At 46.2% G+C, this 64704-nt stretch overlaps 1 protein-coding gene across 1 annotated transcript; it reads left to right on the top strand.

Moving 5' to 3' along the window:
* Positions 1–4089: 4089 nt before the first annotated feature.
* On the top strand, positions 4090–30166 carry Ccdc186 (coiled-coil domain containing 186). Its single transcript, XM_051146968.1, has 16 exons — positions 4090–4130; positions 7095–7793; positions 10156–10282; positions 11191–11319; positions 12393–12605; positions 13449–13568; positions 17817–17921; positions 18804–18902; positions 19058–19144; positions 19962–20104; positions 21675–21930; positions 22930–23119; positions 26196–26276; positions 27509–27719; positions 28762–28981; positions 29642–30166. The coding sequence occupies exons 1-16, from the start codon at positions 4090–4092 to the stop codon at positions 29723–29725; spliced, it is 2805 nt and encodes a 934-aa protein (XP_051002925.1). The 3' UTR covers positions 29726–30166.
* Positions 30167–64704: the final 34538 nt, after the last annotated feature.

Raw genomic sequence — 64704 nt, 5'->3', positions numbered from 1 at the left:
TGTTAAATATTCACATCTTGATATTTTTTTATTTAGGGAAGCTGCCCGGGTTGGTACCTAGAACAGCAGGGTTTGAATCCTGCCGCTTCCATTTGTGAGAGTCAGAAAAGAATATAGTAAAAATATGACACTGTACTAGAAAGATTTATCAGACCTTGTGTCATGTTCTTTTGATGGCCAGCCTTTTTATTTCTTCTGAAGTGAGAGGCAGGATGTTTGGGGAAAATATGAAATAAATTAGTATGACAGTGTTTCAAAGGAGCGTGTGTAGCCACCCCAAAAGAATCGGTCTGTCGGGTGTTTAGTTATCTGTGTGCATGTGGCCTTCCCAAGCGATGCTGAAACTCATGTGTCTGTAAAGTACACTGGGTCGGCTACTTTTCAGGTCTTTGTTTATTAATGATTTCACAAATAAAACAGCAGCAATGATAGGCCTACTTCTTTCATTGTTTCTTTTGGTCTTTTCATGTCTGAAATTCAGTGAGGATTTTGGGGAGGCCATGATCTTGTAGTATTGAACCAATGCTTTCACCTTTGTACCTTGTAATAGATTAAGTATAACTTTGGAAGACTTTCAGAAGGGGCATGGGCTGTGTGTAGTTTCTTAAGGCCTTTTCTATTTCAGAATAATAGAAACTTAAGGCTTTGTTAGTTTGTTAAAAAAAAAAAAAATAGAAAAGAAAGAAAGAAAAAGAACCATGGAGTAGGATTGACATTTCAGAGTCTTAACTTTTTGGCTGACTGAAAGGCCGTATGGCATTATAGTGACTGTAAACCTTTAGCTCCCTCATCCATGAACTGAAGAATTACCCTTCGATGCTCCTCAGTGAGGTGGTGCAGCTGATGGTAATTGTTTAGCATATTCAGTTTATAGCTGCATGGTGACTGTGTAGTCAGCAGATCACTCAACCTTGGAGAACACAAACCAGCCGTACTTAGAAAACTGGCTTTCCTTGTGAAGGACATTGGAATTCTACCTTAGTTTACAAAAGTTATTCAGCTCACTGTAAGGAAAGAATATTTAACCCCAGGTTCTGTTTTTTTTTTTTTTTTTCTTTAATAAAGCTAAGACTTTTCTTTTACTTTCTTTTCTTTTCTTTCTTTCTTTCTTTTTTTTTCTTCTTCTTTACTTTCTGACCTTAAATGGCTATGGTCAATTTTTTGAATTTCTCATAAATTCATAAATATCACTTGACTTACAATATCTAGCTGTTCTATTTAGCATTTATTTTATAGGCAACAGTAGGATAGAGAATTTAGACCTGCAAATGATACTGTAAATCTTACACCATTTCAAACTTACTTGAACTTTCTTAACAGATTTTGTTTGCCCTAAGAAGTAAAATATTGGATAGAGGGGCATTAGACACCAAGAGCTGAAACAAGCCCCAGAAGAATTCTGTAGTATGAGTGCCTTTCCTAATGCTTTTCTGTTTAGTGGGTAAGCTGGTTGTTCATCAGTGTAGGATTATTTAGTATGTGCTAGTTGTTTTTAATAAACTGCGTCTTACGAAATTAACCAAAATTCAGGCGTAAGTCTAATTCTTTAAAGGAAACTTAGAAATCCTATTTAATTGAGGTCAATTTTTTTAATATTCAGTGTTCAGATTTTTAATAACAGTTAGATAAAAATATGTTTTCTAGACATTATTGCAGCTCTATACAAGTAGCCTCATATTAAGATATTTGTATTAATTTTATGCCTTAATATTAAAAAAAAAACATTTTAGAGTCCTGTGAAAATGTATAGATCTTAAATACCCAAACTGTGGTTGCCTGTTACAAACGCGAGAGGTGTTAAAACTGCAAGATGTATAAACCACCCAGTATCTCACTAAAGATAAAATGTGAAAAGATGAAAAAAGAAAAAAGCAAGCCTAAAGAACTGAAAAAACTGATTGCTGTATCTGAAGTCTTTCTTCTTGGAGAACCAGCTCCAGGATTGTTTGAAACAACTGCCTCCAGTTTCATCTCTTAGAAGTAAACGTTAGTCTACATAATTTACCTTCTGTGAAGCCTCAGGGAACTTCTGAGTTTTCATCAGGGAAGTGTGAGTAATGTTTCTTACGTTACAGGTTCTCTTCTGTTCCATCACTTTGTTACTTTAATTTAAAAGCTTAATCTAGGAAACTGTTAAAATTCACTATTTAGGGATCATAAGGGAGTAACGAATGGATGATTTGATTTTTTACTTTTGACTTGAGTTGCCACACCAGAATCTTGTTAGAACTAACCAGAAAGATAAGTTGTCTTATTTATGCTACTTTCAAATTGTATTTGGGTAGTATGCAAAAATTTCTTGAAGTATTTGCACTTTCTTACAAAAGATAGGTATCCGTTTTATTGAACAACAAGAGTGAGCAGCAAAACAAACGAAACTTAGCCAGGCTTAGTGTTGGTCACACTGTAGCTCAGGTCTGCACCGTGTTCCCAACACCTACAACAAAGTCCAGGAGGAAAAGCTGCCCATGCATTCTTGGCAGATGATTAATTAAGATGTTATTTTTGAGCTAGTACCTTTTCATGAGGCTTATTTCATGGCCTGTTAGCAGTTGTCTGTAGGTTGAACTCATTTCTACTTATAGTTTAGTGAGCCAGCCTATGGTTTTTGTTCTCATAGTACTAATTATGGGAAACTAGAAATAGTACTGAAAGCTGTTAGTGTTTTCAGTTATGTAGTATTGTGTGGAATAACTTTCTAGAAATATCAGGGTGTTCCTTGAGGAATAAAAGAGGAGTTAAGCCTTTTCGATGGGTGGCCTGCAGCTAATGTGCTGCAGCCGGAGCGAAACCAGTTCCCTCTCCAACAGGCTTGACACGTGAGTTGGCCCTATACTGCTGTGTCAGAAATAGGAAGAGCCATGGGGGCAGCAAGCGCATTGAGAGGAATTTTGTGATTACAAGTCTTTTCCCTCCTGAGTAACAGTTATTACAAAGTCGTGATAGTTTCTTTTTTACTTCAAAATAGCAAAATAGTAGTCAATAGCCATACTTACTGTATGTATCTGTGAATGAGTTCAGTTTGTACCAGCACTGAAAACAAACCTGCAATCAGTCTCTAATTTTACCATCCTCCCCCTTTGTAGCCTAGTGGTAGGCTATTCAATCTTCAGTAATTCTGATGCCAACATTCCTTCTAAAAGAAAAACTTGCACAGTATTCAAATTGTTCTGCATCGGTGTGGCTAACTGGGGCGCCTATAGGGGAACTCAGCGGACCCCCGCCCCTAGTACTGGTAGTCAGGCCAGCTTGTCCCGGGCCAGTGGGTTTCTTCTGCAGCAGTTCTTGTGTCTTCCTTGGTGTTGTCACTGCTTCGTGTACAAGCATGCATTCTCCTTACCGTCTCCCTGTCCTCTCTCTGGTCAGTGTTCACTGGGGCATCAGCAAACTAAGTTTGCACAGTCTCAATGGTTATCAGATGCCAATTTATATAATGACTTTTTCATAGGTCATGACATATTGAGAGACAGCATGTGAAGTACTTGTCTTTTAAATTAAGTCTTTAATTGATAGGCTGTATAAACAAATTCTAAGTGTGGGTAAATAGGTTACTTTGTTTTATTTTGCTCCTGTAGAATGTGAGGTCCATTTTTTTGTTGCTCTGCACTGTCTGGCAGCCCCTTCTAGCTGCCCACTAAGGGCTGCCCCGCCCCAGATCATTTCACAAAGCCAGCGGCTCCTACTGCCATTGATAAGCACTAAAGAGTATTCGCAAAAACGCTAGTAAATGTACAGAGCATATTGGTTAGGTTCATCTGTTTGTTGATGTTATTTTTTTGATGCTACAGAAGTTTCAGTTCTCAGTAAAATTTCTTGTTACAAGAACAACAATCATTTAAAAGGTGGCTGCCTCTTCAGAAGGGTCAGGATAGGCTGTGTCTGCTGGATGAGTGTAGGCAGTGTGTTCCAGTTTACAGGGCATTGTGCCTGTGCTTGTAATAGGGATGATTGGAGAGAGAGATGGCATTAAAATCAGTCCTCAAGCATCGGTCTCTAGGTAGACTGAAAAGAAACATTTTCAATGAAGGCAAATCCATGGGCATGTGAGTGTGCCTGCTGAGGATCTTGAGTACTGGTGAGTATGACAGCATGGCAGAGCAGCCGCAGGTTCTGAGTGTGGCCGGAGCCAGGTGTGGAAACGGGTACACCTGCTTTACCGAGGAATCTCAGTGATTAAAAACAAAAATAGCAACAAGGAGGAGTTGGGAATCATAAACATAGTCTCCCTAAAGAAAAATTGAAGCTATTAGTCCCTAACTGCTGGACTTGACAGTGTCTGCCTAATCCTACTCAGAGAGAGACGTTGTTGTGGCTTTTCTCTGGCTAGCCCCTGCAGAGTGGAGACAGAACTTCATTACCTGAAGCTTTAAAGAAGGGAGAGGTGGTTCTGCTGCATCACCTCAGCTGGCTGTTTGGTCAGTGTCAGAAAAGGTGCTGAGTGTGGGGTGTACAGAAAGATTGCTGCAGCTTCCTGGCCTCCACTCTTGCCCTTTTACCATCGGAGGCTCACTCCACGGGTCGGTCCTGGTCCCTCTGATAGCCAGGGCCACATACTTATCACTTCTGAATCTGATGATTTGTCATTTCCTTTCACAACCCTGTCCCCTGTGACTGTCCCAAATAGTCTATTAATTACTTTGCTCTTTGACTTGAAATTGCGGGAAAAGAGAATTGAGTGAGATTAAGAAACTAAGTGTTCCAGGTGTACGATGGCCTGGGCTGGGTTGCAGGGAGTGGATAGTGACAGAAAAGCAGGAGAACAAATTAAGAGATTATGAAAGCAAAGGAAAAAATGGAGAAGTTGGCAGTTAAGTGTGTGATGCCATTGATGGGGAACTACTCAGCATTAGCTCCAGTAGGAATGCCTGTTTTCAGGTAGACCTTAATACAACACGGCCATAGCATGAAGAAGAGGGAATAATTCTGTGTCTGTAACTTAGGGTACACTACCACTGAAAACTCTCATCTAGGCCAAGGAAGCCGAATGAAAGAATATGCTTCTCTATTGACAAATCATGGCACACAAATAAGACTCTCAAAGTTGTTGATAAATTGCTCTTTCCTTAGCGGAATGCTGGGGAGTCACAATGCTGCCTTTATCATCTGTTCTCTCCTAAAGGGCTCCTTATCTGCTGCCCATTGGGGATTCATCTGCTGTGAGTTCAGCCTCTGTTGATAGAACATCAACTAGTTATGATGATTTAAACCACTGCAGGTTTATACTGGTAAGATTTTAAGTTCAGCAACAGCATAGTGTGTCTTACATGTATTCTGTATCATATAGCATGTTGGATTTCTAAAGAGAGTTACTGTAACTTACCTAGTTTGTAAGTTGCTAGTGTACCTGCCTGAGATTCATTTTCCCCCTAAGATTTTGGAACAAGTGACTGAGCTTTTCATGTTTTGGCTTCATTTGTTAGTCCAGTCTAAAGTCTTTCACGTCAGTACCAGCTTGGGCTGCTTATGAAGCACACAGCTCAGTAGCGTTAGGTTGTGTCGTTTGCGGGAAGGTGATACAGAGTTAAGTGACTGAGAACCTGAGATCAGTGTCTGTAGTAATTGTTGTCTCCACAGGTGGCCCAAAGGGACAGTGTTTGAGAGACAAGATGGCCTCCTCTTCCTTACAGCGACTCATTCCGCAGTCCTAGTGCAGTGTGCTTCAAGCACCAGCTTCGTTTTACGCAGGCTTAGGTCAGCACGTCCGAGGGCTGCCTGGGTGCTGAGATTCAGACAGTAAGCTCAAAGGCTGCACAAGCCTTAGGATTTACTATACTTCATTTTAACGGAAGTCCTTCCTGCTTAGTGTTCTGAGGGTGCTGTCGCCAGGCTTCTCTTTCTTCTTTCAGGGTCCTCTAATCCCCTTTCTTAGAGTTTAAGTAAGCATGCATTTTTCTGTTATAAAATTTAATCTTTTAAAATTTATTTTCCATGTGTATACTTCATACTGAAAATACTTCTTTGTCTGTACAGTTGCAATCTAATTTTAAATCCCTCTGTGCACTGTTGAAACAGAACCAAAGACAGAGACAATTCTTTTCATCAAGACCAGTAGTTTCTTGTTTTGTTTCCCAAAACAGAGTTTCTCTGTGTAGCAGTGGCTGTCCTGGAACTCGCTCTGTAGACCAGGCTGGTCTCAAACTCAGAGATTCACCTCCCAAGTGCTGGGATCAAAGATGTGCACCACCACCACCAGGCTAGGTTTTTTATTTTCTAATTAATTTTTATAATTACGTGTATATGTATGTCCAGGTTAGAGGTTTTGCATATGAATACAGTGCCAGAGGAGGCCAAAAGAGTGCACTGGATCTCCTGGAGCAGAAGGTAATAGTGGCTTGTTATGAGCCGCCCAATGTCAGTGTTGGGAACTGACCTTGAGTCTTTTGCAAAAGCTTTCTACACTCTTAACTGCTGTACCATCTCTCCAGCCCCTGGTAGACTATTTTATCTGTATTTCACGGTAATTTTTGAAGTTGGCTAATTTTCCATAAGAAGATAGAGGAGGAACCTTTGTAAATAATATAAAAATGTATTTTCACCTAGTCAAATAAAGTGTTGCTCTTACTGGCCTCGACAAGAGCTATAGGCTCTGCTTGATGTGCACGGAGGAGGATGCCTAGCAATCAACAGGTGAGTTCCCCGGATCCCTTCCTGGCCAGCATCAGCCCCCAGTGGGGTCTCTGAGCTGAGGCAGGGCCTCGTTGTTGTTAAGTTTCCTCCTTGGTGAATTGTTGTCATCACTCGTGTGCGCTGTTATGTTATCTTACTCTGAGATTGCTCGACTAGCGCCGTCATTGCTGTCCTTTTGCCCACAAAACTGAAGGGACATTCTTCCTCACTGCTCTTCCAATTGCTCAATTGTCTCTTATCACCTGCGGCTGCAGACCACAACCAAAGAGGCTGGCTGGCCAGGAAGGAAGGCCTGTGAGCCTGCAGCTGTCCTTCGCCTGTGTCCGCTTCGGTTGGCTGGTCTCGTCTTTCTCTAGGAAGGCCCCTGTTAGAGGAATTGGGAGTGGTGCTCTCTGTGGGCGTGTCAGAGGGTCTGCAGAGGTGTGGGAGGCCTTGGTTTAACTGTGTACATTTGTTTGATTTCCTAGATGTGAATGCAGATCTGAAGACATGCAAAGTGAAGCCGTGCCAGTCAGCATGTCAGAGACCGAGCACGCAGAGACCGAGCACGCAGCCTCCGTTTCTTCTGAGGCAGCTGTTGGGAGAGCATCTGAGTTAAAGGAAGACTCGGGCATCTCCGCTTCTGGTGGCGAAAGCAGCAGATTAGAAACAGAGTCAGAACTATTGTCATTGAACTCTGACAGAATTCTATGTCAAACTAATGGAAACAGTAGCCAGGTTGACGTACAAGAAAACCATATTCCAGACTGTGGCAGCGGTGAGGATTCTTGTGCTAAAACAGACACGTGCCCAGAAAATTCTGAGCAAATAGATGACTTTCCTGGGGGAGACTTTGCAGAAGAAGTGTCAAAAACCAGTGAAGCCGAACAGACAGTCCCGCAGATCCTGACAGAGTTACAGTCCTCTGCATTCACCGAGGTTGACACTCCACAGACGGCCACAGCCAGCCTCTACGATACAGACTGCACCAGGAAACTCATTTCAAGGATAAAGACTGTTTCAGCATCAGATGATTTGTTGGGAGAAATAGAATCTGAGCTCTTATCTGGAGAGTTTGCAGAGGAGCACCAAGTCCCAAATGGAGTGAAGAAAGGAGAGCAGGCGTTGGCGCTGTTTGACAAGTGTGTGCACAGCAAGTACTTGCGACAGGAGCTCACTATTGAAAAGTAAGTCTGACGCTGTGCGCAGAAATGGTGCTGTGAAGGAGAGAAGCCTCTTGTCTGCGCTTTGTTTCAGAGCGCAGCCATGCACAGCTGGTCGGTAATTGTCTGCTTCCTCAATGACTGAGCAGCTCACGCTTGCTGCTGGCTTAGGGAGTCAATCCAGTAAAGGCTGTAAGTTCATTAGGGACCGAGAACCTCTGTAAAGACAACTCAAGTTTTTCATTTTTGAAACAAGGTATGTCAAAATATGTTGGAAAAGAAATTAAAAGTCATGAAACTAAATTTGAAAGCTTACAGTTTAGAGGACAGAGTGATGAGTTACTCGAGCACATCCTGCTTTTGATAACTATTTAGTGTTGTGATGATAATTTGATTTCCTTCAGCCTGTTTCTAGTAGTATTCTATTCTGTACTTTTAGTGTAGATTTTTATAGTAAAGTGATACATAGGTTTGAGCAAACTGTTACAATCTGTTAAGAAAGAAAAATAAAACATAGCCTTCACTGAAGGACATACAGATTCCTTGTAAACTATGCTGATTTGCTTTTTAAGAAATGATGAAGTGGGTGAAGATAAAAAGAAGGCCACATGCCAGGGGACGGCGTCAGGGGATGACAGACACAGGAGGACTGCTTGATACGGAACTGGCCTCTGCTCTTTGTTTCCATGTGATTCTGTTAAATCAGCCAGGTTTCCCCAAACCAGCTCGCTCTTCATTGTTTGCTCCCAGTGAACTTCAGCCTGCTAGCATTCACTTTCCTTTCTTTTCTTTTCCTTTCTTTTCTTTTTACTTTAAAAATCTTTTAAATTTAAAATTTCTAATGTAAAAAAAGAGTGTGTTATGATGTGAGGGGTACGCACATGTAAAAGTCAGAGGAGAACTTTGTGGAGACATTTCTTCTCTTTCATTTCTATGTGGGTTCTGGGGATCGAATGCCCGTCTCAAGCCCTCCTCTGCTCACTCAGGCCCTGACGTGGGACACTGATGGTTGTGAGTGTCCTCTGTGCCCCTGCCTGAGCTGCCTGTGCTTTCCCTGCTTTTTGTTTAAGCTTCAATGACCTCCTTCATCCCCTGCAGTCTGCTCTCGCTCTGATCTCTCCTTTGCCTCAAGATCATTTCTGATACTCTTTCTTACTTTCCTCAGATGTTGAATCTTAACAGTTGATGCAGCACTTTTGTATTTTAAGATGTGTACACCTAATAATCTCATTTGCTATTAATTATGTGACTGACACACAGCACACCTTAACCCATGGATCATCATAGATTTGCACTGTGTACTACTGTCATCCTGAGGTATGTGAGCTGCCCGAGCTTTGTGAGTTTGGCTTCAGAAGTTTTATCAGTTGTTACTGGAAATCATCAGTTCATAAGTTGTCAGATGTAACTAAAAAGTATTGGAAGTGAACACAGACAAACTGGTTTGTCCACCCAGGTGGAGCGGCAGCAGGTGGCCAGAGTAGGGAGGAGTCCCAGCGCTGAGTCAGAGCAGTCTTTCCTGTGAGAGGAAGTGCTTACCTGGTGCCACTCTCGTGGCTAGTCGGGCATCGTCATATAAGCATCAAGTAGTAGTGTAGTTTCTGTTCTGTTTGGTGTTTTGTATTGATCTTTTATTCTATATGTAATAATTTTCATTCCAAATAAAATACTTTTTGGTTCATGTAAGCAACTAGATGCGTTTCTTAGCTTTTACCTATGAAGAGCACTGTTTCAGTTCCTTTTATTGAAAATTTTATAAATGCATCCTCTCCCAAATATGTGATTATATGTCCATTTCCATTTGCTGAGAGTTCATATTGTCATTATGAGATGACTCTATGCTCAAACTGGTTAATATCTACTACCCTCTCGTGTGTGTGTGTGTGTGTGTGTGTGTGTGTGTGTGTGTGTGTGTGTGTGTGTATACACCCTTCAGATGTACTCTCTTTGCAAGTTTCCTGTTAGAATACTGTTTCCTTTTCCTCCTCTGGGTCTGTCTCTTGTACATTCCTCTCCCCTTTCTTTTTTCCCTCATTCTTTCCCTCTCCCTTTCTCTCTTCCCCTTTCCTTGTTTTCTACCTCTTGCCCCTGTTTTGTGCTAGGAGATGTTAAAAATGATGGCTGTGTACTCTGCTACACCCCAGCTCTGTTACCACCATATTGTACATTAATTCCCCAGGATTTGTCTTAGCCTGGAAGTTGTCAGTGGGAAGGACATGTCCTGAGAAGAAGGCGTCACTAGGTGTGGGGCTTGGTTCCTACATGGATATGGTATTTTGTTATAAAAGATATATAATCAGAAGTGTCTACATTTAATCTGTAGATAGATAATATTTCATATCTTACTTTCCTTTTTACTTTATTTACATTGCCTTTTTATATTTAGATTAATTAAAGAAAATAAGAATCATCAAGAACTCATCTTAAATATTTGTTCAGAAAAAGACAATTTAAGAGAAGAGCTGAAAAAAAGATCAGAAACAGAGAAGCAGCATATGAGCACAATCAAACAGGTAAAAAAAAAAAAAAAAAAAAAAAAAAAGTTCAAGACCAAACTCCTGGAAAGAACCATGTAGTAAGTTAAAGCATTTCAAATGCAGGAAACTATTTCATATTTAAATCATTAGACTGAATCTGAATTCTTTTATATAAATGCTGATGTGTATAACTGTTCTAAATATGACTAATTTTCTGCCCAGATAATAAAAATGATTGATTTAACTTTCTAGCAGTTAAGGAAAGAAGTGGCCAGTAGTAGTAGCACCTAGGCATTTCTGTCTGGCTTTGGGACGTTTTCTCACTTGTGGTTCTACTATAGTTTCATCCCATCGTTCTGTGAACTCTACTGTGAAGGTGGTGTCAGGCTAACTGCTACCCTAGCTGGTCCTTTTCTTTCCTTCTTTTCAATGGGTGTTTGCTGCGTGGATGGACAGGTTGGTGCTTAGGCTGGGAACAGAGCAAGAGCTGCTCTAAACCTTTCTGAACTGCCTTCCCTTCTGTGGACAGGGTGTGCGTGTTGGAAGAAACAGATCTGGGGGCTTTCCTCCTTATGTGGGCATCCTAAGGTGCACATCAACCAGCAGTGCTGTGACAGGAGGGGTGCAGAGTGTACCACAGTCCATCTAGAGAGCTGTCCAGTGACAACAGCAGCACACGGCTGTGTAGTAAACAAAGTTATCATTTGCTCATGTTCTGATACGTGTTGACTTCACTTACATATTTGAGGGCTGTGCATTGCTGTGCAAACTGTGGTGTTTATATGTACCAGCTCCACCACGTGTAAACTAAAGCCTGTGAGGGACCCGAGGAAAATAGTCAGGACCTGCACTTTACAGCCTCTGTATGCACTGTGGGGATTATTTGGGCTTTCATTGCTCTGTTGCAGCTATAAAATATAACTTGGAAATCATTCTTTTTACAGTTAGAATTAAGAATAGAGGAACTGAATAAAGAAGTTAAAGCTTCCAGAGATCAGCTAGTAGCACAGGATGTCACAGCTAAAAACACAATCCAGCAAATCCACAAAGAGATGGCCCAGCGGATGGAGCAGGTATTTCCCGTCGTCACTATTACTTTGATAGTCTGATGCTTCATGTTTACTAGACTCCTAACAGTTGGGTTACTAGGAAAACACCGGTGTTCATATGAAAAACGGGGCGCTGGAAGGATGACTCAACTGTGAAGAGTACGTGCTGGTCTCCCAGAAGTCTGGAGTTTGCTTTCTAGCATCCAGTCATGTGACTCCCAACCACCTGTCACTCCAGCACCAGGGCTCTGAAGCCCTCTTGTGGCCTCTGAGGGCATTCATATGCGTATGCTCGGACAAACACACATGTACACAGAAATAGAAATAAAAAATAAATCTTAGACAGTGCTAAGGTAATGCATAAGTATATCCTAATTGTAAAAAATTAATAAAGTAAGAAATACATGGGGGAAAAATGAGTTATCTCTTCACCTGTGTCTCCAGTCCCTTTATATATCTCTTTCCTTGTTCCACAGCTGGCAGGTGTGTCGTATGTACATCTACTAGTGATGCACGTGCATACATATATTTACTAGCACCTTCTGTGTTGCTACAACAACATGCTTGAGTCTTTATACTTTGTTACAAAAGAAGTGTATTGTAGTTTAGAGGTTCAAGAGCAGGATAACCCAGAGAGAATAGTTGTGGTAGATGACTTGTGGTGACCCAGAAGCCTGGCTTCACTCTTTCCAAGCTTCTGTCTTCTGATCCTCCCAGCTGACCCCGCTGCAAGTGTGAGCAGCTGACCCTGCTGCAGGTGTGAGCAGCTGACCCCGCTGCAGGTGTGAGCAGCTGACCCCGCTGCAGGTGTGAGCAACTGACCCCCGCTGCAAGTTGAGGTTAAAAGGGTTTGTTAGTGTGGACTATTGGTGATCCTCTTCCTGGGACCAGAATGGTGGAGAAAGCAGCAAGAAAGCTATGTGGAGAAGAAGGGAAATGTACTTAAATAGAAACCACAGCAACCAAAGTAAAAGAGTAAGGAAAAGCTGGAGCACAGCGCAAAATATATGGTAATGCTGCGGGAATAATATTCATTTGTATACGTTTTCACTTGAAAATATTTTTTTATTAATGCTAGGTAACGTTTTCTTTCAAAGGCCAATAAGAAGTGTGAAGAGGCCCGCCAGGAAAAGGAGACGATGGTCATGAAGTACGTGAGGGGGGAGAAGGAGTCTCTAGACCTTCGAAAGGAAAAGGAAGCACTTGAGAGAAAACTGAGAGATGCGAGTAAGGAGTTGGAGAAAAACACTAACAAAATCAAGCAGCTGTCTCAAGAGAAAGGGCGGCTGCAGCAGCTCTATGAATCAAAGGTATAACCTGTGCCTCATGTGAAGGTCACGCCCCTGCTTTCCCTTAGTCACTGCAGCATTCAGACATAAAGCATGGCGCTTTCTATTAGCTCACTGACATGCGTGTTCTAGGTGTCTCGTTCATTGCTGCTGAAAAGGTTTGCTGGGGGAAAGGCAAAATGTTGGCATGTGTTATTAGTAACAGTTTCTGAATAATTTTTTAAAACTTTCTTTTTAGAATCTATTGGAAAAATTTGTGTCTCAGAAAATTGTTCTGCTAAGATATGTACATATTAGTATTAGTTGTGAATAGCTTTAGAATCAAAAGTATAATTTGGGCAGAGTCTATGTTGATTTTTTTATTTGATACATTTTCCCCTGCAGTGCGAGGATTGGATGTAGCAGGGCTTCGTGCAGGGTGGGCAGCGTCTCCACTGCTGGGCACTGCTCCAGCCTGGCCAGAGTCGTAGTGCAGCACTAGCTCGCCGGAGGATAGAACTGACCATTTCTCTTCCTGAGCTGTCCTAGAAGGTTGACTAGCTGAAGCGGGAGCTGGTCAGAGATCTTGCTATTATCTTTGTGTAGAAATGGCTGTCGCTGTCCTTGGGGTTCTAGCAGAACCAGTTCAGTCACCTCACTGCCAGGCAGTTAGAAATCAGTATGTTTGTCTTACATGGGACCCATTGGCTAATGCATGCCTATTAGTTTGACTTAGGGTTTTATTGCTCTTATCATTTGAGCCTTAAATCAGCTTTCTGACCTGTGGGTCATAGTGTACCTGCTCTTGTGTTGTGTCACTGCCCAAGGGGGTGTAAAAGATGCCCAGTTGATTGTTTGAAAAAAATGGCCTAATGTCCTTTTCAGGAAGGTGAAGCGACTAGACTCCTCAGAGAAATGGACAAGCTAAAGGAGGAGGTCAGCTCTCACATCATTAAAGTCAAGTGGGCGCAGAACAAGTTAAAAGTTGAAATGGACTCACACAAGGTGAGTGTGGCCGTGCGGTGCAGTAGCAGGAGTGCTGAGCAAAGTGCTGGCAGCCAGAGGCCTGGGCTCTGCTAGCAACTCCTGCAGGGTACTTTAGAGCTCAGTATTGGGTCATCAGAAGAAATAACTTTCTTCATGGCATGTTATATTTTATAATTCATAGTTTACAACATGTAATTTTGATCATTGTTTTGATAATCAAAATTTGAGGGAAGGAAAATATTTAATATATATTATTGGAATTAAAATGAAAAAATTTAAAGTATCAGTGATGTTATGATTTTCATTATTAAAAATATTTAAATATAATTACTTAATACAAATAGCTTATCTGTTTTAAAAATATTCTTTTGCTACCATGCTAGCAAAAAAATGTGAATGGCACTGACACACGCGCTAGACACTGAGCCAGGGTTCTCATGCATGCTGAGCTAATACCTGTGATGACTCCTGAACTACTTGCTGCAGATACGTTTTTATCTAAAAATTAATATAATGAAATGTAATTATAAAGTCCAGGGTTAGAGGGATGGCTCAGCCACTAAAGCATAGGCTCACAACCAAAAATTTTAAGTGTGATAACTAATGGTACAACTTCATCACAGGTAGATGATCTGTAGGTGAGATAATGGGTGGGAAAAGTCAACTCTGAAATGTGACTTAAATACAAGATTGGAGTTATGGAAATAGAGTGTCGCTTTCCAGGTCTCCTAAATAGGCTTACTGATGTTGTCTAAAACATAGCTCCTGGTTGCCTTATTAAGGATTGACTGACAACAGTAAAGCTGTTAATCGCCTTTGGATATTTATATATTAGTATCAGAAATCTGGTGAAAGGTAGCAGCATGGTGCTCCTGTCACTCATGACCCATGGCTGTGTGAGTAAACTACAGAGAACTCAGAGAGCAGAGGGGCAGCCCGGCTCACTCAGCTACTCACAGCTTCCCTATGCTCTGGTTACATAGTGAGAAATTAAAATTCAAAATCCATAAAGAGTAGTTTCTTACTGCCTGATTTGCTCTAAATTTGGAGCAGAGTGCTCAGTCATTTCTGCTGTCTGTGGCCCTTTTCCCTCTATCTGTGTTCTCAAAAGCTATTACACTATTGCATTAAGGTGCCTATCTGAGTCCTGAGTGTTTAAAGATAGGATGACGAGAGACTTCTAATGGCAGCTTTGAGATGTGAAACCAGATAGTTTAGGGAGGTGGCTGAAGGCTGACCACTGTGAGGTGACGTAGTGTAGATTAACTAGTTAGGACATGAGGAAGCTGGGCGTTTACCAGTTCTAAGTAAGGTGTTTGGCTTAGCCATCAAGCCTTAGTCCTGTATGTAGCACAGTAATGTGCTGGGTATAAGAGTCAGAAGACAGTCTTTGCTTTCAGGGTGTCTGGACCAGGGCCCTGGCTTAACCTGTTTTTTGCATCTGCCTACTGGCTGCCAGAAGAAAACTGACTCAAAAGATTTAAGAGTAATCTAGCCGTGTAGGAAGCCACTGAGATGAGCAGGAGTCAGAAGCCACTTTGTAAACTTGCCTGGGCCCCATTTCAGTCTTAGATGCTAATACTGGGATACTGTAGATTCTGGGCCCATTGTGAACAGTGGGCCTGGTCAGGCCAGGCCCTCCAGGGCTTGTTACCAGAACTGAAGTCTAAACTGTATATCTGTAGTCAAGGTCAGACTACAGAAATTAGTCATTACCTCCTCCTCCTTCCTTTGTGTGTTTTGTTTTAATTTTGAATATAGTGAATAATAAAGACTTCCACTGTACCTCGTGTACTTGCTGAGCTATCTGGTTGCCATGGTCTCACTCGCATGACCTCACTAGAGCATCGGTGTGGCTGGCTGTACATATGACTGTGGTCCTTTGGTAACACTGTGGGCTGTCTTGGGTGCTGCCAGGCAGTTCTGCCTCCAAAGGCTAACATTCTGGAGTGGTGTCTCTCGGATGAGAGCGGCATCCAGACCGCAGTGTGCAAGTCACACCCTGGAGGTGCGTGTGACTAGTGCTCTTATGCTCTGTGTGTTCTGTCAGCTCAGTTGCCTGAAGCCAGACTCCATGCTTGTGTGCTCTCCCCAGTCACTGGTGTCTGTCCCAGTGCTGCCCTCATTCTCAAATGCTTTGTCAGAGGTTCATCAGCTGGGGGTGAGAGCTTGCCTGTTCGTAGCGTTGCCATCTGTCTGTTCCAGAGCTACACTCTGTTGATTACACTCGTGCACGATGGGATAGCTAGATGCAGACATGTCCTTCTCCCTTAAACTAAAAATCCCCCCCATTACAGACAATGCAAGCAAAGGGAAAAACAATAAAACTATGAGACAAAAGGCAGCATAAGATAGCAATCGCTAAGTGAAGCAAAACAAATGTGCTTAATTAAGCAGGGTGTTTGCCTGTGGCGCTGGAGTTGACAGCCCCAGTGGTCTTCCTGGGTTGAGGCGTTAGAGTTCAAGGTATGGAGAAGAGGAGGGCAGAGTTCAGAAGTGCAGAAGGTGTGGGTCCAACAACCCCTGGAGCTCACACAGGGCAAGGAAATAAATGTTACTGTTAACATCAGCCAGAGTGCAGGGACTCATCAAGTGACCCTCAGCACACAAGCACACACACACTCACACAAGAGTTAACAAACATGAACAGTGTCTGTAAGTGCTCCATTGATAGGTAGATCATATACTGTAAACAGCCTTAACCCAAACGCAATGATTTTTTTTTCATTTATTCAAATGTTCATTTAATTAGTAACATTTATTTGGCATACAGGGATCTCAGTTGCTGGCTTTAGGGTGTTGAAGAGGACCAGACCTGTGTGTCAGTTGTGTTTTAGCTGTGATAGTGAGGATGCAGAACCATAGTTGTTACCTAGTGTAAGATTCTTTAAAATTTATATTTGAAAAAGTATCCTGGTTATTATATTATTTGTATTTTAGGTGATACTGCCTAGTTACCATCAGAGACCAGTTAGCTCAAAGTAGGTAAATAAGTACTTACTTATGTGATAGTTATTGATAAAATGACATATGGAGTAGTGTGTGGAGCCTAAGTGCAGTGAAGAGAGAAGGGCAAAGCTGTCCTGGGCATAGGGACAAAAGAAGTAAAGGGAATGGGTACCCGAGGTGGAGCAGAGGCTGCTGCCTGGCCTGTTGCAGAGAAGCAGCTATGTCAGTCATCACTTTCTCACCGCTGTGCCAACATACCTGCTAGCAAGTGAGGATGGTGTTTCTGGCTCATGGTTTTGCATTCTAGCAAGAAAGGCACAGCTGTGTGAGGGGCTTGGTCAGTCAGCAACCAGAGAGCAGGAAGCCAGCAAGGAGGAATGAAAATAGACATAGTGTATGTCTCCAGTGGGCATGGGGCAGAGGGCGTTTGAAAGGGCAAGGCAGCCAGGACTAGAGCAGGCGAGAAAGATGAGAGCCAGGAGAAAGCTGCACTTGATGAGAGCAATCCCTAGAAGCCCTGCATGAATCACTGCCATTTTAGTAGAGGCTGGAAACAGGTCTTCTTGAGTAGCATTCTTCACTCAGAAGGAGCTTCAAATGAGTGACACTAGAACAATCAGAGAATCTCCGGGTGTGCAGAGAACCACTGAACAGTTTGCTTTTCTTATCACCTTAGTCATTTTAAGGAATTTGGTGAAAACTGTCAGTTTTATTTATTTACTTATTTTTGTCAGTTTTAACTGTATCTGTCAGTTTAACTATGCTAGCCACTTTCACTTTGTTAGAAACAAACACCACTGCTAGACTGTTGCTCAGTGCTATATAGCAGTGTCTTAGCTAGGGTCTCTGTTGCTGTGAAGAGACACTATGACCATGACAACTCTTATAAAGGAAAGTGTTTAACTGGGGACTTGCTCAGAGGTTCAGTGCGTCATCGTGGCGGGAAGCATGGCCGAGTGCAGGCAGACAAGGTGCTGGAGAGGAGCTGAGCATGTATCTGGATCCTCAAGCAGCAGGAGGGAGAGTGAGCTTCTGAACCCTCACAGTCCACCCCTGTGAGTGACAACCATCTTCCCACAAGGCCACATCTACTCCATTAAGGCCACACCTCCTCTGATAAGGCCACACCTATTCCATTAAGGCCACACCCACTCCATTAAGGCCACACCCCCAATAAGGCCACAACTCCTCCAATAAGGCTACCTCTTTGAGTCTTCTGGGACCATTTGCATCCAGATAACCTCAAGCAGGAACTTTGCTCTTACTGTTCTTCATATCACCATGGCTTATTTTGTCTCTGTTACTTTGTTACTGCAGGAAACCAAAGATAAACTCAAAGAAACAACTACAAAATTAACACAGGCAAAGGAAGAAGCTGATCAGATCCGGCAAAACTGTCAGGATATGATCAAAACGTATCAGGTATGTTGGTTTCCTTTTTGAGCTAGACTAATTATCAGAATTCTGTTGTCACAGACTTTCCATATCTGACAAATTTGAAGTATGCTTGGATTTGTTAGGGCAGCTAAGGTAAAATGCAAGTTAGTTGCTATGCTGACGCTCCTGCAGTGGGAGAGATGCTTGCCATGCAAACATGAGGACCTGAGCACCCACAAAAGAAGCTAGGTGTGGCACCATGCATCTGTGACCTCAACTCTGTTGGGGTGAAGAGAGATAGGGAAGTGGCTCCACGGAGCTCAGCCAGTCTAGTCCAGTCAGTCAGTTCGACGTTGTGGGGTATCCTGTGTCAAAAACAGCGTGGAGAGCCATTGGGGAAGGGGACTTCGGTCACCTCTGGTCTCCATGGGCACACAGGCATTCACATAAACACACACCACATAGGCAGCTCAGGCGGACCCTATTAGAGATTTTTCATCAGAGAAGTTCTAGAAAACATCAGACTAAGGAAGAGAGCGAAGAAATGTACAACTTAAAACTTAACACTCTCAAGGCTGGAGAGATGGCTCAGAGGTTAAGAGCACTGGCAGTTCTTTCAAAGGTCCTGAGTTCAATTCCCAGCAACCACATGGTGGCTCACAACCATCTATAATGAGATCTGGTGCCCTCTTCTGGTGTGCAGGCATACGTGCAAGGAACACACTGTATACATAATAAATAAATAAATCTTAAGAAAACAACTTAACACTATGTTGCATACCCAGGGTGTACTGTTATTGTATCTGCCAGGTTAACATCAAAATGCTTTCTCAATTTTAGCTGCAAAATCTATTGCAGTTAGTAAACATGATTGCAGAGCTTTCTTTATTTTCAAAGTGTAAGTACTTTTCACGATTTTTCCGTTAGGAATCTGAAGAGATTAAGTCAAATGAGCTTGATGCAAAGCTCAGATTCACAAGAGGAGAACTTGAAAAACAAATGCAGGAGAAATCTGACCAGCTAGAGGTGAGGATTTCAGCTCTCCTGTATGTAGAGTAAGTGTGTGATTGGCCGGAAGAGGGATGAAGCACATGTTCCTGTTTACACCTACAGCCTTGCTAAAGGAGCAGCAAAACGCTACTAGTGCTCATGTGTCTCTTAGATTTGTGTTTTTCTCTCAGATGCATCATGCCAAAATAAAGGAACTAGAAGATCTGAAGAGGACGTTTAAGGAGGGCATGGATGAACTACGGACATTGAGAACAAAGGTGAGCAGACCCTGAGTCCTCACTCAGTTGGGGTAGATACTCTTAACTTAGAATTTATTTTGATGTTTAAAGCGTTAGGGAAGGAATACTTAGAAATCTTTCAAAATAGAAGAACTCAGAAAGAACATCATTTAGCAGTGGAACTGAGTGTTGGTGAACTGGAGTCCACGCCAGTCACTGGACATGCTTGCCATGCATCGCTGTTCATAGCAGACTTGCAGGGCTCCGTCATACTATGAGCGTTGTTGGAGCTAAAGACAGCAAAGCAGTGTGAGCATAGAACACTCTTTACGACCAAAAATACTACTTCTGGCCAGATCTTATAGTTAAATGGATATCATTTTAATTTCTAACAATGTTAGTGAATCCCATGTTCATAGCCTTTGCTGTCAGGGTAATCACCCTTTAGTATTCTTATGCTGTCCCTACATGTCACACCACACCGGCAGCTCAGGCTGACATTATTAGAGACTTTTTCATCAAAAATGTCCTACATCAGACAAATGAAGAGAGTGAAGAGATGTCCAGCTTAAGAAAACACCCTCCTGTGATGCATTGTGTACTCAGAGTGCACTGTTGTGGGGTTTACCCAGGCCCCTTGGGTTGAGACCACAGCACAGCACTCAGCGTCTGCCATGTCTGTTTTCTTCTCCTTCAGCGGTTCCCTGCAAAGAGGGACGTTGTTCTTGTTCAGATAAGGAGATAGAAAGTCAGTGAAGCAAAGCAGCGTTCACCTCAGCCCACTGAGTGTCCTGTCTGCAGTAGTTCATGTGGAGCATGCGGTCTGTGCTTTAGCTTGATTGTCATCATCTCATAGGTGAAATGTCTAGAAGATGAACGCTTAAGAACTGAAGATGAATTATCAAAATACAGGGAAATTATCAATCGTCAGAAAGCCGAAATTCAGAATTTATTGGACAAAGTGAAAATCACAGATGAGATGCAAGAGCAGCTTCAAAGGTATGAGATGAGCGACAGCGCCTGAGTGCTGTCTCCAGATGGTAACTGAGTGCAGCTACTGTTTCAGACACACACGCACTGTTTTTATAATTCTTCCAGTTAGCACTCTGCATTGTCCTTGAGCTTTCTTCTGGCTTCTGAAAGTCAAATCAAAGTTTCTATTTCATAAGCCCTGACAGGAACCATTCCTAGAGAAGAGGAATTTAGTTTATCTGTTCTCAGCATCACAGTTGTCACTCTTCTGAAAGGGGAACCTCAGTCTGCATCGATGTCTTTAACTTGGCTCCCTTGTGGCTTGAGGTGACTTACTTACACTTGCCTCACAGCGCCATCTAGGTGAGCCTGACTCAGGCTCAGTTCTACCGTCTGTGCTGCCCATCTCCAGGCAGCCACATGCTGCTAAAGAAATGGTGCCCACCCTCTGTCACCATCCTCAAGTAGGCACACCAGTCACCAGCCCTGTCTCTTCTCCAGCCTTCCATCTTAGAGTCTTTCTCCTAGCATGTGATTTGTTACAGGAAACAGAGGAGCTGCTGGCGACTCTCCTCTCAGATTCTTGCTCTTGGTTCTTTGAGCTGCTGGCTTCACCATTCTTTCCTGTCGTTGTGCAAGAGATGTCCTAACTCTTGAGTTGGGCTATCCTCTCTACCTCTGCTGTGGGTCCAGCGCCCTTTTTCTTTCGTTTCTTGTCTCTCTACTGACTTTCCTTTAAACAATAGAAGGTTTTATTTAAAAAAAAAAAAAAAAAAAAAGTGCGGGGCTGGAGAGATGGCTCAGAGGTTAACAGCACTAGCTGCTCTTCAAGAGAGCCTAAGTTCAATTCCCAGCAATCACATGCTGGCTCACAACCATCTGTGATGGGATCTGATGCCCTGTTCTGTAATGCAGGCACACATGTACATACATAAATAAATGTTTATAAAATTGTGTGTATGAATCTTTGCCTGTCTATATGTGTGTGCATAATATGTGTGCCTGGTACCTTTGGAGGCCAGAAGACAGAATGAGACCTCTGGGACTGGAGTTACAGGTGGTGTGAGCCATTGTGGGGGTCCTAGAGATCAAACCTGGTGCCTCCAAGAGAGCAGCCAGTGTTGTTAAGGGCTGAGCGGTCTCTCCAGCCCCTGTGAATGGAAGGAAGCCATTTAGAACACAGCCACATTGAACCATTGAGTTTTGTCTATGGCCGTTCTCACAGCACAGTGACGAAGTACAGCCAAGGCAAACAACAAAAGTCACCCATGAGGAAAGCACGGCTCAGAAACTCGACTTGTTTGTTGCCCGCCCTTTTATGGGATGGTGGTCACACTTCATGAGCTCAGGCAGCCTGCCTACTCAGTGTGTCATCACTGTCATTAGCTTGCTTGCTAGAAAAGCTCATTGAAAGCAGGACCCTGCTAGCCTTGCTTCCTTCACCTTCGTAGCTCTGCCCATAGTACATGAGGCCCTCATGAGTGTTTGAGTGGGTGAGTGACTGCAAGTTCTGCCGTAAAGCATTCCATGAATGAACATGCCCACACCATTAATTTAAAGCTTGTTATTTTTCTTAAATATAAACTTTTTTTTTTAGTGGTAAACAAGAAATTGAACGTTTGAAGGAAGAAATGGAAAGCCTTAATTCTTTGATTAGTGACCTACAGAAAGACATCGAAGGTAGCAGGAAAAGGGAGTCTGAGCTCCTGCTGTTCACAGAGAAGCTCACCAGCAAGAATGCACAGCTGCAGTCTGAGTCCAGCTCCCTGCAGTCGCAAGTGCACAGCCTCTCCTACAGTGAGAGCCAGCTGCAGAGCCAGTGTGAGCGGGTGACACAGACCAACACTGACCTGGTGAGCATGTCTGCACCACATGCCAGCAGTGCAGAGGCCCGCAGAGGGTGGCGGCCCTGCCCCCTGGGAGAATAGCCAGCACTCCTAACTGCTGAATCACTTCTTTCCAGCAAGAAGCACAGACTGAGTTTCTCTAATAGTAGCAAAGTATAAGTAACAATTAACTTTAGGTTCTTAGCTGATCGCTGATTATTTTAACTTTTGTAAGAATATATTTGTTTTTCTGTTTACTGAATGTAATTCATAGAATAGAATAGAATTCTTATGAGATGATAAAGAATATTACACTTTTGAAAATAAAGTAACAAGCCAGGTGTGGTGGCGTACACCTGTAACCTCAACACTTGGGAGGCAGAGTCAGGTGGATTGTTGCAAGTTTGAGACCAGCCTGGTCTACAGAGTGAGTCCAGCATAGCCAAGGTTACACAGAGAAACCCTGTCTAAAAAAGAACCCAAATAAAGGGGTGGGGCGGAGAAAGGAAAGAAGGTGCCCATGATTTCTGTCATTCCTAACTGGAATCGCCTTTTTTAAGGTCCTCCTTCCTTCCTTTCCTTCCTTCCTTTCTTTAGGTAGTTTAAAGTGGTTTAATACTCATGCATAATAAAAGTGCCCTTTAGTTGCTCATAAAAATAATTTGAGCCAGTGGGGTAAGTGGGCATGGTGGTGCAAGCCTATAATTCTAGCGCTCTGCATGAAGGCACAGGACAGCCTGGTTGACATAGTTCTTAGGCCAGCCAGGAATACAGTGGAACCATGTCTTTCAAATTCTAAAAGTTCAGTGACTTGTATTGGAGCTGTGTCCCACAGAAGGTCGCCCCAGAGTTGCTCTGTGACCTGTTGCATGCTGGGTGAAGATGGGGAGGAGCTCACCAGCAGAGCCTGCTAAGGGCAGCCACAGAAAAGTCTGTTCTTCCTTGTGCTTTTAAGTTTTTAAACTGAACAATAATTGAAGTTTTTAAAAAAGAGTGCATTTTAACTTTATCATTCTTACTTTTCAGGAAAGCAGATTGCGAAAAGAGGAAGAACTGCGAAAAGAGGAAGTCCAGACTCTGGGAGCCGAGCTTTCTGCTGCACAGACTGAAGTTAAAGCCTTGAGTACCCAAGTGGAAGAATTGAAAGATGAGCTGGTGACACAAAGGCGCAAGCATGCCTCTAATGTCAAGGACCTTAGCAAGCAGCTTCAGCAAGGTACCCTGTGCTGTGTGTTGACCTCAGAATGTCTGAGTGATAGAGCCCAGTGCAGGAGGGCGCTGTCTGTCCTGTGTTAGAGCCCAGTGCAGGAGGGCGCTGTCTGTCCTGTGTTAGAGCCCAGTGCAGGAGGGCGCTGTCTGTCCTGTGTTAGAGCCCAGTGCAGGAGGGCGCTGTCTGTCCTGTGTTAGAGCCCAGTGCAGGAGGGCGCTGTCTGTCCTGTGTTAGAGCCCAGTGCAGGAGGGCGCTGTCTGTCCTGTGTTAGAGCACAGTGCAGGAGGGCGCTGTCTGTCCTGTGTTAGAGCCCAGTGCAGGAGGGCGCTGTCTGTCCTGTGTTAGAGCACAGTGCAGGAGGGCGCTGTCTGTCCTGTGTTAGAGCCCAGGAGGGCGCTGTCTGTCCTGTGTTAGAGCCCAGGAGGGCGCTGTCTGTCCTGTGTTAGAGCCCAGTGCAGGAGGGCGCTGTCTGTGCTGTGTGTTAGAGCCCAGGAGGGCGCTGTCTGTCCTGTGTTAGAGCCCAGTGCAGGAGGGCGCTGTCTGTCCTGTGTTAGAGCCCAGTGCAGGAGGGCGCTGTCTGTCCTGTGTTAGAGCCCAGGAGGGCGCTGTCTGTCCTGTGTTAGAGCCCAGGAGGGCGCTGTCTGTGCTGTGTTAGAGCCCAGTGCAGGAGGGCGCTGTCTGTCCTGTGTTAGAGCCCAGTGCAGGAGGGCGCTGTCTGTCCTGTGTTAGAGCCCAGTGCAGGAGGGCGCTGTCTGTGCTGTGTGTTAGAGCCCAGGAGGGCGCTGTCTGTCCTGTGTTAGAGCCCAGTGCAGGAGGGCGCTGTCTGTCCTGTGTTAGAGCCCAGTGCAGGAGGGCGCTGTCTGTCCTGTGTTAGAGCCCAGGAGGGCGCTGTCTGTCCTGTGTTAGAGCCCAGGAGGGCGCTGTCTGTGCTGTGTTAGAGCCCAGTGCAGGAGGGCGCTGTCTGTCCTGTGTTAGAGCCCAGTGCAGGAGGGCGCTGTCTGTCCTGTGTTAGAGCCCAGTGCAGGAGGGCGCTGTCTGTGCTGTGTGTTAGAGCCCAGGAGGACGCTATCTGTGCTGTGTTAGAGCCCAGCGCAGAAAGGCGCTATCTATGCTGTGTTAGAGCCCAGGAGGGCGCTGTCTGTGCTGTGTTAGAGCCCAGTGCAGGAGGGCGCTGTCTGTCCTGTGTTAGAGCCCAGTGCAGGAGGGCGCTGTCTGTCCTGTGTTAGAGCACAGTGCAGGAGGGCGCTGTCTGTCCTGTGTTAGAGCCCAGGAGGGCGCTATCTGTGCTGTGTTAGAGCCCAGTGCAGGAGGGCGCTGTCTGTCCTGTGTTAGAGCCCAGTGCAGGAGGGCGCTGTCTGTCCTGTGTTAGAGCCCAGTGCAGGAGGGCGCTGTCTGTGCTGTGTGTTAGAGCCCAGGAGGACGCTATCTGTGCTGTGTTAGAGCCCAGCGCAGAAAGGCGCTATCTGTGCTGTGTTAGAGCCCAGGAGGGCGCTGTCTGTGCTGTGTGTTAGAGCCTAGGAGGGCGCTGTCTGTGCTGTGTGCTTAGGTTGGTTTTTCTCTTAGGGTCAGGTTTTGCTGTCATCCTTGCTCCCCTCACACACCCAGTTTTCTACCTCACCTTCCTCAGTGTTAGGAATAAAGGAGTGTGCCACTGTGCCCAGCCTGTGGAATATTCTTATTCACTACGTTAATATTCACAGAATAAATTACTAAGATTGCTAAACTTGCAAGATTCTGTGAGTCTATTTTCTATGCTAAAGCCTGTTTATTCATAAAGTCACAGAATGTGAAAATCAGGAGAATGCCTTTGGCCCATTGGGAGAATCCAAACCTTTTTATTTTGCACTCTGCTACCTGCAAAAGTGGTGTAAATGTTTTTTCTTTTTTTCTCTTTCCCTCAAATTTGTGTATTTTCATATTTAAAATATAAATTATTTTATGTATTTTAGAAAATGTGAGAAAGATCTTCTAAATTAGAATCTAGAAAGCACTTGTAATGTTTACCTCTGTGTGTGTCTGTCAAGCGATTGACTTCTGACTCACTTGTTGATCGCTGCATCTTGAGAAAGATCTCCAAAGTACTGTGAACTACCACACAACTAGCTGGGATAGCCACTAATAACTGCAATTATAATCAGGTTTCCGCTGTTTAAAAATTCATAGAAACCTATATGCTAATGCCTGCCCGTGATCCCCGCAGGAGGATCTAGGTCCCTCAGCTGTCGGGTGTACTGGTGCATCCCTTTAATCCCAGGACCTAGGAGGTAGAAACAGGCAGATCTCAGAGTTCCAGGACAGCCAGGGCTACGTGGTAAGACCCTGTCTTGGAAAGATAAAAGGGGGAGGAGGAAGAGGAGGAAAGAAGAAGAATTCAAAGTGGTTTTTGAGTATCTGTGCCATATGTTGGGATACAGTGAAAAAGACATGTACATCAACTTTTTATTTGTGCTCTACTTCTTTGTGTTTAAAATAGTAAAGAATATAGTAAGATAAGACTTAGGGTTTGCTTAATATTTAGATATTTGCCAAAATAATTCAGATTTTAAAAAGATGTACCTATTGTTCCATGTATGGGTGGTTGTCCTGCACACGTCTATGCACCACATGCATGTCTGCTGCTCATAGACGCCAGAAGAGGGCATCAGGTCCTCTGGAGCTGCTGTTACACACAGCTGTGAGCCACCGTGCAGGCACTGGGGACTGAGCCTGGTCCTCTGGAAGAGTAGTCGGTGCTCTTAACCTTTGATCCATCTCTTCAGCCCTGTTTTCTACACTTGTGACTGAAGGCAAGTTTGGGGAGATCTCAGATACTGAGGAGGGTCTCTTACATTTCTGTCAGGTCCTAAAGGTAAAGTCAGGGTAAGCTAACAACGCTGCTCTCAGCTGGCCTTGTTCTTATTTAATCTGTACACTTACAAATGTCATTTTCTATGGTCAGCATCTCTAGTGTTGGTATGTGTCAGAGCCCATTGTCCTGTGCTCTGTGCCATTTTGCCCAAGTGACTTTAGCAGTTTATGGAAGATGGCATGGGCAAGTGGTCATTAGAACTATCCCAAGTTAATCCATTTCTTTTCCTCACAGCACGGAAAAGACTAGACCAGACTGAGAGTGGGAGCTACGATAAAGAAGTCAGCAGCATGGGGAGCCGCTCCAGCTCCTCAGGTGAGCATGGGCCGAGCTGTAAAAGTATTCATGTGCTTTGCTTCATTTTGAGGTTTAAAGAGAAGTTAGATATAATTACATTGTAGAAAATGTACCTGTTTAAGTATGTACACTCTGCTGTTCGTCAACATCCCTGGCGTGGCTTGGGCTCATATGAGGCTTCCCACCCCATTCTTTTTAACAGCACTTTTGTGTCTGTGCATCACTGCCTTTCTTAACTTGTGGGGCTTAGATTTGTATTTATCTATGTAGATCCAGTGTGTGGACCCACTTTCATATCCAAGCACCTGAATGATGAGGTGGCCATCCTACGTAGCATCAGGTTCTGTCAACGCTTCTCTGGTACCTGCAGGGATTTGGTTCCTGAGCACTCAGTGGATACTAGACTCCGCAGCTGCTGAAATCCTTAATAAGATGGTCTGCTCTGTACAGTCCTCCCGCAGACTCTAAATCATCTCCGCGTCACTCACAGTACCTTACACAGTGTGCGCGCTGCTGTTAGAATCACTGCACTCTGTTAATCTAGAATTGTGTGCTGGCGTCAAAGCATCAGGGGAGTTACTGTAGTAACTAAGCATGTTAACAGGAAGCACATGGCTTGACATTATCTTAGATCCCAGATAAAACCATTTTATTTGGGTTGTTTAATTTGGGCTAGGATATTGTTTTTCTTAAGTCTATAATATGGTTGAAGGCCTAATTTGTAGGGTGAAGAGACATTGACTTCATGGGTGCTGGTGGAAAACTAACACAAAGTCTAGGTGCCGAGTCCAGGGGAGGCAGACTCCCTGCATGTGTTGTAACTCGCCTAGATGAGATGACGAGCCTATGAAGTTACTGTTTTCAGCTGACACAACGTAGGCACTGAGGTTAAATAATGTGTCCAAAGTCACACGATTAGCATTGTAGGATCCGGACGGTGCAGTGTGCTGTCCTTTGACTCTCCGGCCCCTCTGGGGTTCCCTTCTTGGTGTTACCTTTACTGTTTGAATTACTGTAGGCTTTTTTTTTTTTTGTAAGATTTGTTTCTCTGTGTCAGTTCATGTTGTTCCTGTGTAATGTAACAGACACGGCTGACTAATGTTGTCACCTGTGCTTTCAAAAAAGAATGGCGACCACAAGTAGCTGTTGTGTGTTCTTGCCACTGCTGGACAGTATTACTATAACGAAGGAGAGGAGATGAGGGAGGCCCAGGTCACACTCACTGTCTGCGCCCGGTGCTCTGTCCTCAGGGTCACTTAATGCTCGGAGCAGTGCTGAAGACCGATCTCCAGAGAACACCAGCTCCTCCGTTGCTGTGGACAGCTTCCCAGAAGTGGACAAGGCCATGCTGATTGAGAGGATAGTGAGGCTGCAGAAAGCACACGCCCGGAAGAACGAGAAAATTGAATTCATGGAGGACCACATCAGACAGCTGGTGGAAGAAATAAGAAAGAAAACCAAGTATGTATTACTGTGGTAGCGGGGCCCGTGTCAGGACTGCCAGTTGCGTGGATGCAGATGCTGATGATGCGATGATCGTTTCCATAGGGTTCGTCACGTTGTCCCACCTGGCTGTGTGCTCCTGGGCTCATGAGGTCCTTGTGCACCAGGCTCCTGCGTAGCTAGGCAGCAGCGCTGAGCCTGGCATCCTTACTCTCCAGTGTCCTGGGCTGCGTCTTCTGTGTTACCTGGTGTAGTCTAGGGTTAGGGTACACAGAGGTGAAAGGAAACCAAGTCTCTTCTTAAAGGTGGACATCAGGGGAGAGATAGGGGGAGGACAGTATGGTTTTGCTTTTTAACATACCAAGATAACTTTGGATTTAAAAAAAAATTGTACTTAGCTTTTAAAAGTGAGTGACTTTAACAGTTATATGGATTTTTGGGAGTTTTTCCTACTGATCAGATCCAATAATTAAGCTCCTCGTGGTATAGGACACTGTACTGCCTAGGACCACTTGGCAGCAGAAGGGGTTCTCTGGTTTTCTGATTAGTTAACTAAATCTACCAAGAACTGCCCTTTACCGTGAGGGTCAAGCCCCAGCTCAGCTCCATGCACAGCTTGACTGAGCCACCGTCCTCTTGCAGATGCCACACTTACTTAAAGAAGAGTTGTCTTTATTTTGCGAGTCTTCTCCTAACTCTCATTTTGAAATAATTTTAGACTTGTAGAAAATTCTGCTTGTAGATTTTAAAAGTACAAAATAGAATTCAGTAATAGTTTAATAGAAAATACTAACAGAAATCAAACCAATAAAGTAGTGACTAAACTATTTGCATACAAGTACAGAAAGAAGTAGAAAAGCTGTGTTTATATTACTTCAAATACCATGCTACAAAAAGGGACAGTAAGAGACCATCTAGTAAGGAAGACTGAGCTAACTCAAATCATTGCCTAACAGGTGGATGTTTCCTGCTGATCGTCTGCATGCTTGTGAGTCATTGACACCTACAGACCCCAGGGTTTTTATTCTGCAAGCACACAGAGTATCATTTTGTTTTGCAGAATAATTCAGAGTTATGTTTTACGAGAAGAATCAGGCACACTTTCTTCAGAAGCCTCTGATTTTAACAAAGTGCATTTGAGTAGACGCGGAGGCATCATGGCGTCCTTATACACATCCCATCCCGCCGACAGCGGGCTAACCCTGGAGCTCTCCTTGGAGATCAACCGAAAATTACAGGCTGTTTTGGAAGATACATTGCTAAAGAACATTACTTTGAAGGTATTTGCTTTCTTACTCATTTACACTCAGTAAACACAACAGGACAGCGCCTCTTCCATGGTCTCCTTAGCATCACAGGTACCACCGAACCTGAAGAGGAGGCCAGCATAGTTCTGGAAGACACTGAGGTGAACCGTTGGCTTCACAGTGGGTGACAGCTTTTGCCAAATGATTATAGTGATAACTTTTTTGTATTATAGCATTTTAAGTGTATTTTGTAGCTTTTTTTTTCCCCAGCTGTTGTTTGACCCAACTTTTCTGTCTTTGCTATGCATGGATTGATAACTAGTGATAGATTTAATAAATAGCTTTAAATCTAAGTAATCATTATGAACTAAAACTTGCTGTAGCTGCAGTGAAAAGATTATAACTTCGGGCCAGGCATGTCACACACATTTAATCCCACCAGAGGCAGGAGGAGTTCTAGGAGTTTGAGGCCAGCCTGGTCTGTCTACATAGCAAGTTCCAGGACTACATAGAGAGAGCCCATCTTTAAAAAAATTATAACTTTGAAATGGACAAGCCTATTTCACTAAAACGTGTGTCTAGATTATCTCAGTACCAAGGGCTAACCTCAGTCTCACACTTCAGGCAAACGTGCTTCAAAGGGTATCGGTGTTATACTTAGTGCTTCTGTTTTCTCTCCCCCACATATTAAAGGAGAACCTGCAAACACTTGGAACAGAGATAGAACGCCTTATTAAACACCAGCATGAATTGGAACAGAGGACGAAGAAAACCTAACACAAAGCCCTTGCCCCGTAGACAAATGAGCCACAGAGCAGCAGGTGCCACTGTCCAGTGTCCTGAAACAGTCTCTGCTTTGTGTAACTACTCAAAAATTTGTTTTGCTTCCCTGTGTAGAAGTGCCCTTTTATGAATGGGTGTGCTGGTGTGTGTGCTGTAACTGTGAGCTCAATGAAATTCATTTTTATGCGGTGCAGCTCAGCTGCTTTGTCACTGACTCAATATTTAGTTTGCTTTTTGCTCTAAAGTACTAAATTTTAGTACAAGGGTTTAAAAAACAAAATAAAACAAAATTTTGCCATAGTTCTTCCCTTAGTGATTTCAGCCTTTGAAAAGTGTTCATGAAAAGACAGCTGTTCATCATCCAACAGTTAATTATTTCTGCAACACAAAGAGAAATCTATAGAAATCATTAAGTTGTTCAGTTTTGCTCTGAGTTCAAAGCCAGCCCAGGCAACATCTCAAAACCCCCATCATAATTAGCCCTGATCACAGAATATCCTTGAGTTGTGCTGTAAGGATGTGTGTGAGGACTTAAGTCAACTTTGATTTAGTGACAACTAGACAGGAAAGCTGACTGGTGGTGACTGGTGGTGGCAGGCACTATTCGCCAAGTGTCCTTACCTGTCATAGGCATATTTTTTCTAATTGAGTTACTAGTTGAAATTTTTAAATCTTTAGTTACTTAAACTATGATTTTAAACAATATGTGAACCTAAATAATTCCTGTGGATTTGTTATATTTCAAACTGTGAAATGGATCCAGGCATGAGATAAATGAGGGCTTGGAGCTGACACGTTTATGACACGCTAGTACACTCACACCATGTGGACTGATGTGAAGGCCTTAAGGTGCGCCTATGTGTGCGCCTATGTGTGCGCCTGCAGCACAACAGGACATCCAGTGTCTTCAAATAGGATGTTTCTGTGTCTCACTTCAAACACGATTATATCTTGATAGCCAAAGGAACCGTGGAGGCAAGTTGTTGTATCTTGTTGGATATTTGCAGTGTTGAAGATGTATACTTAAATGTTGCGAGCTGTAGAATCTGTATTTCTGTCATTGAACATTTTTTTCCCCGTTCATAGCTTCTTACCAGAACCGAAACACCATGTTATGTTCAGACTGTACCCTGGGATGATACTTAGAGCGTATTCAGCAGGCCTCTGTTTGTTTTGGGGCTCGGGATTTTGTTTTGTTTTGTTGTTTTCTCCTCTTAAGAAACTTGAGCTTTGGAATAGATACCTTTAAAGAATTGTGTGGGCTCTAGCTGGGTGTGGTAACACAAGCTCATAATCCCCACACTCCGGAGAAGGAAGACGAAAGGCCTGCCTCAAGTACGAAGTGACCTGAGGCCAGCCTGCATTAGAAATAAATTGTGTGGGCTCTAAGAGTTTGGATCATGATGTCAATTCCCTTTTAATGTGTTTTAACATTTCCTTAAATCAACATTGATTATAAATATAATTTACTAGATGTCAGTATAATGTCTTTTTGTGAATATTTGTTGTTGTCTAAAAAATGTCTATTAGCTTCAGAGTGACAATGTATTCACTCTGTTGTAAAGTTGTAAAAAGTTTTAGTCATAATTTGTCTTGCTCTTTTTATTGTTAATAATTTATTAGAATAAAAAAAGAGGGTAAGTGCAATAAATTCTGGAGTATTTTCCCATTTGTTCCAAGACATACTTGTGGCACTCCAAAGGTCTGCATAGTGTGTGCAGTACAGCTACACTCCCTTGGTTCCTCAGCTGATATTGATTCATGAATTACAGTACATTGGGTTTTTAATTCCAATACACAAAAATGCATAATGGAGACCAAATAGTGATCATGTCCACAGTACCCTGTACCTTTCTATGTACTTTAAAAAATATATATACTTGGTACAGAATGGGACAAGCTGCTGTTAATATCTGTGCCTCCATTTACCTGGAGAACTTAATAAGAAATAGTATAAAAACAGAATCACTGAAGGCCGTACTTTGGTCACGCTGCTGTCTTTCCTGTCTGTGAAACTTACAAAGCTGGGAAAGGCTTGTTTTCTTTTTCATTAGGCATCTCTTTCCTGTATCCTTTCATATATGGCCAAGACTGAGCAAAGTAATGTATAGAAACGTGTCTCTCAGAGAGAACCTTCTCCGCTGATTGATAAACAACTCCTGGTGCACATTTCTGAGGCCCTTTTACTGACTGAATATGCAGGAAAGAACCTGAGACCCCACTCGGGGAATCTGTTGTGTTTGATCATTGTTAGTTACACATGTAAATGACTATTTTGGTTATTTAATAATACTTTGGTGTCCTTGGGCAAGAAATGGTGTAGTGTGTATGTGCGTGCACTCACACGTGTGTGTACACTTCCCTCGTTTTCATTTGAAAGTGAGTATTTGTAACTCCCTTTTTTCCCAAATCACTTGAGACTGAGTCTCTTAAACCAGTTTCAAGTATTGAAAATGGCAAGTTTGGACAGAATGAACAATTGTTGGCAGTTTACTTTTGCTTCTTGATAACCATTAGCCATTTAAAGTGACTCAATCAGGCTATGCATGCCATATATCCCCTTAAGAAACACATTTGCCCAATAAACCCCTTGCCAGGCACTCACAGGCACCATGGTTACTGCCTTCTAGTCTCAGGGACTTGTAGTCTCGTGACAACAGCAGGGCAGGTCTTTAGGCTCATTCTCGTGCTAGACCCGTTACTGGGCTAAGTGGAGAGCCAACGGGCTTGCACGGTGGATGGCCCTGAGCTTGGCCTGGGAGCATGGTGCATGGAGAGCCAACGGGCTTGCACGGTGGATGGCCCTGAGCTTGGCCTGGGAGCACGGTGCATGGAGAGCTGTCTCAGTGGTGCTCTGCACACCTAACAGGAAAGGGGAAATTGGAAGGCCACAGGTGATATGGGACTTGAGCGCTTAGTGAGATGTCATGCAGCCTACAAATCCTGTTCTACAAGCTGTTGGCTGTTTCCTAAATACATTTACAAGAAAATTTAGGCTAAAATTTTTCAGGGGGACCCAGATACTATTGATATTGTAAATGTGATATATGTTGCCCTGGTAAGGATATTTTTAATAAATAGTATCTTTCGTGCTTGGGGACTATTGACTCTACTAATCTCTTTTTTTCTAGATTTTTTTTTTTTGCCAGTGAACAGTTTATTTTCCCACTAAGATTAATCTTTAACACTAGTGACCTGAAAATTATCAAAGGTGGAGAAGAGAAGTAATTGAAAAAGCAAACTAAGAACTTAGTTGCATATTAAAATGAGTGTTCCCTCTTTAATGGGCTCTTGAGATGCATATGAAAGCTCTTCGTGACTACTGCTGCCTTCCATCCCGGGTGCATAGGCATCTGCGTTGTGTTGATAACCCTGGGTTACACTGTGCACTCTGTAAATGCCCTGTATAAAGCAATACTCCTCAGGAGAGTCCATGTATATTCTGTACTTATTAAATAAGCGGTGCCTGTTTACCAAGTTGTATCTGGGTGGTGTCTGTAGTCACTTACACATTTCGCATGGCCAATCATGAATTCTGCATCAGGACATCTCTTCCAAACTGCTTGATTCTAGTTTTAAACTTGAGTGACAGGAGGGCTGGGCATTCTATAGAAGGCATTAGTCCCTCAGGGTAGCATGTGTCTCTAGGCTGGTCGCCTTGGGATGCGTTCTGATGTTTCGCAGGCTGTGGGCCTTGCATTCCCACAGTTTCCAGCTTCTTTAACAATAAAGAACCACATGGATGCTGGAATGGCACCACTTGCCAACAAATGATTTTTGTCAAGCCCGATGTTGTGTGCACTCCCCTCATGCATAGCTTTGTTGGCTGGTCACCTGTGTAGGGTGAACCCATACAATTATACTTGACAGTGAGCACTTAAGAACTAATTGTAACTTAATAGATTTTGTTTAAAGGTGTGTGCCTGCCTGAAAACATTAACTTTTAAAAAATACATGGCTTGGTGCCTTGTAGGCACCATGATACCAGCTTCAGACAAACAAAAGAGGCAGAAGTTCCCGGTGCTTCCTGAGACCTGGATGATCGGATTTCAGAAGTGTATAATGCAAAAGGCTGTTCTCCAACTGAAGGCTTAATCCTAAGAGCCTGGGCAGCAGCAAGCTGCTCGTGGCTTAGTGCTGCCTGTCATGGTGACACTTAGATACAGGCCAGGAAAGGACACATGTGGCTTCTCCCTCCCCATCCCTCAGCAGCCAGGCACCCAAAGCAGGAGCTGCAGCAGGTTTTTCCACATGTGTCTAGTGTCTACATTCACCATTTTCTTCCTCCTATTTAAATGGGCCATTATTTACCAGGTCAGTCAAACAAGAAAGATGAAAGGGGAAAAGAAGTTTAAAAAGTTAACAGAATCCTTCATCACACTTATTGTAACCATCTCCTCAGTGTTAATGGCTTGAAAACAGAATATCCCCCACCGAGGCCCTGGTGGTGAAGGCCTGGTGGATCCAGCCATCGGGAGCTGAGGGCTTTGACCTAGCAATGGATCGATCCATTGATGGGGTTGTAACGTAACAGCGTTGTGGTGTGGAAGGATGAGGAGGTCCTGGCTGGAAGCAGGACGCGGGCGGAGCAGCCAGACCTCCTGACAGGCTCGTCCTCCGTGCACCTCTCCTTCCTGGAAGTCGTCCTCCACCGTGTCTTACCATCACACTGTGCCCTGTCACCCAAGGCCCATAGCAACGGAGACAACTCATTATGGTCCGAAACCTTGGAAATAGCTCAAATGTTTTAAAAACTGTTCAAGTATTTAGCACAAAAACAGTACAGAACTAACCAACATGGATGGGATTCCAGCTGTGGTCTGCAAGCTGCTTATAGTGAAGCTAGCAGCCTTGAACTCAGAACTTTGAGAAAAGACTGAGTCAAGCTGGGGATTCACAGTGCTAATAGCGCAGTATCTGAGCACTGCAGGATTGTAGAAGATATGTCCCAAAGTCATAGTGTGTGTCTGTGCCCGGGTGTTGGGTGCATGGAGTAGGAAAGACATGACTCCCATGGGATTGTTGAAGGTCTGCTCTGATTATCTAGATGGCCTATTATGTAATTTAAAGGTGACATTAGTGGCACTCGTGTTTGAACTGCGGAGATCACACAGGCGAGGTGCCATGCCAACAAACTGTATTCCTGGCCCTATTATTCTGAGATGAGTCTCAGTGAGTTGCCTAGGCTGTCTTTGAATCACTGTGCAGTCCTGGGAGCCTTGAACTCGCTGCCCCAGCCTCCCTGCTCCACCAGGACCTGACCTAAGCTTGCCCTTTGGGAAAGTTATTTAAAGGCACATTAGAAAATCGGGGTACACTGCATCTGATTTTTTTTTCCAGGTTAGCCCTGTTTTTCAGAGACTCGTTAACAGAGACAGATAAGGCTCACTCAGAATATTAATGTGGTTTCTGGGCACAAGAAGTAGGAGTGGTGCTAGTTGAGGGGTGCATGTGTGAAGGCCAAAGGCCGTGACTGAGTCCCCCAAACTGTCTGTGAAGCGTAGCCCCAAAAGTCACGTCATCCTGGGTAACTGGACATTCTTCTCAACATAAGGAAAGTGGCTACATATATGGACACAGATCTTCGTCAGAGTTGCTATTGTGTGTGTCATAGTTTACTTAATGCCGTGTTTACATAGACAGCAAAAGAGCACGTAGGGCTCTTCTGGTCAGAGATTAAATACGGCGGACTGTGCTGCTCTTGTATTCTAAGAATGCTTTGGTTTTCCTTTGTGGCGATAAGGAGCGCAATTAAGCTTACAGGCAAGCATACCAAGAGGGACAGGGGCATGCCAATGAGCTGCTCTGAATGAGGCGCAGACCACCCTGTGAGATGAGAGGACACAAGGCCTCACTCCCTGGAATTCTGCTCAGTCCTGGCGTGCTTGTCATGGAGCTACTGTCTTCCCAAGTTCAAAGTTCCAACACCCAACAAGTGAAGTACAAACAGATCGCTTCTCCTCCCCAGCTCCACCTGCAGCCAGGGCAAAAGGAAGATGAGTCACTGGTTTGGTTGCCTATTGAGCTCGTTAGGGGGTTGGAGGGCAGGAGGGACTGGGGGCAGTGGGGCACAGCGGGCAGCGGGGGCACAGCGGGCAGCGGGGGCACAGCGGGCAGCGGGGGCACAGCGGGCAGCGGGGGCACAGCGGGCAGCGGGGCACAGCGGGCAGCGGGGGCACAGCGGGCAGCGGGGGCACAGCGGGCAGCGGGGCACAGCGGGCAGTGGGGGCACAACGGACAGCGGGGGCACAGTGGGCAGCGGGGCACAGCGGGCAATGGGAGCACAGCGGGCAGCGGAGGCACAGTGGGCAGCGGGGGCACAGCGGGCAGCAGGGGCACAGCGGGCAGTGGGGGCACAGCGGGGCACAGCGGGCAGTGGGGGCACAGCGGACAGTGGGGACACAGCGGGCAGCGGGGCACAGCGGGCAGCGGGGCACAGCAGGTAGGGGGGCAGTGGGGGCACAGCGGGCAGCGGGGCACAGTGGGCAGCAGGGCACAGCGAGCAGCGGGGCACAGTGGGCAGTGGGGGCACAGCGGGCAGCGGGGCACAGCGGGCAGCGGGGGCACAGCTGGCAGCGGAGGCACAGCGGGCAGTGGGGCACAGCGGGCAGTGGGGGCACAGCGGGCAGCAGGGCACAGTAGAAGTTTCCTGGCACTTGGGACGATGGGCAGGTGCCCCTTCAGCTTTGCTGTGGACGCGCCTATGCCCAGCCCTGAGCGCACACCTTCTGCCCCCATCTCCAGCCAAGGCCACCAGAGAACAGAGCTGTGAAGCACCATAGACTTGGAAGACCCTGCCTTGCCGCTGCTGGGAACTGTAATGAGTGTCTGACTAAGCTGAATCTCTGAAAATCAAAGATATGATTTGTTAAGTATTAAAGGCCCTTAAGGGTGACATGTGTGTGCCCTCTAAATCTTGTTGCTTTGATGACATAATGACTATGAAGAAAAAACAAAACAACAAAAAACCCACCCCCTGTGTCAATACCTCCGTGTAGGTATGTATAGCGCAAAGTTGTGGGTGAAGCGTGCCAAGCCTGCAGTGGATTCCCCTGCGGAGTGATGGGCTTGTGTTTTACTTTATCATCTGTTTTCAAGACTATTTCAAAGGTACTTAGAGTCCGTTTAACTTAGGTTTCTATCCTAGGGGTCATGTGGCATTCATGACACTGTCACCACATGATTAAAAAAAAGGGGAGAGTGTGCACACTACTTATGTCTGAAAAGATCCCGTGCAAGGTTCTGATCCCCCGGAGGAGGCAGATTGGAACAGAGTGTGAGCAGACTGTTGCTAGAAGGCAGCAGCCTCCTTTCAGGGCCACAGGGCAGCTCTACGTTCAGAGCTGTCTAGACTGCCCTAGGTCTCGGAGAATAAGCACACTGAAGGAATGAACATCCTGGTGCTTGTTGGGAGCCAAGAGACCCCTGGCTGAGCTGGACTCCAGCTGGCCTCAAGCCTACTGTTGAAAGAACTTATCAAACATTCTGCCTGGCCCTGAGAAAAGGAACATTCAGCGTACCGTGACTTCTGAGAGAAGCCACCTATTTCCTCCCTCTCCCCACACATTATCCCGGGGTTCTTACCCCAGAAGATTCTGTACTTTCCCACTGCACTCCTTCCTACCCCCGCCCTCCCCGAACCATGCTATAAATTCAAACGCCCGCTTTCAGTAAACGACTCGACAAGTTATACTTCCTTGAGTCGTGTCCCTCTCTTGCCCGTTCTTCAGTCACAGGTTACGACCCCCTTCGACCCCCCGAATAACTGGACCCACGGGACGGGTCAGGTGCTCTTCCTCCTCCCCAGGTCCCCTCCCGTTTTCTGGGCACAGAAGTTTCTGATGGCCGGAGTTTGTTTGTTTGTTTGTTTTATTAGTGCCCTGAGACTTCTGTACGCTGTGCTGTAATCATTGGCTCCCTCCCCTTTCATCCCACATCTACCTCGTCTCCCCTGCCCGCCCAACTGTGTGTCCAGCCCCCTACCACCAATCAAGTTCAGTTTGTGCTAGCTACATATTCTTGGACGTGTGGCCTCGTGGGGCATGACCGGCTAGGGGCAACACTGGAAGAAAATGACTTGTCCCTCTCCCAGGCCCTGTCAGTTGCCAATGGCTTCCTGCTGGTGGAAGGACTTCCTGCTCACCTCCCCTCTCCGTGCTGGGATTTGGTCTGGCTTGAGCCTGCACAGGCAGTGCGGCACTGCAGAGGTGGTCTCGTAGACTGTGTAGGGGCAGAGTTAGCGATGGTGTGTGACTGAAATACATCTGCATCAGGTTTGTGGCCCAAAATGAAGGCATCTTTCATCCCATGATCAACCTTGAACATGTCCAACAGGGAATGAGGAGACATGTGGATGGAAGGGGCCTTCGGAAGTGAACTAAGCAGAGGGCGGCGAAGCGCTTCAGCACACACCACCCACCAGGAATACTTCCTCAACGCAATGTCTTACACGGAAGTCCCCACCATTCTATAGTATTGACAATCTATCAGTTATTGGTACTTAGTTTCAGGTGAAGGACAAGCTTAAAATCGTTTAAGAAGTTATTTCGAAATATTTTCTTCCAAATAGAAGACATTGTTTATTCTAAATTTAGTTGACAAGCTAATTATCATTTCATGTCAAATGGATGCTGCTTTCGGTTGCTAATGGATGTACCGAGCAATTTCAGCTGGAAATGCCTGGTGCTTTCCACAGTTTGAGTGACATGTAGCTGACAGGTGAAATGAGAAAAGAATAGAAATAAGTTAACATAGGAGGAGACAGCAAAAAGACTACCAGGACCAGCCCAGGGGAGGGAGACTTCAGAGAGCATGCGAGCGTGGCCAGACTTCTGATGGGCTATCACCAGCACCCTTCAATTTTAGGGTTTTCTCAAAGACCATGCAGGGATGTGGAAGGCAGCTTATCCCAGGGGTCAAGTGAGTTGAATGGAGATCTGTTAAGAGGAATAACACTGTCTCAAAGAAAGGGCAGATTAGCAGAACAAGAGGCTTCTGGACGTTTGGAGAACTCACCGACTTTTGGCTGAGCAAACTATGACCAGTTCAATAACCACGTTACAACAGTAGGAGACTTGTGTGAGACCAGAGTGTCCGTGGTTTTGACCACATGGCCTTCAGCAAATGTGTAGCTCCTCCCACTTGAAACATCACCGCCTGGAGGGAAGCTGTTCAGACTCAGGAGGAAAAACAAAACAACCTGACAAGTCCCAGGAGGCTCTTGAAGCTTACAAGATTTCGAGGTCCTTCCTACTGCTATGCATAGACAGTTGGCTGGGAGAGAAGACACTCTGCGGTTGGCCCAGCTGCTTCCAAGGTGTGTCTGGGGCTCTGAGGATGGGGCTTCCTGAGTCCCCTCCCATGCCAAAGTGGGCTTTGTGGTAACACACTGTCTATGAACTCGCCTGTGGTCTTTAACTCCAGTAACCTATTGGCTCTCCAAGCTAAGCCTGTTTCTTTGGTCTAGCCTCAGCACCCTATCTGAAATGAACAGATGTTCTCACCATTGTAAAAGGCATAGAACAACAGATGGATTTGAAAGTGTGACACACTATCTTGCAATGACCTAGGAGCAATTTTACAGTCACAAAGTTTGTTCTAGCTGCATTAATCTACCATCACAATCATGAAAATGCCCTGTGCCTGTGGCAAATGGGTGCTGTTTTCGATGATTTGTATTAACTTGTTTGATGCTTACAAACAGACAGACCCATTTTATGGATGGACAAGTCAAGTAAATTTCTGCAGAGTTCTTGAAGTCGCACTATTAGTTAACTAGGTGGCTAGCCACAGAGTCAGAGTTTGAACCCAGGCCAGCTGACTTAAGACTTGGGCTTGTAAATCATGTGTCCATTGCTAGTCCCCAGGTTCCTCAGCCTTAACACAGCACCGGGCATAAAGAAAACATGCCCTCTCCATTTAACAATGGTTGTGATAAATCCAGTGTTCTCATAAGCACTGTTTGTTGAAGCAGTTACAAGACCAAATTACACAGTGCCAAAGAGAAATTAATGTGAGCGTAGAAACAGTATCACAGTGGATCTCTGTGTGGTCACATGTTTTTCTGGGCAGTTGAAATTAGTTCATACAGCGCAAGGTACAATTTACTCTGCAGGTCATTGCAAAAGAGTATGCCATGCCCACATTATCGTAATATATAAAAGTGACGTGCTTTTTTTTTTTTTTTTTTTTTTTTTTCCAGTGTGGTAGGAATGCTTTCTGCTTCTTGTTGGTTTTTCAGCAAGTGGGTATAGGAGCAGACGCTGGCTCCAGTAGTGATGAGAACTGCCTTGGCAGTGAGTTTTGCCCTTCAGTCCTGGGCCACAGTTGAGCTGAGAGGAAGCAGAGCTCAAATGTGTGCATTGAGAACACTGTCTTCAAGGCTCTTTTGTGTACAGTTCTTTAATCTTATGAGTATGTTTTAGTGTTTTTAGAAAGTCTGTTTCCTGTAATGAAATGAAAAGTTCCCTTAAAAATGTAGCTGAAGCCCTGCAGTGATGGTGCATGCCTTTAATCCCAGCACTTGGGAAGCAGAGGCAGGTGGGTAGCTGTAAGTTCGAGCCCAGCCTGGTCTACAAAGCGAGTCCAGGGACAGTCAAGGCTACACAGAGAGACCCTGTCTCGAAAAACCAAAGAAAAAAAAAAAAAAACAAAAAACCAAAAAAAAAAAAAAAACCAAAAACAAAACAAACAAAAACAAAACAAAACAAAAAACAAAAAAGTGGCTAGAATTCCAAAGATATATAAAAGATTTTTGTAGTTCAAGCCAATGTGCAGACTGCACTTCAGTGTTCATCTAGTTGAGAGTAGAGTGGAAAGGGGGCAAGAATCCGCCTGAACACTCTTGAGATGCATTATGTACATGCACGAACATGTTGTAATAGAGCCCATTACTAGATATAACTAACGCATGCTAATAAAGAACTATGAGATGATATTGCTCATCAGGCCCAGGATTTCAAGGCCAAGTACAGTTGGTGACTTTTTGACCTTTCTTCTAACCCAACAGTTGGTTTGAGTCAAATGTCTGTGAAAGTTGCATAAAAGCTATGAAGAAATATTTAAGTGAAGACCTACAAAATAAATTATGGATGTAGCCAATTCTTGCCGAATTGTTTCATGAATGGTTACCCCAATAACCATGTCTGCACCTGTGGGCAAATCTTGCCTGGCAAGTCAGTGTACAGGTACTTCCTCTGGGGGGGGGGTGTCCATTGATGACTTTTGTGCCCCAGTGGCCCACATAGCACCTTTTAGCTCTGGGAAAGCTGCCAGCAGGGAAGAAACTTCTAATTCCATTCCAGCCTGATTCCTGCCTGAATGCCTTGCAACTAAAGCACAGTGTGTTTTCAGGAACTGGGTCTCGTCATCTGGTTGTGGTGGGAAACCAACAGAAATGGCAATAGCCTTATAAGGCAATTTTTTGTTTGTGTTGTGGTGGGAGACCATCCATGCATATAATTACGTGTGGTGATAAGCCTGGATTTATTGTGTGTGTGTGTGTGTGTGTGTGTGTGTGTGTGTGTGTGTGTGTGTATACAATGTGTATATGGGTGTGAGCATATGGAGGTCAGAGGACAACCTCAGGTGTCAGTACTCACCCACCCTGTCTTGTTTGAGACAGGGTCTCCTTTGTTTTTCAATCACATACACCAAGCTATCTGGTTCTCAAGGTTCAGGGATTCTCCTGTCTCCACCTCCCATGTTCCTGTAAAAGTGTTTAGGATTTCCAGACACTTGCACAGTCTATGAGGACTGTGCTGATTCAAACTCAGATCCTCACACTTGCATGGTAAATATTTCTACCTACCTTCAACTGTATCCCAGACCTATTTTTAATCCCGCTCCCACCCCCCTACCCCCGCCCCTCGGCAAGTGGTGAGGATCAAATGCAGGGCCTTAGACATACTTGTGCTCTGCGCTATGCCTGGTGGAGTGCCATTTGAACTTGCAATATGAAGGAAGCTGTGGCCGCGTGACTAAGAACGTATGTTGTAGAATCTGCCTGAGTGTAAGTCACGACTCCATCATGCTTGAGCTTTGCAGGCCTCGTCGCCCTTGTGTGTGAGGACAGTGATAGGAGGCACCTTCCGAGGAGTGACGCGAGGATTGTGACGGTCACATCCGCATGAGACAAGAGACTAAAGCACCTACAGACCCAATCACGTGATGCTGAGTAAATGCCAGCAACTGTGAACACAGAGTTCAGCACAGCAGTGTAGTGCATGGCTCTCCGGCACCGAGGGCAGCACAAGGTTTTAGGCAGGGTGAAAGGCCGTAGTCAGGCGAACAGCATGGCACACTTGAAGTCTTGCTTTCTCTTCCAGCAATCCAGAGGGTGAGACACAGCACAGAGTCTGTGGATGACTTGCTTCCAGGGATGGACTTGGCAAGGGCGTTTTCACATGTGTGTATGGCTTCCGTGCTGTGAGCCATGCTTATAGGAAGGAACAGGGTCTCATTTGTCACAGACTACCAGGCTGTATCTCCACAGTAAAGTGACTTCCTGTGGTCAGCAACTGTCACAGTATAGGCTTGTCAGTTCTGGTGAGTGGGCGCTTCTCTGATGGACTTCCTGGGATGGGCTTTTAATTTTTGATTAATTTGTGAGCATACACAGTTGCCACTGAGTGTATGTGAAAAGTCAAATGGCCACTTGTGGGAGCAGATTCTTTGCCTCTGCCACGTGGCCCCACGGCTCAGGCTGCCAGGCGAGCTGGGACCATCTCACTGGCCCTTAAGCTGTCCTCTTTAAAAACTCAGCTTGAATGAAAGGAATAAGCTAAAGATGAATCTTGACACTGGAGCATTAGAGCGCCTAGAAGTTTCTCTGAGAAGGAAGTGTAGGCTAAGTGCCACTAGATGGCAGAGGAATGTTACCAACCAACCAGCTGTCTCCACCCTGCACCGAGAGTGTTATCCGCAGTCTTATCGGCCTGCCCCGTCTGCAGGATCCTCAGATAACTAACTGTAAGGTGAGCTGTGCTCCTAGCCTTCAGGAGTCAGGTGACAGACAGCTCTTCTCCTCCCAAAACACATTGATAGCTTCCCAAGCGTTGAGAACTTTATTTCCTACTCTCCAGGGGAGGGGTGGGGGGTGGACACTTGGGAGAAAGGACAACATGCTTGCAGAAAATGTCCCTGAACCACTGTGATGTCATTTTCCTGCCTTGCACAAGCCAGACCCGCTTCTCAACCTCCAAGACAAGCTCTCCCAATCTGCAATTCCTTAATCTCAGAAAGCTTTCCTTTGGGGTTTTAAACGGAGTTGCTAGAGTTCCAAAATTTGGGAAGCTAGTTTGACTCGAGCCTAGATGACGTTATTAAAGAGTTTTCTTTGTGATGTTTGGAGGATAAAGCTGTGGGCCTAACTGGAAGGGCGTTTCTGTTTGTTTTGTTTTGTTTTTTTTTACACGTCTAAACTCTAGAGCAGCTGTCTCCTACCTAAGAAGAGTTCAGGATGGGAAAGGTCAAGCAGCTGGGAAAACTTAGACAGAAAACGGCTGTTCCAATGTCATGGTACAACTAGCAGAACCAGCCAGGAGAGCTAGCTGTGGTCTACCAAGGATTCACAAACAGACAAGGTGGCAAGCATTGGCTTCTCACCCTGTTCCTGAGCAAGGAACTGCCCCTTCTGGCCAGGCGCTAAGCTACGTTCTCACCCCCTTAGCATATCCAGCTGAGCTGATGACTGAACGTTGTCCACTCACCCAGGCCCTCGGGGAATGAAGGAAGCCTTCTCGGAGGAAGCTGTGTCTGGGGTAGACAGTCTCCTATTAAGCCAACAGGATCGTCATTCCTTTTCAAAGAAATCCTACCTCCCAGCTAGTAGGGAGCTGGGTGCCTCTCCTCTGGCTTCCTCGAAAGGGCTGCTGAGCCATGGATGGATCAAAGGACACCACTGAGCAATCACGGAGTGGCCAAGGGCTGCTCCAGGGCTGTGTGAGCTCAAAGGCTGGGAGGAGCCGCACCCTTACTGCGAGCCTCTCATCCCTTTGTCCCAATGTCTCTGCTGGGCTTTGAAAGGTGCCCTCCAAGTGGCAAGCTGGGAACAGGTCCCCTTTGGAGCCGCAGGGGCCAGCCACTTCTTTCTGTCAGCTGCCCACCACCCCTTTCCCCCAGCCCTGACTTTGATTCCCCTCTCCTCCCCGCCTTCCCTTTTCAGGATCCTACACTTCACCGGGCTTTGAGGACTTCCCAGGAGCAGATCTCTCTGTGAGCAACTGCTGGCTTCCCTTCTGCACCCATGACCCAGAAGGAAAGCAGCCCTGGGTTGCTCTCTCTCTTTTCCAGGTGCATTTCTTGTTTGAAATCTGGGGGACTTTTCCCCAGGAAGCTATTTCCATCCGTACGTGCCTAGCTGGAAACATTCCTGGAGCTTTGACGATCAGGTCGGTGGGATAAGGACCCCAAGGGTTGCTCTCTGATAGAGGGCTTTCTGAGCACACTTTGTCAAGACCCTAGGTTCAAACACCACCACCACCCTCCCTAAGATGTAGCCAGAGACTTTAGTATTCTGCTTCAGTCAGTCTACCTATGATGTCATTGCTTCCCTGCCACGAGGGGGAGGGCGTGACCCTGCCCAGGACCATATAAAAGGACAGACTCTCCATGTGGTCTCTCTCTCTCTTTCTCTCCTCTCTCTCCCTCCCTTCCTCCCTCCCTCTCCCTCCCTCTCCCTCCCTTCCTCACCCCCCCCCCCCCCCCCCTCTCTCTCTCTCTCTCTCTCTCTCTCTCTCTCTCTCTCTCTATATATATATATATATATATATATATATATACACACATCTGTCTGTCTCTCTCTGTCTCTCTCTCTGGGGTACCCCTTCCTCCCCTTTCCTTATCCCTCCATGCTCATTTAATAAACTCTGTATAACAATATCTGCTGCCTAGTACCTTCTATCTATCATTATCTTAATTATTAAATATAAAATTGGTGGCTGGTATCTCCTTATATCTTATTACCTTCTGTCAATTATTACCTCAGTTATTAAATATAACACTTGACACAAGTGGAAAACACAAGTGCTGTGTTGTGTTGTACTGGTGGTCAGAGCTGACTTGTCCTATGGAAATTGCTAAGATGGGCACTCTGTACCTCACTTGTTGTGGTGCTTGGTGAAGATCCTACAAAGTGTGACATTGCAAATATCACTGAAAGAGAGATGAGGAGCTGATCCTTGCACCCCAATAGGACATGTCTAAGATTCCCACAATTCCAGAGTCACCATGCCATAGTCCAGATGAGGATCCAACCCTACCTCTTGGCATGGAGATCACAGATTGGAAATTGGCTTTTATTGGCATATTGGGACTATTGCCAAGCGTATATGTGCATGGATACGAATCTATTGACCTTCCTGAATGCTGCGATGATATTAATAAGAAAATGACAACCCAGACTTTTCACGAATCCAATCCTTCATCTAAACTAATGAGCCAGAATATGAGTTCTCAGAACTCTTAGGTTTTGGACCTGGAGCCAGGCAGGATGCAATGTCACTATGCTTGGTAGATCTCAGGCAGAGCCTGGCTCCAGAACCCAGAAAATGAGTCTGCAAGCATGGATTATGTCACTGTCACTTTCAACAGTTACTATCTTAGCCAGATAGTGGGATGTCTGCCTGCTGGGAAAGTCAGCCTCGGCTCCCTGTCCCCACCCCACTGCCAGGAGGGACAAATGTGGCTGCAGCCCTGTAGGCAGAGGAAGTGATGGGGCCAGTACAGAGGGGACTCCTTGGCCTCCCCTTCTGGGGCCACTTCCTTGACAGAGAAAGTCTTGTTCCTCCCAAGGTTAAGCCCAGTTTGGAGCCTGGGAGCCTGTAACCCAGAGCAAAGAGGGAAGGGGGAAACGGGTTCACCATGCAAAACTCTGCTCACACCCGAGTTTCAGTTCCGCGTCCCAATGCAAAGCAAAAGGCCACAGAAAGGAGTCACCAGGAGGCAGTGGACAGGGCAACAGCAGAGCCAGGAGCTGGCCCTGGCTGGGTAAGAGGGAGCACATTCCAGGTATCTGGAGGAAGTGAAGGTGCTGGCCAAGGGGCAGCTCTCGCTGGACTTAGCTCTGCTGGAGGATGCCAGTTTGTTTGCTTGTCTGTCTGTCTGCTTTCTCAGAAGCATTGTCATTCCCGGTTCTGAGACTGGGCATACTGGAAACCTGACGAACAAGGACAGATGAAGAGGGGTGCCCTAGCTTTCCTGTGGAAGGATATGGAGTAAGGCAGAGAACCCTGCATCACCTTCCCATGTGTGGGGACGTTTGCTGTAAATACTATTTGAACAACATGGCAGTTAGTCAGCGAGAGACCCGCTGTGTATCACCAACTATGCAACAGAATTGGTTCCCATACGCAAAATAACCCTGTTCCATAAAGGGTTACGAGGTGTGAGGCTCGAGAACTGGCTCTTGCTCAGCATGGGAACTCAGGGAAGATTCAGACCCAGGAGCCGGTCTTTGCGATGGCAGCCATGACAAAACACCAGGCATCAGGGAGACGTAAAGATGGCGTTCCTCCCATATTGGGAGCCAGACTTCTGGGCAAAGGTGTGAGGAGGGGTTGGTTTCTTCTGCACCCTGCTCTTGCCTTTGCATGCATCTCTTGCTGTGTGTCCATGTGATCTTGCCTGGGTGTTTGTATTTGTAACCCTAATCTCTCTTTATAAAGACACCAGTCAGATTGGATTAGAGCTCACCTCAGTGACCCCATTTTAATGCAATTACTTCTTTTGAGGCACCATCTTAAATACAGCCACAATCTAAGGTTCATACCCTGGGGATTTGGGAAAGGCGTGACTCAGTCTCTTCACTGGCAAGATTGGAATCAAACTTGAGAGGCAAATGAGATCAAGTAAGAAAAGGAATTTCGGAGGGTTTCGGGTGCTATAAATCAAAGCAAGCTGTCACTCTACAGGTAGGACAGACATCTTCCACACTGTGCCTTGCGGGTGGAGGGGTCTGTGAACGTGTCTCCGCACGTTCTTGTCTTTGTGTATTGTCACCAGTTACACACACACTCTGTGTGGAAATGAGATGGAGGAGGGCAGCTGGGGCAATAGGAAGCTGGCCGAAAAGCTGCTCTCTGGCCCCTGAGACTTGCTGGACCCTCACTGAACATCCACTTGCCTTCGGCAGCTTTTGCCTAACCCTGCCTCAGGTACCAAGGCTGTTGAGAACCTACACACTGGAAGGTCATCCTGGGCCTGAGCCCAGGCCTGGGCCTGGGTCTAGGGCCATATGGTCTAACCTAAGGCAGGAACAGACCCAGGTTACTCTTAGATGTCTAATAGGGCATGGCTGACACAGAGAGACCATTCTGGATTGTATGAAAACCAAGAGCCAATGGTGTTCGCACACAGAAGCCACCGGAATTTACATTTGAGATGCGATGGTGTTTCTGAGAAGAAAGATAAACTGTGTAACTAACCAGACTTCACCAGAAATTGCTTAGAAGACTTTAAAATATCCCCAAACTTTTAAACTATTTACACTTGTTATTTGATAAAGATGGTAATGTTAGTCGTTTTTATTACTAGAAATTTTCCCCCTTTGGTCAGGTGTTGGAGTGCGAACCCAGGTCCTTGTGCGTGCTAGGCTGGTGCTCTACCACTGAGCTACATCCCCTGTTCATGTGTTCTGTACAGGGCTGAAGAGTCAGCTCACAGAAAGTCAAATCTAGCTATTGCTGAAGGGCTGTGGGGTTGGTCCTGAAATCCTCTCAGATACCCAGAACCACAAATTCATGAATCCATTATATGAATTCATGTAAAGTTTGCATATAACCAATGCACCTCATGTGCTCCTCATTATCTTCAGATTACTTGAAGTAATTAATTCCATATAAACATTATGTAAATTGCTGCTGTAATGAATTGTTTAAGGAATAGTGATAAAAGAAAAATTTGCATGTCCAATGAAGGCAAGTTAAAAATGCGTAATTTTTGCCGCAAACTGGTTGTATCTATAGATGAAGAAGGCTGAGGGCTCCTCATATGACTTGAGCACTCACTCACGTCAAAGTTGATGGAGAAATGAAATACCTAGGTGCCCTCTTGCCGCAGCTGAGGAGACACTTCTCTGCCAAGTCCTGTTTCATGCCCCGCAGCCAGTGAGAAAACAGTAAGAAATACTGTTCTGCCTTCCTGGGATGTTCAAGAGCAAAGACGGGACACCTCGACTGCTTTCGGATGCCGGGCTTTGAGTGGAAAGTCTCACCGGATAAGAGAAAGGGCACGATATAAGCAGTCTGCAGCCATTAAAACAAAACAAGTCGGAAGCCAGAGAGCCGAAACTGGGCAATAAGATGGCTCAGCAAGCAAAATCAGGCGCCACCACACCTGACAACCTGACTTCCTGGAACACACAGGGCAAAAGGAAGGCCTTTAACTCTCCCCATTTCCCTCTGATCCCACACGTGTGTGCGTGCTTGTGTGTGCTCGTGTGTGCATACACACTATGAATAAATAACTTTAAGAGGGGGGCTATGCTAAATATTGAGTAAACATTTAACAATTCTGTGGAGGGAGCAAAACAAGAAAGTCCAGCTTGTCACATGAACGAAAACAAGACAGCGCAAAAGGAAACGTGGAAGAGCAAAGGGCTGAGAGGAGCCCTGATTTAACTTTTTATGTGGAAGCTCCAAGCTGCGGTGCAGCACAGGAATCATGTCTTTCACTTGGACTCCAGTCTTGCTTTATTCCCAAATCAGGATTGGAAATAGGAATTATAAAGCCAAAAATACCAAACAACCTTAGACTCTTGGGTAAAAACATCCGAGGCAACACACGACCAAGATCCCCCCAAACCCCCCCCCCCCCATGCCTGACATTTGATTATAAGAGGAAAACCGCAAGCCAAACCCGACGAGCCCTGTTATAATTAGCTCACAAGCCCTCGTGGGCGCACTAGTGGTTTTTAGGTCTCAGACACATAATGTCGGATGTTACTTAGTAGGCGATACAGAAGGGCAAAGCACGCTTTGCTATCTATTACTGAGCAGCAGCCCAGCCTGGTTCCACATCAGGGCTAAAGCCCAGAGTTTCCAGGCTCAGAGGAATCATTTGCCTGAGATCTATTTGCAAATACTAGGTACAAGATATATGGGGTTCTTAACGGCAAATAACAAGAATCAAATGTGACCCTTTGAGGAAGAAGCGGGGGTGCATCAGGGTGTATTAAGCGGCTCCCAGAATCCTATGTGGGCTGGAGGCTGAAGCTTGGGGGCAAAAGGTCAGTCTCGTAGAAGTGGTTCCTAGATGCCCTCTGCCTTACTGTTCGGTAGAGATGCTGCGGCTTGCCCTAAAGCCTTCCTTCCCATTGGCTAAGATGCTAGCTGCTCCATAACCTGGTTGTGGCAGCCACCAGCCTGCCAGCACAGCCCCGAATTCTAACCAGGCTGTCATCACTTTGAGGCTTGAGCTCCCATCCTCATACCTGTTGCTTTGGCCCAGGCTGAGGCTGTCTGTCCACAGCGGCACCCAGACTCCATCTTGACGGCGAGTGTTTAGGCAGGAGTCCCACAGAGACTGCCACCTCTGAGCTGCACGTAGCTGTTCCCAGTTCTGCCATGGGCTTCAAAGGCAACTCGGGCTCTTTGCTGCTAGAAGCTCATGCAGGTCTTTAAGAGAGGGACAAATATTAAGCCTCAGAGGACAGTGTGGTTTACACTTACACTAAGAAAGAAAATTCTCACATTTGTAATATACATTACAAAAGTCATATACAATTTTCAGCAGCATCTGTCATTCTCAGTTTTGTGCCCAACAGTCACCTTGGGAGAGCCTAGGACAGTAGAGGACTGTGGCTCGGGCCTAGGGGCACACCTGGCCACTTATAGTAAAGACTCTTCATCTATTTGTCCTTCCCATCCCCTCTGGTGGGTAGAGGGCAGTGGAGGGGTGCGGTATCCGGTGGGTACAGGGCAGCAGCGGGCTGCTGTACCCAGTGGGCAGAGGACAACGGAGGAGTGCTGTCAATTCTTCCCCGTCCATGTGACTTCAGTCTTCACTTGTTTATGGCCCAAGGCCGTGTATGGAATATGTAATGTGGCCGATGACCAGCTCAAGGATTACTGTGCCTCCCACCCCTTCCACTGTACTCTTATCAGGAAAGAAAGAGCTAACCTGTTTCTTAGGCGAGGTACCAGGTTCTGTGTCCTGAGTGCCTGGCCTTGTCTTAGATACCTTCATTTAGTCCAGCAGTCCTCAACCTTCCTGACGCTGCCAGCCTTTAATACAGCTGCTCCTGCTGTGGTGACCCCCAGCTCTACAATTATTTTGTTGCTGCTTTATACCTTCAAGCTTACTATTTTGCAGGCTGAAGGAGCAGGAAGGCGGTGGGAGCCTGAGCTGGCTGGTTGGAAGGGCCTGAGGCTGGTGAAGACCTGTTTCAGCTGGAAGACGCTACATTGAACAATGCCATATCTTTCTTGAGGGCTGGTTACCTGGAGACCAAAAAGGAAGTGACCGCTGGCGGACATTTGGGTCCCTGATGGCCAAGACAAGTCCCACCGAGACCCGGTCTGGCATTCAGGGGATAAGATGCTCACCAAACTACCTCAGCAGCACTAGGACCAGCCTGGGTTCAAGGCGCAAACAAAGGCCACATGTGAGAAGGAACCACAGCAAGCACCTATGGGGTTAAGGGAGTGGAGGAGGAGTGCATGCCCAAGGGCGCAGTGATGGGAGGCAACCTGGCTGAGCATCATCTCCAAACTGAGAGAATTGTTGATGAGGTCTGAGTAACCCCCAAATCCTTGATATAAGAGTTGTTCTAAATTGTCAACCTAAAAGGATTTAGGGTCACTTGGGAGATATGCCGTTAGGTGTGTGTGGGGGTGCTTCTAGGGAGAACTCGGACAGAAGACCTACCACAAAGTGGTACCTTGCAATGAGTGGCCTGAGGAAAAGGCGCTGTCCCTGTCTCTCTCTACTTCCACCCGAACAGGACCATCTATTGACACTGTGGCCATCCTCCCCTGGCCCCACACTCTAGCCTGGACTGAAGGCCAGGAGCTCTCCAACACTCCCCCCCTCCCCCCGCAGGCCTTCAGCATAGCTAAGGACCTCTGAGGCAGCCAGCTTCAGGGAATGAGTATCTACTGGGTTCTCAGCCGCTCCTGTGTGCAGGCAGCCATTGCTGGACACTCAACCCTGTCTGTTGCTTCTGTCCTTCCAGCGATCCCTGCCTAACACACGTGGGAGTGATGTTGTTAAGGCAGCACGGTGAGTCTCTGTCAACCCTTCAGCCAACCTTTGAGGTTGCTAACGGTCCCGCTCTGATACCCCGTCCATCGCAACTCCTTTCCTTGGCGCACCATACTATCTCAGTGTGACTCAGGATGTCACCAGCTTCTCCATTCAGACTCTCTCTCTAGTCAAAGGTCCACCCCGGGTACCATCTGGGGTCTACTTGTCCTCTCAGCCCTGAGCAACGGCGTCCACTCAGCCTTCCTCCCTTTTCTAGAATGACTGTAATTTTGCCTGATCCTGGGCAGTGATCTTGTACAATCCCTCTATCTTGTGTTTGTCAGGATTTTTTTGTTTTTCACAACGAGAAGGGGTCACTATAGGACTTGAGAAAGAGTTAACAGAGGGTGACGAGCATTCTCATCCGACAGCTCAGACAACCCACACAATGTCGTCTGTGTGTCAGCCCTCCTCCTTGGTTAAGGATTTCCCCAGGGTAAAGAATTATTTTTCCCTTCCATTTTCTAGTCTTTATAAGCACCCCAATCCTTTAAAATCTGCAATAGGAAATTATGGAAACCCGACGCTACTTGAAACTGAGCACAAGGAAGCCACAGTATATGTGACCTGGTACCTGAGGGAAGGTTTTCCTGCAGCCCTGTGCCGAGAGCAAAAGCAGTAACTCTAACGGTGGGAATTTCAGGATGGGTGACAGTTGGGTGTGGGCGTATGAGCTGGTGTGACAAACGTAAGCAGCCTTTCCATCCCACCACTCAGGCAGTGCCCTGCTCCCTGCTCCTCCTATATATAGGGTGAGACCACAGAGTGTACTGTTTATAAAATCTTGGTACAGATTTGAAAAATTAGCACTCCCACACACAAAGGAGGAACCATCCTACCGTTTATTTTCTAATTCAGGGTGTGAGTGCAGATTTAGAGGGACTGGTGGTTATTTACCCAGGATACTCTGAGCATCCGTGGTTGGGGATATAACCAAAGAGAAAAAGGATTACTTTTCTATTCCAAGTGCAATGAGAGGGTTGCTCCATTTCAAAAGCAAGACCCTTCCTAACCCTTCACTACAGAAGGGAAGAGATGGAAACACCATCACATGTCCTCTTTGGGATCATGACCCCTACTTGAAAAGTTTCCACTGCTTTGGTCACCCTGAGGCTTCCAGGGCTTGTGTTTATTCCTCTGTTGCTGCTGATGGCCCCAGATCATGCTCCACAAAGCAAGGGCTTCTGTGGCTGATCTCCCAAGGCTCCGTGTGCCACTCAGGGTTTGTGAAATGACTGTTGAGTAGACGTTGGAACATGACAGAAGTTCTCTGTTGGGTCTCTAACTTGTGGAGTAACAAAGGCTTTATCCACAGCTCTGGAGAGACCAAGTGTGGTGATGCTTATTCAAGCGCTGCTGTCAAAGCTGATGTTAACTTTCATAACCATCCCACAATGTCCTCTCAGTAGGGATGGGATAGGAGAGGTCTTCGAAAGGTTGGAATCCTGTGGAAATCTGACAGACATTATGAGAATTTGGATAGGTCCCTGGGTGGGTGAGTTGAGGTCAGGAAGCCTAGCTGAACATCTCTCACCAAGGCTGACCAAGGATAGGGATGGATCTCAGCTCCACCCACCTCTACCTGGCTTACTGCAGCACAGCTCATGGGAACTGATTCTCTCCTTCTATCCTGTGGGGCTCAGGGATCAAAGTCAAGTCTTCAGGCTTGGCAGGAAGCTGCTTTTCCTGCTGAGCTGCCATTTGGCCTTACCTTGTTTATAAAGACAGGGCCTCTTGTTCAATCCATTTGTCCACAAATTTCAGGAATTCCTTGTTTTTAATAGCTGAGTAGTATTCCATAGTGTATATGTACCACAGTTTCTTTATCCACTCTTCTACTGAGGGACACTTAGGCTGTTTCCAGGTTCTGGCTATTATGAATAAGGCTGCTATGAACATGGTTGAGCATATGTCTTGTTGTGTGGTGGAGCATTTTCTGGGTATATTCCAAGGAGTGGAATAGCTGGGTCTTGAGGAAGCCCTATTACCATTTTTCTGAGAAAGCTCCTGATAGATTTCCAAAGTGGTTATACTAGTTTGCATTCCCACCAGCGATGAAGGAGTGTTCCTCTTTCTCCACATCCTTGCCAGCATGTGGTGTCACTTGATTTTTGATCTTAGCCATTCTGATGGGTGTAAGATGGAATCTCAGAGTCGTTTTGATTTGTATTTCTCTGATGACTAAGGAGGTTGAGCATTTCTTTAAGTGTTTCTCAGCCATTTGATATTCCTCTGTTGAGAATTCTGTTTAGTTCTGAGCCCCATTTCTTAATTGGATTATTTGATTTGGTGGTAATTTCTTGAGTTCTTTATATATTTTGAGTTCACCCAGAAGCAAAAAGAGTTAAATGGTATATACTCACTTATATCGAGACACTAGCCCAAGGGGCATGTCCCATCAAAGTCTTCACTTACCAGGAAAGTGAGTCAGAGGGGAGGACATCCTATTGGGACTTTAGGTGAGAGAAGCATGGGAGAATGGGGAAATAGAAGGATCCAGAGGGTCCTAGAAACCTACAAGAAGAACATTATGATGGGTGCGGATCTGGGTCCAGGGGTCCTGCTTAAACTATGGCACCAGCCAAGGACAATATAGGCAGTAAACTTCAAACCCCTACCCAGATCTAGGTGATGGACAGGACATTCTCCACCGTTGAGTGGAGAGTGGGGTCTGACTTTCATGCAAACTCCGGTGCCCCATTTTTGACCATGTCCCCTTGATGGGGAGGTCTGGTGGCACTCAGAGGAAGGATAGCAGGTTACCAAGAAGAGACTTGATACCCTATGAGCATATACAGGGGGAAGAGGTCCCCCTTAGTCACAGACATAGGTGAGGGGAGTAGAGGGAAAGTGAGAGGGAGGAGAAATGAGAGGATACAAGGGATGGGCTAATAATTTAGGTGTAATATGAATAAATTAATAAAAGAAAAGATGAAAAAAAGACAAGGCCTCTCACTGGAAGAATCCTGGAGTACACCAATTAGATTAGGCTGGCCGGCTGGTGAGCACTCCTCTTGTCTCTGCCTCTCCTGGGCTGGGATTACAAATCCATGCATTTCTTATATGGATACTAAGGGTCAAAGTCGGGTGCACATGCTTTCATGGCAAACACTCTGTGCCCAGTCCCACATCATCCTTTCTTCAGTGCCGCTGGTGGGTGTCAGGCTGCTTGGCAAAACCTGAGAATGGACCTCTGCTCCTGCAGACATGAGTGTAAATGGAGCCAAACCCAAGGAAGGGAAACATGACACAGCTGGCAAACAGTGAGGCAATTAAAGCCAGCAGCTGGAGCCATAGCATAACAAAGTAGGTGGGGAGGGGGTCCCTTCTGCGTGCCTTGTGGGGATTGGGTAGACTACAGGTAGGAAACCCAACCAACTCCCTCCCAAATGACAAAAGGTTGTTCTTCTCTTAAAGAAACGTGGCCTGGTGATAACGCCAAACTTCACCTGGAAAAATGCAGAAGCAGCACAGCTAAGACAGGTTTGGGAAAGGACAACGGAGAGAGTCCCCTCATGCTGCAGGCCAAGCATTAGAGTGTGGACAGCTCAAGTCCTAACGTGGACAACTGGGAACACTTAAGTGCCAAACATGGGCACCAATGAGGGAAGACACACGATTTACCCAAAGGAAGACCGGGAAGGGTTATTTGCCAAAAGTCAAAAGATCAGCCGCATCTGAGACAGTAAAGTGCATCAGAGATGGACTGGCACGGAAACGAAACACAAAGCTCTTTAGAAGCAGGAGAGATCAATCCCACCTCTGGATCCTGCCTGAGCACCACATCACTCGAATGAATGTTGAGGAAGAATGGGATTTACGGAACTCAAGATTAAACAACGGACCTCACACGACAAGCGGACAGACGTTTGAGTGCTGCAAGGAAGAGTCGCTGTCCTTATTTAAAAAACCTTACAAAATATCAAGAAAGGGGGCAACGCAAACACAGACAACGGACATGCGCAGAAAGGCAAATACCCAGTGAACACAAATCATGCTCAACCTGCCAGCTAAAGAAAGCACAAACTGTATGTGTTCGGGGTGCATGCTTCCACCTACCAGAGTGCCTGGGGTTTTTAAAAAGAGGGCTTTGGGCCGGGCGTGGTGGCACACGCCTTTAATCCCAGCGCTTGGGAGGCAGAGGCAGGCAGATTGCTGTGAGTTTGTGGCCAGCCTGGTTTGTAAAGTGAGTCCAGGACAGCCAAGGCTACACAGAGAAACCCTGTCTAAAAAAAAAAAAAAAAAAAAAAAAAAAAAAAAAAAGAGGGCTTTGACAAGATGTGACATGAGCCCTGAAAAAATTTATTTTTATCACCTTTGCCTTCAAATTCCACATTCAGAAATCTCTTTAATGGGTAGAAACTTGGAAGTGACCTAGTTTTAAAAGGGATACTCTTCCCACAGGCTGTAGCTCTCTAGGTAGAGTGCCAGCCTAGTACTCCAGAGGGTTTGAGTCTTCAGCAGCCCCTGAAGCAGGGTGATGGCACGCAGGCCTGTCATCTCAGGAGAGGAATGAGAGTTCAAGGTCACCGTGAGGCACGAGCTACTGGCTCACTTGGGCTAAGTGAGACTCTAAAGTTCACCACCACAGCACACAAAATGAGATCTTGGCTCCACGTTAACCAAGACCCACAAAATTCCAGTGGACGCCACCTCCTGTCATATTACTGCAACCCTGAGTTTTTCGTTAAACCATGAAGTCACTAACGCTTTGATGACAGGCAAGTCTGTTACCTAGCCTCTCTGGACCATCTGTGATGTTCATGCTGGCTTGTTGCTCGCCTTTAGCGCTTGCTAAACAAACCTCAGAGTTTTTGCCTTCGTGACTTCCTTCCATCCCATCCTTGAGAGAGGGAGGTCCTTATTCGACTGTCAACTCCTCAAACCGGGATGAGTTTGAGTTTGCACAGAAAATGAGCATCTGGCAGAAGAAGAGGTGTGAGAAGAGCCTCAGGAGGTCAGAGCTGGCTGAGGGAAAAGATGGAGGAGCCACACAGAGCAAAGGAAGTGCACTGCTCCTCTAGGAGAAGAGAGCAGAGACACCTCAGATCTGATCTTAGACCCTTGGGTCTAGCACTGACCAGCCTAGACTCAAACCCAACACACCAAGAGAAAGCAAGCCCTGACCTCGGAAATGCTTGTGACTATCTCTCTTAAAGGAAACCTCCAGACTCATTGCTCTCCTGGAGAGTTCATGGTCTTCTCCAGACCAATGGACACAGATCTCTGGAGGACTTCTGGGTGGGGTGAGTTTGAGCTCTCTCCCAGATGCTCATTAAAAACTCTGATCGGATTGTCTACCATTGGATCCTAAGGAAGACAGGCTGTCATGTGCCAGGAAGAAAGAGAAATTTCTGTCACATCGTATATGGCCTGGACTTGGCTCCATAGAAGGGAAGGGGTCACTGACCCAGGGCTGCTGGAGACAGATGTGTGGCACACTCCCAGGCCCCAGAGGCCTCAGCTTGGGGACTACGAAGTCTTGCTCATCGCATCTGAGAGGTCCTGGGCTTCCGTCCTTATCATCCCTTCGGTCTGTCATCTTGTCTCCACGTCTGTCAAGCTGTCTCTGCTGGACCCCTGTCAGCCTGACCAGAAACGAAGTTTTCTCCTCTTTCCACCAATAATTGACTCCTCCTAGGCACTGTGTGCATCCAGTTGTCTTAGCAGCAGAAGTAAAGTGCTGCCCACAGTGGGGCGGCTCTTCCCGTGCCAGTGAACTTAATGGCAGTTCTCCACAGGCCAACCCTGTGTTCAGTCCTTCAAGAGGTCCTCTTCCTAGTGATTCTTGTGTGTGTCGCATTGATAATTGAAGCAACCCACCAGCAAGCCCATCTGAGGAGCTGAGCAGCTAGCTCCCTTGCAGAGGAGGCACAGGGCACCTGATGGTGTTGGTGAGCTCCTAAGAGGCCATGAGAGCCTGAGAAGCAATCCAGGCATCCTTGAGAAAAATGAAAGCCGAGATTGCCAAACTAAAAACCCCAAGGCGGGGGAGGGTGGGATTTTCACTCTGTAGAGGAAGGAGGAAGTGAAGAAATTCTCCCAGAAAAAGGGAAGATTAAAAAGAGATGGCGAGACTTGTTTAATAAAAAGAAGTACTAACTCGAAAAGAGATTGGAACATGGAGGGTAAGTAGAGGTAGAGCGTTGAGGAAGAGACACTTCGGGGCACTGAAAGTTTTTTACAGTTTTTTGTTTTTCCTCCAGGGAATGGTGAGGCTCTTCCTAGAGAGCTTGTGTTAGGCACTACCAGGAAGTTGGTCTGTACCAAGAACAGACACACATAAGCCTTATGAAAGTGAGCCTGCACAGAGGACGTTGACAGGCTCTTCCACTCCCCACAGCTAGGCTTGGAGAAAGCCTGGGAAGGCATCGGGAAATATGACGGCTGTAACTCGGGGTGGGGGGGCTTCAGGGATACAAGAAGGTCCTACTCCGAATCACTGAAACCACTGCAGCCCACAGGATGAGCTGACAGACTATATGGGTCATGGTGGTGTGTGTTTCTATATCTATGGAACCTACTCTACTGAGGTAGATGACCAGGAACTGAGTTCCCTGAGAAAGCATGCCTGAGAAAATGTCACTGGCACCATCCAGGCCTGCAGGCGTGACACATGTTCCCCTGAGGCAGAGACCATGCTGGTCTGAAGTGAGGATGCTTGTCAGGCTACTGAGACTCCGCCGATGCTGCCCTTGCTCCCAGTCTGTTGTAAGGACAGTCTCCACACGGAGGCTGTGACAGTGCCTGCCTGCCTGTTCCTGCTGTGTGCCACCTGGGCATGTGATCTCACACACCTGTCCCTTGTCTGCTTGCTCCGGAGTGCAGTGTTTAACTCTTTGGAGTGGCCGTGGCCTATGTGACCAGAACGAATGAATACTGCTTATTTGATAGACAAAGTGCATCTTGAGTGGAATATGAGATGAAAACTTATCCCTAGGCGATCCTTCCCACGGACCACCTCACTGTCTGCTTCAGTTCTGGGGTCACCCTACTGTGTAACTTCATGCACAGAGCTGGCTAAGGACAGCAAAGCCATCAGCACCAACCCACAGAAGCACTTCCAGAGGGAAGGAGGTGACCCCTGACCAAGAGTCCCAGAGTTAACAAACCCCCGATGCCGCCGCCACCAGCTGGGAGGGATTAAGAAGGAGACTGTGGAACATTACAGGCCCTGGGCAGCCCACACCATCCCTTCTGCTTTTGCAGACCCAAAGAAATCCTGTAGCTTTGAAATCCTGAGCAGGAAATGAGAAGGGCTTGGAAGCTCAGATAACCCTGAGATGGCTTCAGAAGAGGGGAAAAAAATCCATGGAATAAATGATAAAATGAGGCAGCAGGACTTTTATTTTTAGTTGTTTATTCTATGCAGTATTTATATATCTTTTATCAGGTACATATTTTATTTTACAATATTTTTAAGTGAGTCAGGAACACAAAATAAACGTCTGGCTCAGGAGCAGAGCGATCCAAGGACCAAAGTTCACAGCCCTAGGATGCTTTGAGTCACCAAGGCTTGCTGGGAACCAAGTGGCAGCTAGGATGTGGAAGCCAGACTGGTGAGAACAGATAAGAGTCCAGGCCTGGGGCTGGAATTTTGATTTGAATACCCGCAGCCTGTCTTCTCGTGAGACTGTGGTGGAGAGAGTATCATAGCCATTGACCACAGTAAATTCTACCCCCACAATCCTTGATAACTTCTTTCCATGGTGATTCTGGGTCCAGCATATAACTTGCTTGGGCCAATAGGATGCCATCAGACATGATAGAAGAAGTCTGAAGGGTGCTTGTGGACGGACTGAGGCTGGCCTTTTCAGAAGACTGTCTCCCTGTCTGAAATGGTCTGGCCCAGTTGACAGCTGACACCGACCTGATGATGTGTCCTCTTCTGTGTAAGCCCCGGAAGAAAGGCCAGATCAATGAGCTCAGGAGCTTCAACAGCAGAAGAAACGCTAACCCAGCCTTGTCCAACCACAGAATCCTGAGCAAGCAAAGCAATGGTGGGTTATTATGCAGCAATAGACAACTGGTCAACCATGTCCACTGCCTGTTATTACCTTTGTATCTAGCACTTTGACCTGTGACCCTGTGACCTTGTGACCTTGTGACCTTGTGACTCATGTGACCACGAACCTTTCTATAGCCTCTGTTTTAAGGAGACACTGAAAGAAAAATGAAAAATTGTCTGGAATGGCTAGAACTGGACCTCATACTGTGGCTCAGGGTAGGCATTTAATTTCTCCGTACTCTAGTTTATTTTTGGATTGGCGATTTCATAGATTTCATAGAGTCTAGGTCACAACAGACGCTGCAGATGGGCTCCATTTTCCTCTGACTGCATCATGAGGTCAGAAAAATGTCTCCAGTATTCAAAGGGGGGAGATATTAACTCACTTTCCATCTGCATTCCTCTCTCTCTCTTTCTCGTGAGATGACTTGAAGGATTCAGGGAGAAGTCTGAGCATCAGCTGGACCAAGTGGTAGACATCTCGGCAGTCCCTCAGCTCCTGGGCTGAGCTCTCTTCCTGGGAACCACTCCTCCCAGTCAGCACAAACTGCCAGGCAGTGCTAGCACGAGGCATTGGCCAAGCACTCCGGAGACTATTAATGAACCTTCTCACGGCGTGGAAAGAGAAAAATAGCACTTCATGTAGCGAACTACATCAGAATTTCTTGGGAATTTTAAGATATTTGTCTTTGGCTCAAAGAGTAACTTGTCTATTGGCCATGGGTTTGCAGGTTATGGCCAATTATGTAAATAGTTTGTGAATGATTTTATGACTGATAAACATAATTAAAAAGTGGAACGAATGGACTGTGCGCTAAGCAGAGACCTTTTTCTCAGAATGATTTATTTAATGAGTCACATTGTTCTTATCTCTTTTCCATGGAGAGGGCATCCTGGCTGCCGCTCTGTTGCCAGGTTCCTCCTAAAAACATTGTCCTTTTTGCACCAGAGAAGCACCGCGTGTGCAGATCTGCCTTGACCTCAGAAGAAGGCTGCCCTTTCCTTCCTCCTGCAGCCTCTCCCACAAAGGAGGAAGCAGCACTTGTCTCAGGCGATTTATTTTTCAGGTACTGCGTCTAAAAATCTTTCATCAGCCACTACTGCATCAAGGTCAAAGCCCCGGGGACAGGCTTCCGCTGAGTGGCATCCCAGATGCTGTGCCTTTCCTTTGGGGCTTCCGAGGGCTGCCATCTGGGCATGTGCCCTTGGCTAGCTGGAGGCTTTTGGAGCACCACGTGGAGCTTTGTCATGAATGGATGTCAAAGGCATGACCTTACGGGGGCTCTCACTGACTCACTCCCCTCCACACACTCCCCACCATCACCAGCACTCAGTCAATCCAAAGCCTCCTGTGACTGCCTGTCAGGACCAGTGAAATGAGACAGCAAAGGGGCATCTCGAGGAGCTTCTGGTCACGCACGCAAACGATTTACATATTAAACAAAGTCAAGCCAAATCAACAAAGATAGGGGGAAAGGACCCAAAGTGAATGCTGACAGAAGCAGATCTGCTCAAATATATTCAGGGTAGAGTGGGAGCACTCAGGATGGTTTGGCTGGAGGCCCAGATGCACTTCAGAGGTAAATAACCAGAAGACACAATGGCAGTAAGGGGTGGAACCAAACCAAGAGACTGTTGAACGCAGTACCCTGAGTGTAGCTGCTCAGTTGGTAGAGAGCAGTGAAGCTGCAGACAGACTTTGAGCCCTCATTAATATGTATCTGTAGTAACTAGGCGACAGTGGCTGCTGTGGAACTGAGCAAATGAACTGGTGGTGTGAAACCAGAGCCTCCTCACCAGGGAAGATGGGGCCTGCACACACGGTAGGAGAAAGTCAAGACAACTCCTGCCCATTAGAGGTGTCAGGAAAACTCATGACTTCCTCCTGACCCCCTCAGAAGTCTCCATCCTTTCCCTTCTGGCTTTTGCATCCTGCCCACCTTGGTACGGTGATGGGCAAGGTTCCCAATGCCTCGGGGCAGGCCTGGGGCGATGGTTCTGCAGGTTATGGTGTTGCCATCAGACCCAACTTTGGTGCATGGAGGAAGGAGAGAACCAATTCTTACAAATTGTCTTCTGACCTCCACACTCATGTCATGGTATGTGTTCCCTCCCTCCATATACACTCAATAAATTAATTTAAACAAACAGGCCCCCTCTGGGAGATAACTGAATTGGTAAGTTACTGTACAAGCATGGTAACCTGGTTCAGATCCTCAGCACTCACATTAGAAACCAGGCTGCTGGTGCACACCTGCAGTCTCAGAGCTGAGAGGAAATACCAGAGGACCAATGAGGTCCAGGTTCAGTGAGAGATCCTGCCGGAAAAAAATAAGAGAGCGCTTAAAAAATAAGCCTGATGGAGACCTCTGGGTTACACGTTTTGTGTGATCACCTTCACACATACATGCACAAAACACATGTACCCCACCCCCACCCCACCCGAACAAAATAAAGCCCACGGCTTTGCTCCAAGATGTCTTCTGGGCTGTGTGTTTGCTTTTCTCTGAGCTTCAGTAGTGTAGAAGTGAGGTAGAGCGGGCACACGGAGGAAGGTGCCCCACCTCACAGCACCAAGGTGGAATTTGGAGAACAGTGGTCTGCAGGGATGGGGGCCAAATTGTGCTAAGAAAGTTTGCTAGAGGAACCAAGACAGACAATTAAGAAGCAAGTCACCCACTAGGTCTAAAATTGAAGCTACTATTTCCATTGCCTGTTGGCTAATAAGCCACCTTTTCACGAGCTTTTATAAATAAAGGGACAGAATGACATAGCTGAGAGCCCTCCTTCTTGTTTTATAAGGCCGACTCTCCAAGACGGTTACTGGTTACCTTCGCAGACTTCTGAGCAAAAGAGAGCTGTGTGGGGAGAGAGACAGACACAGACACAGACACAGACACAGACAGACAGAGTGTGTGTGTGTGTGTGTGTGTGTGTGTGTGTGTGTGTGTGTGTGTGTGTGTGAGAGAGAGAGGGGGGGGGGGGAGGTGTATTGTGGAGGTCAGACCAGGCTCTTGTGTCTCTTCCCCTAATTCCCCTTCATCTCTGCCTTGATATGGGATTTCTCGCTGAACTGAAGCTGGAAGCTCCCCACCTTTTGTCTAGGCTGACTGGCAAGCAAGCTGTCAGGATGTCCATGCTGCTGCCCGGCCATTGCTGGGCTTGTAGGCTTACACTGCCATGCTTGGTTTTTTCATGTGTGACGTGGACATACGGACTCCATGCTTACATGGACATATAGACTCCATGCTTGAAGAACAGTCCCTCTTGTCCTGTGGACTGTGTCTCTTGCCCAACAAGTATCTTACAAAAGAAGGCTTTACTATGAAGTTAGGTGGAAGTCAGAAAAGAGGGTAGACACACGAGCCGAGGCCAGTTCTGGCCACTGTACCTCAACTTCAACATGATTTCTCAGAGGCTTATGTCCAAGTGTCAGGAAGGACGGAAGGTGCCAAACTTTCAACCTCCGTATGACAATTTCACCTGAGTCAAATTAGCTTCCTGTCTTATTGTGCAATCGAAAACCACAACGGTGATATCAGTGCTAAGAACACCACATCAGTGACCTAAGCACATTGAATACTTCTTTTTCAAGTTCCTTCATGAGAGCAGTTAAGTCGTGGGTCACTAGAGAATTCCTGTAGCCATGTCCCGCACAACAGTCAGCACTGCTCATAAGTTTTAGGACACCCAGGGAACTTCCTAGTTTCTCTCTCTCTCTCTCTCTCTCTCTCTCTCTCTCTCTCTCTCTCTCTCTCTCTCTCCCCTCCCTTCCTCCCTCTCCCCCCACCTCCGTAATGTTGAGAGCACTGACCACCCCCTTCCTTTTTTAGTTACTCAGCGGCTTTGTAGTGAAGTTTCACCCTGAGCTGTAGCAGAGTTCTCACCATGACAGTTCCGTCTGTGTCTTAAAATAAAATGTTTCGCACGGAGAGATAGATGCCCAGAGCTGCTTGTGGATGGGAGACTCCTCTCCAGGTCACTGGTTTGCAGTTGCCACAGAATGGAAAGGCAGATCGCGCCTGGCCACCTTATGGTGACCAGGGCTGCCAGGACTGCAGCGGGAGTGGGATGGAGGAGATGAACTCCGCCATGAGCCACACTCCAGTCACCTTGAAACGGTAACCAGAGAAGTACTAGGCTGTAGGTGAGTGGCCTGACCAGGCTGCTGTGTGGCAGGGTCCACCCGGTGATAAACACAGCAGGTGTGAGAACGCAGCCACACGATCTCAGCTCACAGCACCGTGACAGGCAGGGCAGTCAGGATGCGTCAACTTGAGGTGACCCTAGTGAAGGGAGCCACACAGAGCCACATTCTTGCCAGTGCATCTGAAAGGGTCACCCCAGAGAGCCTGGACCTGCCTTTCGTGGGTCTTCCCTTTCTGCCTTGCTTTCTTCACTCATCCAGTGACTGAACAGAAAACGGATCTGGAGGAAGAGGATCTGGGAGGCAACAGCATGCACGTGTGTGTGTGTGTGTGTGTGTGTGTGTGTGTGTGTGTGTGTGTGTGTGTGTGTGTACATATTACTTCTTCAGCTGTGTAACTGCAGTAGCCCCAGGATTTGGTAGAGGGACTGAGTGTGAACTGCGAGCTCAGGCTCTCGCACTCACTGAAGCACTCTGCACCTCTTCTTTCTCATTGCCAAAACATGCTCTGTGACCGGCTCTGCTCTAGAGGGTGTGTTATTATTATTATTAGTCAACAATAGGATAGCCAGAGAAGCTGAGAGAAAGCATTCGACACGGCTGTGGCATGTAGGCATCATTTCATGTGCCTTACCAGAGCATTGGCCTGCAGTGGGCTAGGGGTTGGCTATGTCGGCGAGCATTGGTCTGCAATGGGCTAGGGGTTTGCTATGTCGGCGAGCATTGGTCTGCAGTGGGCTAGGGGTTTGCTAGGTCGGAGAGCATTGGTCTGCAGTGGGCTAGGGGCTTGCTATGTCAGTGAGCATTGGTCTGCAGTGGGCTAGGGGTTTGCTAGGTCAGAGAGCATTGGTCTGCAGCGGGCTAGGGGTTTGCTATGTCAGTGAGCATTGGTCTGCAGTGGGCTAGGGGTTTGCTATGTCGGTGAGCATTGGTCTGCAGTGGGCTAGGGGTTTGCTATGTTGGAGTCTCAGCGTGAGGGGTGTGAACCTGGAAGGAGCTAGTGGTGCAGGCTAACTGACGACTCAGTGACTACAGGTCGACACCCCAGCATTTCTTTGTGCCAAGAAGGACTTGAGAAGGACAAGTGCCATAGCTTGAGCCTCTTGCCTGTCTACCAAAGCCTCTGGCAGAGAGCTGAGAGGGACAGCCACGTGCTGCCCTTGAATGAAGCTCTCCTTTGCACAAATGATAATCATGAGAGTGTTTCAGAGCAGAATCTGGCATTAGTAAGCAGGTGGCCACTGTCTTTTCTGCCTCTTTGTGTGATCCTCACACGGAGTGCAGCCCCCCCCCCCCGTGTGTGTGTGTGTGTGTGTGTGTGTGTGTGTGTGTGTGTGCTTCCTCAGTCAATCTCCATCTTGTTATCCAGACAGGGTCTCTAACTGAACCTGGAGCTTCATGATTTGCCTAAAATGAGTGGCCAGCGAGCCCCAGGGATCTGCCTGTCTGTATCTCCCCAGAGCTGGGATTACAGGCTTACTCCACCAGCTTCCACCTTTTAAATGGATGCTGGGGATTTGAACTCAGATCTTTGTGCTTGTATTGTTGGCACTTTCCAGAGGGGGCCACCTCCCA

This window comes from Acomys russatus, chromosome 5, assembly GCF_903995435.1.
Source record: "Acomys russatus chromosome 5, mAcoRus1.1, whole genome shotgun sequence".
Taxonomy (NCBI): Eukaryota; Metazoa; Chordata; class Mammalia; order Rodentia; family Muridae; genus Acomys; species Acomys russatus.
The sequence above is the reverse complement of the archived record's forward strand: the minus strand, read 5'-3'. Positions and strand labels throughout refer to the sequence as shown.

Coding starts and splice junctions, on each gene's coding strand:
- Ccdc186 (XM_051146968.1), top strand. CDS start 4,090: ATGGCAGAGCAGCCGCAGGTTCTGAGTGTGGCCGGAGCCAG. Junction 19,145..19,961: donor TACGGACATTGAGAACAAAG/GTGAGCAGACCC, acceptor ATCATCTCATAG/GTGAAATGTCTAGAAGATGA. Junction 20,105..21,674: donor ATGCAAGAGCAGCTTCAAAG/GTATGAGATGAG, acceptor TTTTTTTTTTAG/TGGTAAACAAGAAATTGAAC.